Source organism: Arachis hypogaea, chromosome 5 (assembly GCF_003086295.3).
Source record: "Arachis hypogaea cultivar Tifrunner chromosome 5, arahy.Tifrunner.gnm2.J5K5, whole genome shotgun sequence".
NCBI classification, from domain to species: Eukaryota; Viridiplantae; Streptophyta; class Magnoliopsida; order Fabales; family Fabaceae; genus Arachis; species Arachis hypogaea.
Window position 1 is genome coordinate 42,521,123 of NC_092040.1, and position 72,089 is coordinate 42,593,211.

General features: G+C 36.4%; 4 protein-coding genes and 1 non-coding gene across 5 annotated transcripts; 3 read left to right on the plus strand and 2 right to left on the minus strand.

Moving 5' to 3' along the window:
* The first annotated feature begins 17,378 nt into the window (after window positions 1–17,378).
* LOC112803515 (uncharacterized mitochondrial protein AtMg00810-like) lies at window positions 17,379–18,431 on the plus strand. Its single transcript, XM_025847002.1, has one exon. The coding sequence runs from the start codon at window positions 17,379–17,381 to the stop codon at window positions 18,429–18,431; it is 1,053 nt and encodes a 350-aa protein (XP_025702787.1).
* Window positions 18,432–26,297: 7,866 nt separating this feature from the next.
* Window positions 26,298–30,034, plus strand: LOC112801514 (zinc finger protein ZAT9). The gene is made up of 2 exons (XM_025844301.3): window positions 26,298–27,398; window positions 29,932–30,034. The coding sequence occupies exon 1, from the start codon at window positions 26,436–26,438 to the stop codon at window positions 27,366–27,368; it is 933 nt and encodes a 310-aa protein (XP_025700086.1). The 5' UTR covers window positions 26,298–26,435; the 3' UTR covers window positions 27,369–27,398; window positions 29,932–30,034.
* Window positions 29,944–30,739, plus strand: LOC112801516 (small ribosomal subunit protein eS30z/eS30y/eS30x). Its single transcript, XM_025844303.2, has 3 exons — window positions 29,944–30,222; window positions 30,314–30,451; window positions 30,536–30,739. Exons 1-3 carry the CDS (start codon window positions 30,219–30,221, stop codon window positions 30,580–30,582), a joined length of 189 nt encoding a protein of 62 aa, XP_025700088.1. The 5' UTR covers window positions 29,944–30,218; the 3' UTR covers window positions 30,583–30,739.
* A 1,477-nt stretch (window positions 30,740–32,216) lies between these two features.
* On the minus strand, window positions 32,217–36,150 carry LOC112801515 (probable pectinesterase 68). The gene is made up of 5 exons (XM_025844302.3): window positions 35,635–36,150; window positions 35,131–35,320; window positions 34,570–34,776; window positions 33,451–33,689; window positions 32,217–32,652 (listed from the first exon to the last, which is right to left on the minus strand). Exons 1-5 carry the CDS (start codon window positions 35,940–35,942, stop codon window positions 32,496–32,498), a joined length of 1,101 nt encoding a protein of 366 aa, XP_025700087.1. The 5' UTR covers window positions 35,943–36,150; the 3' UTR covers window positions 32,217–32,495.
* A 14,683-nt stretch (window positions 36,151–50,833) lies between these two features.
* LOC112804328 (small nucleolar RNA R71) lies at window positions 50,834–50,937 on the minus strand. The gene has a single exon (XR_003202938.1). It is a non-coding gene; the product is annotated as a small nucleolar RNA R71 (small nucleolar RNA).
* Window positions 50,938–72,089: the final 21,152 nt, after the last annotated feature.

The following is a 72,089-nucleotide window of genomic DNA, read 5'->3' on the forward strand; positions in this document are numbered from 1 at the left end:
AATGTAGTATTTCATGACTGATACAACTTTAAAGAGAAAATATTCCAAGGTCCTAAAATAGGGTTTTCCCTTAGTGTTTGTAGTAGATAGTATCCCCCATTCGAGAACCTTTATAACTCGGAAAGGACCTTTCAAGTTTGCGGCTGATTTTCCATGGGTTGGAGGCCTTTGTGCTTCTTCTGTTCGTCAAAGAACGAGGTCTCCTACTTAAAATACTCTAAGGATTACTTTTTTGTTGTGCCTCCTCTCTATGATTTGTTTCATTACAAGCTACTTTATAGTTGCCACCTCCCTGTCTTCGTCGGCAAGGTCTAGCTCTGTTGTTCTTGTGAGTGTGTTATTATCGTGATCATATAACTCGGCTCTTAAAGTTGGGTAGCTAATCTCGACAGGTATCATTGCCTCGGCTCCATAAACCAGTTTGAAAAGGGTTTTTCCCGTAGCTGATTGAATGGTTGTGTTATAGCTCCATAAAATTTTGGGGATGAGGTCGGCCCACTCCCCCTTTGTATCACTGAACTTCTTTTTCATAGCCTGCAATAAAACTCAGTTAGCGGCTTCTACTTGTCTATTTATCTGTGGATGTTCTACTGAGTTAAAATGATGTTTAACATTGAAGTTTTGTAAGAATAAAGCAAGCTTATGGCCATGAATTGTCTAATATTATTGGATATGATCTCTCCTGGTATACCATACCTACATATAATGTTCTTCCACAAAAAAAATCTTACCTTTTCAGCTATTATTTGTGCTAGTGGTTGTGCTTCGATCTATTTTGAAAAGTAGTCTATTGAAACTAAAAGGAATTTTACCTGGCCTTGTGCTTTCGAGAATGGTCTAAGGATGTCTAGTCCTCACTTATAGAATGACCAGCTTACCTCGATACTGTGTAATTGTTTGGCTGGTATTGTTGTAACGGTCACATGTTTTTGGCAATTATCACATATTTGTACTTTACTTATACAATCTCGTTTCATTGTCAGCCAATAGTATCATGTCCGAAGTATTTTGGCTTCGTCCTCTTATATGGTTTCCACACACGCCTTCATGTGTTTCCGTCATAACAATTTTGGCCTATTCTTTACCGAGGCACTTTAGTAGTGGTTGTGAGAAGCCTCGCCTGTATAAGTTGTTCCCAATGCTTGTGTAGAAGCTTTCTCTTCGTCGGAAAAATCATGGATTTGACTCTTTGTTCGAAATGACCCCATTTTTTATGTAATTAAGAACAGGAGTACTCCAATTGCTTGCCTGTGTAATACTTAATATGCATGTTAAGTCTATACTAGGCTTTTCAAGTGTTAATTGTGATAGTGTTGGTGTATGTGTGCTTGTCCTTGTGGTTGCTAATTTAGATAATATATTAGGTCGAGTATTTTGCTCTCTATGTACATGAATAATTTCAAACTTGTCAAATTTTGAAATGAAATCCTTTGCTATGAGCCAGTATTGTTCAAGCAAAGGATCTCGTACCTGGAAACTTCCATTAATTTGTTGCACGACTAGGAGCTAGGGAGTCGCAAAAAACTGTGAGCCGAGTTATTTGGAGGTTGTTGGTGAGCTTTAGTCCTGCCAGTAAGACTTCATATTCTGCTTGATTGTTGCTTGCAGTGAAAGAGAAGTATAATGCTGCTTGACTATTACTGTGTCTCCGTCTTTTAGTAACACTCCTGCTCCACTATGTTCTCGGTTTGATGCCCCATCTATATGCAACTTCCAATTTGGTTCTTAAAATTGTTCGTTTGTGGTAAATTTGTAAACGAAATCCGCTAATATCTGGTACTTCAAGGTCGGCCTTGCCTGATATTGGATATCAAACTCCGAGAGTTCAATGGACCATTTTATCAGTCGTCTAGCTAACTCTGACTTAGTCAAGATCTGTTGTAAAGGTTGGTCCATTCTGACTATTATTGTATGACTTTGGAAGTAATGCCTTAGCCTTTAGATATCGTACCTCGGCTGGTTGTAGGATTCTACTGACAAAGTATACCGGTCTTTGTAGTTTTCCTGTTTTAATAACAAGTACCAAACTTATAGTATGGTTAGAAATGGATAAATATAAATGTAATGGTTTACCAATTTTTGGTCTCTGGAGTATTAGAGGCGATGATAAGATGCCTTTTAGTTCTAAAAATGATCTTTTGTAGTCTTCGATCCACTTGAACTGTTTGTTCTTAAATATAGTTTGAAAGAAGTGGTATGATTGGTCTATTTGTTGGAAGAAATCGTGATAATGCAGCTACTCTCCCAGCCAGTTGTTGTACTTCTTTTATTATTTTTGGGCTTGTCGTGTTTAGTATAGCGTCACATTTTGCAGGGTTTGCTTCGATTCCCTGAGATGTCAGCATGAAACTAAGGAACTTGCCTCCTTGTACCCCAAAGGCACATTTCTCCGATTTAACCTCATGTTATATGCTCAAATTTGATCGAAAATTTCTAGCAAGTCAGTGCAGTGGGAACCCTACGCCGATGTCTTTTCAACCATATCATCAACATAGACCTCCATATTTCGTCCTATTTGTTTTTGAAATACTTTGTCCATTAGTCGCTGATATGTGACACCTGCATTCTTTAGACCAAATGGCATTACTGTATAATAAAAATATCGAATTCTGTTATAAAGGTTGTCTTACTCTAATCTTCAGGATGTATTAGAATTTGGTTGTAACCAGAGTATGTGTCCATGAAGCTTAAGCTATTAAAACCGGAAGCATTATTAACTAATTTGTCAATGCAAGGTAGCGGATAAGCGTCTTTAGGACAAGCTTTATTAAGATTTGTAAAGTCGACATACATGCGCCATTTACCTAAGTTTTTTCTTACCATTACCATGTTTGACAGACACGTTAGAAATCGTATTTCCCTGATGAATCCAGCGGCGAGTAGTTTCTTAGTCTCTTCTAGAGATGGCATCATCTTTTCTGTTTTGAGGTTTCGCTTTTTTTGTGCTATTGGTCGGGCTGCCTTGTTAATTGCCAGTTTGTGACAGATAATGTCGGGGTTGATCCCTGGCATGTTAGCAGGTCCATACGAATAGGTCGGCATTGTCTCACAATATAGTTGTTAGTCGTAGCTGCTCTTCACCTGTAAGGGCACCTCCTATATATGTAAATTGGTTTTCATTGTCAGTTAAAGTTACCTTCTGAAGATCATCCATGGGCTTAGGTCTTTCATGAAAATCCTCTTTAGGGTCGAGTTCGGACAACAAGGGTAATTCCCTCGAGTTATAGACTGCTTGCACGCATGTTGGTGTCATTGTCTTAGTTGAGTTCTGCTTTAAACTTGCCTTATAGCATTGCCAAGCTTCTTGTTGTTGCCACTAAATTTTCTTGTACATGAAACTTAACACACAAATGTAAAGTAGAGACTACTACTCCGAAAACATTCAAAGAAGGTCGTCTGAGAATAATATTATATGGACTAGAAAAATCTACTATAAGATATTGGATGTCAATAGTTTTTGATAATGGACTTTTCCCAATCATATTCTTTAACCATAAATGTCCGAATATAGGAACTCTCTCTCTAGAGAACCTAACTAGTTCTCCAGAGGATGGTTGCATGGCTTTTTCACATAATTTCATTTTTGAAAAGTTGAATAAAATAAGACATCAACATTACTGCATGGGTCTAGTAAGACCTTTCTTACCAACAGGTCACCAGTTTGGACAGAAATTACCACTGGATCATTGAGATTTGGGCTTGATGAATGATAGTAGAACTTGGTGAAGGCTATTGCTGTTTTTGTTGCATCCCTTGTTGTTGGATGAGTTGTTACCTCAGTTGCTAACATTGCCAGATAACTTCTCTTTTGGACCGAGCTTGTTGCTCTTCCTCCTGTGAAGCCTCCTGAAATACAGTTTATGATTCCTCTTGGTGGGTTAGGGTTGGTCCATTTTCTTTTTTCTTTCTCTGCCAAGGTTTGGAGGTGATCTTCTCGGTCTGGATTACTTTCCTTATTTATCCGTCCTTCCACAAATTTGTCCAGGAGATCTTGCCGGGCTAGTCTTTCAAGTAAATTTCTAGCTATTACACATTCGTCCGTGATGCGGCCAAACTTCTAGTGAAAGGCACAATGGTTGGTTTTGTCAATGAACCTCTGTTCTTGGTAACTTCCCGCTTTGCTTGGAGGTTTTATTATTTTTGCATGGAGCATCTCCTTGATGATGTTCTCCCTTTTGGTGTTGAATCGTGTATAGTTATCAAACTTTGGAGTGATCTTGAATGGTTTCTTGGCATCTCGGTTTTGTGGGTTCTTGGGAGTCTTTTCTTCCTCGCACCGAGGTGGTTGTTTATCTTCCCTTTGTGCTTCGTGGAGTTCTTTAATTTCCATTTGTCCGATAGCTTTTCTCAGAATTTAGCTAGTGTTTTTAGTTTTGCCACTGCGATTGTTTCTTGGAATTTTCCTGGACGTAGTTCGCTCTTGATTGCATGTAAGTGAACATCCGAACTGACGTCTGGATTTTCCATAATTGCTTTTGAAAATCGGGTCATCTAGTCCTTGAGGCTTTCACGTTGTCCCTGTTTATGGTGTTAAGATAGTCTGACCCATGAACATATATTTTTTATGCAGCAAAGTGGTTAGTGAATGCTTCTGCCAAATCCTCGAAGTTGGAAATAGATCTTGCATGCAACTTAGAAAATTAAAGTAAATTAGCACTATCTAAAAATGTAGGAAAAGATCTACATAATATAGGGCAAAAGTACTGTTAAAGAACATCATCGCCTGAAACTTAGTAATGTGAATATGTGGGTCTCTGAGCCCTTCATATGGCTTAAGTGTGGTAGGCAAAGTGAAATTCTTTGGCATTTAAAACTGCATAATGTCTTCTAAAAAAGGGTTGAATATCATCTTCTTTTCTTTCGAAAGAACTATTTCCTCTAGATAAATTTTCAACACTGGCTCTTCGTTACGTTTGGGGTTGGCCGTATCTTTCTTTTCGTTCTGGTTCTGTGCAAGTAGGTCATTCACTCTTTGGAATTCTGCCTGAAGCTCCGCATTTTACGCCAACAAGTCGGCTTGCGTCAGTTATTGAATTCCGTTGTCTACCATTATTGAGTCCCTAAAAAAGGAGTTTAAATGAAGAAAAAAGGAAGTGGAGTTAATTATCGGCCCTACGGTGGGTACCAAATGTTTCGTTCGTGAATATTCAACCGAGTTATAGCAACTCCTTCGAGTGGTGTGTTGCTTGGCTAGAAGAGCTATACGTGGACTTGGCTAGAACACCACGGTGAGAATACCTGCAAAAGATACTCCGACGCTTAAGTTAGAAATGAAACTTAATGATATTTAATGAATATTAAAAGTAAGTTGTGAACCTTGTGTGTATGTCATCGTTATATGCTCGTTTATATAGATGAATAATTTGGTGATTAGTTTTAGAGTGTGGTCCAAATTCTTGTTAAATTCGAGAGTATCGCTTCTAGGGTAACATCTTGTTAATAATCATTTGACTAAGATATAGGATACGTATCACTTTCTATCTGTTTCTGTATATATACTAATACTGGATTCTAATATACAAAAATATTGTGATTCAATTTGTTAAAAAAATAATTGGATCATTTTTTTATATTTTTTTTTCTGAATATTTACTCATTTATTACTTTATTAGTTGACTACATATTGATCAAAGAAAAGTTTATTCCCTAACAAAACTACAATTTTATTATCTCATCACATATATAAAGAAATAAGAAGTTAATATTTTTTCGTATCAGAACCAAAACAAAGAATGCGAGACAAAAGTACTTGGATGGATTATGATGAGTTGAGTTGGTAAAATTTTTATTTGTTGAAAGTAATTTATACTTTATAAAAATTAGTCTTTAAAATTATAGTATTTATATTTAGTAAATTAAATTAAAATAGTTTTTATTAAATATAAGCAATAATAATTTAATTTAATAAAAATAATTTTTAAACTTTTAAAATACTATAATAGACATAAATATAATAATAAATTTGATAATTTATTAATGTATATAGTTTTATATTAGATTTTATAATTTTAAAATATTTTATCTTAAGTATTTTTATAAGTACGTTTATCTTTTAAAAATTTTAAGTATACATATATAATTTTTTTTATCAAAATAAAAATTTTATGCTTTTCAAAAGTATAAGTACATTCTTAAAATGTTATACCAAACCAAAGATATGTTGTGTTTGCTCCTTGATATTTGTCATTCTATACATTTATATACTTCAGAAGTTAATTATTTTAGGAGAAAGATTTATAACATAGCTTATAAGTATTATCAAGTTTTTCTTTGATTATAAACATTTAGACATACTTAACACTTTAATGAAAAGCGTTTGTTTTTATCCAAAACTTTTGGAAAAAAATTTAATTTTGTCCTTATTTTTTTTAATTTTTCTTTAATATTTTATAAATATTTTAATATTGTCATTTCTATAAACAAAATTTAAATAAAAAACAAAAAAGCTAAAATTAAAATTTACTTATGGTGTTTATGATATTTCAGTAGTAAAAATTCACATATAATTGTCTTTATGTAAAATTGATAGTTGAGAATAATAAAAAACCTTTTCCTAGACTGTGCTTGTATTTTTCTACACTATAAGAGACACGCCGAATAGCGACGGTTTTTTCAGAGATTTGTGGTGGTTTTTAACCATCGCGAAACGAAATTCCAGCGGTTCCATAAATGTTGCCTATTAGGAGGTGGAGATTTGATTTTGCGGCAGTTTTGGAAAACCACTGGCACAACCGCAGCAAATCACATAATTGATTTTGCGGCGGTTGCAAAACCGCCGCTATTTGGTAAATGGGTTTTTTTAAAAAATTGTGGCGGTTTTATAACCGGCGCTATCTTGCGTGCTGGTTTAATTGTGGCAATTTGAAACTGCCACAATCTGCTGTATAAAATTATAAAAAAAATTGAAAGTCAAACCACTTTGAAATAATCCATAAAGTGTGCATTACAAGATCAACTGATAATACTAAATTGAAACTCAAGATAGTCATTAGATAGAATTAAATTATTTTAGCCACATTTTAAATTAGAACATTCTAGCATCGATATAAGGCATCAAGGAATGTCAATATTCATAGTATAGACAGAGTGTATTATAGGTAGAAAATCCAAAGCAACCTTTGAATTCATTAGAATCATTAAGTCACGCATATTTACAGAGAAGGTGTATTCAGAATTTCCAACTCGACCAAGAAAGTGAAAAAGGAAAAAAGTTAAGGAAGTTCAAAATTAGAGAATAAGTGACATTATTGATTATCTTATTTTTATAAAATAAAATTAAAAAAATTGAAATGCTAAGAGACAAAAATATTATAGTTGTATACCTTTAACTTAATGGGAGATGCAGCATCCCAAAAATTCAAGGGAGGTCAGAGATAAAGAGTTCAATTCCCTATGATAGAGCTCCTGCATAAAATTAAATCAAATCCTGCAAAGGTGACAGTAAATTATTTCACCAAATTACACTAACTTGTTGATATTGGTTTTAATTATTTTATTTAAAGAAAAAATTTCAAATTTATTTCAGTTGTATTTAATAAATCAAAATGACCAATATTACAACAAATGGCTAATATTATAAACTTACTTTCATTATGCAGGCATAAGGGTCTCTACCCTTAGCATGATGGTACTCGTCCATTATTAAAAGCTTAATCATATCAAGTTTGAGAAAATTGTATCTCAAACTTCTGAGTAATATAACTGGAGTAATGATAAGCACCTTAGACATTCAAAAGAAAAAGCCTTGTTGATAATAAGTTAATAACCACCTCCAAGCTATGCAGCAAACAAATATTTTAGAAGTATCACACTTAAAAGAACAAAAGATGCATGTCACACTCAGATAAAACTGAATATTGAAAAATGGAAAGTCGGTAGTCTTTTTTTTCCATTTTCTTTGAACACAGAGGCTTAGGCTAAAAACCATCTAGAAGGCAGAACTAGAACTAGGATTGACTACAAGAATAACATAAATGCTACTAACCTTGACACCTTTTTAATTTTTTTCAGGCATTAACTACTAAACCAGTTGTATTTCTAGGCTTGTGTAATACATTACAGATCCTTTGCCATCAACAACAACAATCAAGAAAATAGTGTATTTCTTTTCTCATTGTCAAAAGGGGTAAATTACAATAGAAAAATTAAGCTTAAGAAATTCAAAAACATGAGCATACAATAGTGTAATAATACACCTCAAATTTTTTTCTTCTAATTCATATGTCATGGAGTAATCTTAAATCAAATGATGTTAAAACTTAACAAGCAATGCACTACTTAATAATATAAGAATGAAACATGGTTCAATTGATCAAAAAGGAACTCCCAAAAACACATAAGATAGAGAATCTTGTAGCACATTACCATCTTAAGAATCAGTATATATAAAGACATGACATGAGTCTCAGCCTAAAAGATTCTCAAAGACAACAACAAATAGAGGAAACATTTCTATTTTAGGAAAAGACATAATTTCTCAACATCTTCCAACACTTGTTTCTTTTTCTTTTTCTTATGTACAAAACAAATTAAAGCATCAAAATATAATTGAGTATGGTTAATAGGCATGTTAAAAATGAACATAAACAGCTGATGAGCAGATAATTTATACGCTTTTTGGCATTGTTTTAGTATGTTTTTAGTATGATCTAGTTAGTTTTTAGTATATTTTTATTAGTTTTTAGTTAAAATTCACTTTTCTGGACTTTACTATGAGTTTGTGTGTTTTTCTGTGATTTCAGGTATTTTCTGGCTGAAATTGAGGGACCTAGCAAAAATCTGATTCAGAGACTAAAAAGGACTGCAGATGCTGTTGGATTCTGACCTCCCTGCACTCGAAGTGGATTTTCTGGAGCTACAAAAGCCCAATTGGCGCGCTCTCAAGGGCATTGGAAAGTAGACATCCTGGGCTTTCCAGCAATATATGATAGTCCATACTTTGCCCAAGATTTGATGGCCCAAACCGGCGTACAAAGTCACCCTCAGAATTCCCAGCGTTAAACGCCGGAACTGGCACCAAAGTGGGAGTTAAACGCCCAAACTGGCACAAAAGCTGGCGTTTAACTCCAAGAAGAGTCTCTACACGAAAATGCTTCAATGCTCAGCCCAAGCACACACCAAGTGGGCCCGGAAGTGGATTTTTATGTCATTTACTCATCTCTGTACACCCTAGGCTACTAGTTCTCTATATATAGGACCTTTTACTATTGTATTTTCATCTTTGGATTATTTTAGATCCTTTGATCATCTTTGGACATCTAGTTCTTAGATCATTGGGAGGCTGGCCTCACGGCCTTGCCTAGACCTTGTACTTATGTATTTTCAACGGTGGAGTTTCTACACACCATAGATTAAGGTGTGGAGCTCTGCTGTACCTCGAGTATTAATGCAATTACTATTGTTCTTCTATTCAATTCCGCTTGTTCTTGTTCTAAGATACCGCTTGTTCTTCAACTTGATGAATGTGATGATCCGTGACACTCATCATCATTCTCACATATGAACGTGTGCCTGACAACCACCTCCGTTCTACCTTAGATTGGGTGGATATCTCTTGGATTCCTGATACACGATGCATGGTTGATCGCCTGACAACCGAGCGCTCGCCTGACAACCGAGCCAGCCATTCCGTGAGATCAGAGTCTTCGTGGTATAGGCTAGAACTGATGGCGGCATTCAAGATAATCCGGAAGGTCTAACCTTGTCTGTGGTATTCTGAGTAGGGTTCAATGATTGAATGACTGTGACGAGCTTCAAACTCCTGAGGGCGGGGCGTTAGTGACAGACGCAAAAGAATCACTAGATTTTATTCCGGCCTGATTGAGAACCGACAGGTGGATAGCCGTGCCGTGACAGGGTGCGTTGAACATTTCCACTGAGAGGATGGGAGGTAGCCACTGACAACGGTGAAACCCTTGCATAAGCTTGCCATGGAAAGGAGTAAGAAGGATTGGATGAAGACAGTAGGAAAGCAGAGAGACGGAAGGGACCAAGCATCTCCATACGCTTATCTGAAATTCCCACCAATGAATTACATAAGTATCTCTATCTTTATCTTTATGTTTTATTCGTATATCACCATACCCATTTGAGTTTGCCTGACTGAGATTTACAAGGTGACCATAGCTTGCTTCATACCAACAATCTCTGTGGGATCGACCCTTACTCGCGTAAGGTTTATTACTTGGACGACCCAGTACACTTGCTGGTTAGTTGTGCGAAGTTGTAGTGATTACAATTTCGTGCACCAACAGCTAAAATGGACATAGCTTGCTAGTTTTATAACACATTAGAACTTCAAGCATAAAGAGCATGAAACAAAATTGTGTTATCAAAATCAGTTAAAGGCATCTTTACCATCTAATACTCATTCATCAGGACAAAAGCTCTTAAAACTTATAAAGAGGATAAAAAAAAGCTTACTAACCTTTTTTAAAATGCAACTAATGTGAATCAATTGTTAAAAAATCTGAAGCTCATTGAGTTCAACAACCCCCAAAATTATATGATCAATCACATGATCAAGCAGTAAACTTTATCTGTTTCTAAAACAAATTTTCAAAAATGAAAAGCACCCATCATCAATAACCTAGCAAAAAGAATATGTTTAAGATGTAAAATTGAAGTTATGAGAAATGTAAGTATTCGAGAGAATATACAAAATAAAATAAAAAAGATAATTAGTATTTGAGAATATGTAAAATTTCAATTACAGTACAAGAATGAGATAGCTATATGTATGGACTCGAATATAAGGGTTATGAACTATCCAACTAAACAAGGAAGCACCAACAATTAGAGTGCAATCTTAACTAATATAATTAACCAAATAAAATTCATAATGACTAACATGCTCTTAACACTTCGCTCAAACTTACGTGGGGAGATATACTCTAAGTTTTGACATTATGATATGATACTAAAATAATTTGCCTCACAAAAATTATTTCATAAATCTCTTAGATACACACATACAAACACAAATACACCCATTTAGGCATAATCAACAGCAAAATAAAACTCAAAAATAGTATTCAATTAAGCTACCAAGTTTGTCCTTCATCCTTTTCTACAATGCACAATAATTCAAATATTCATGCATACACATTAAGGCTTGGTATTTTTCAGGCCACCCCTGGGTTCAGGAAGGAGGTCTTTCTCCTTATTAGTTTTATTCAGTGATGAGTCGAAGCAATACACACTAAAATATCAAGATTCAAGGGTTTAGAAATTGAGAAAAAATTGAATCAGAATGCTAATTTGGGAAAGAAAAATTTGGGTAAAATCAATCGATTAGTGTTGTTCGAACCAAAATTCAAAAGGCATAGAGATAAAATTGATGCAAAATTAATTTATCAACAGCCACTAAAATTAAATTGGGATAAGGGAGAAGAACGTATGAGATTGGGGAGAAAGGAGCCGATCTGCAACTCACAACAAGGCAAGGGGGAAGGCTGCCGACGACGACACCGGGACAGATGGCTGGGGAGGATGCCGATGATGTCACGGACATGCACGGCGGAAGTAAAAGACTTGGACGACCTCTTCCCCTTTACCTTCGCGCGCGGGAGCTACACGGCGGAGGGAAGAGACCAGTGATGAGGAAGAACGATGACACGGACGTGACGGTTGGAACTGACGGTGGAAGAAGAAGACCAGTGATAGGCGCTGTTGCTCTGCTGGGATTCATGTGCAAAGGGTGAAGGTTAATGGCGCCTATTAATTTTTGTTTGGGTATTTTAGTGAAACGAACCCCCTCCCCACAAGGTTATTTAATTTGCTGCAATTTGGCTCAAAACCGCCTCAATTCAAATCAGTTGGAGCGGAGCTTATTTAAGCAACAAGAACCTCACTAATTCAACCAATTTAAAAAAATGCCGGCAATTTGTAGCTGCTAAGTCCCATTTTTTGTAGTGTTATTGCACATATTTTTTTTTTCTATTTATACATCTAAACCTAAGTTACTTATTGTTAATTTGACAAGTTTAACTAAATTAATATTTAATGATTCTCAATTATTAACTTTATATAAAAAAAAAACTAAATATGAGTTTTTGCCTATCTTGGACACTAAAATTAAGATATGCATCGCTTTTTTTTTCAATGACGTAGTTATTGTCTCCTCCTCCTCCTCCTCCTTTTTTACACTTCTTTTACTGCACATTTCTTTTTCAATAATATCATCGTTTTCATTGTCACCTTCTCTTGTTTAATTTCTTCTCCTCATTTTTTTCTACTCATCCTCCATTATCATTATCATCATCACCATCATCGTTTTTTTATTTTATTCTTTTCTTATATATGTTCAAAAAACTAAACCACGTAAATTTTGATTCATAGCACAGAAATTTTTTATACAAAACATAAAAATTTTGATGCACAACACAAATTTTTAAAAGACTACATGTCCAGAACATTGATACCCAACTAACACATACGCACAACAGAGTATAAATTTTTTTGAAAGATTATATGTCAAAAATATTAACACACAACTAACAAAATACATACTGTACAAAAATTTTTTATGCATAACACAAAAATATTTGAAGTACTACAATTGACTTACTCAACTAACAATATATTTGCAGCAATATTTATGTGTTATGTGCAAAAAATTGTTATGGGTAAAAATTGTTGTGTTTGTAAACTTTTTTATACTATATCAATAATAAATTTGTGTTACATACCAAAATTTATATGTTATGTATAAATAATTGTGTTATATTAATAAGTTTTTATTTTTCTAATAAAAAATTTTATACTGAAAAAGCACAAGAAATAATTTTTTGTTAAATTTATGCCAACTTACTTAAACTTAATTTACAAAAATACTTTTATGTGTAGTATTACAGAATTAAATATTGTTTGATTGACTTCAATTTTTCAAGAATCAAACCAGAGCATTATTGTGTTTATAAAATTAAATAGTATTTATATTTGAATTATGTATGTAGTACCATTTTAATTATTAATGTATTTATGAATACATGAAATTGATAATTATACTTATATCTATTTTTAAATATTTTGTTTATATATATTTAAAACCCAAATAATAAAACATATAGGCAGTTACCTCTTTTCTTTTTTCATATTGTTTCTTAGAAATGAATGGACTGCTTTTAAAATTATATAATTTAAGTTTATAGAATAGAAGTATTTCAAAATATAACTGTAGTAGTAGTAGTTCAAAATCTTTCCTTTGTATAGATGAAAGTTATATATACTTGTATACACTCATCATAATGTAATATAATTAGATAATACACTAAAATTTGAAGTGAGAATCATTTTGGAGCAAATAAAAGAAAATAAAAAATATTGAAATAACATTAGAAAAATATTAGGAGACCATTATAATTTATTTGTTTTGGCCATCATTTAATCATTAATTCAATTTTTTTAGAAGTCTGTTTAAAAAGTAGTAAAAGCTACTTTTGACTTTTGAATTATAAAAATTCACGTTAATGTTATTTGATACAGTTTTTAAAAAATGCTTTTAAATTCTCAAAAAGTTATGTAAGAATTTTTAAAGAAATAGAAAATAATAACTTTTCTCTTTCTTAAAAACTTTTTTATTACTTCTATATATTAAATAAGTACTTCTATGACTAAAAATCTAAATACAAAATAACTTATTTATAAATTGTTTTTAATTGTTATTGAGTGAGATAGTTATAGAGTTAGATATAATTTACTGTTCAGATTTTAGAGGAATTAATTAACTCTCTCAAGACTACTAAAGGTGTATATTATAAAAACTAGCGAGACCCAAGTTCCTTGAGTGATATGATTCATTTTAGCAATACATTACTCCTTTTCTGTTTTCTCTCTATTCTCTTTTATGCTTCTTGGTACAACCCTAATATGGTATCAAGAGCCTGAATTCTCATAAATTTTTTTCATTCTTTCCGTAATAATCTATTCTTCTCTTTGTTTTTCAACATATCTGTATTTGTTTTCCTTCATCATTTTTCATCAATGGCGTTAGTTCTTGCTGATAATTCTAACAAAGCTTCACTGGTTTCTCTAACTGATAAATTGGCGGAAAATAATTTTTTTACTTGATCTCAACAAGTTCTTCTCATGATTGAGCTCTTGAGTTGCAAGATCATCTCAACGGATCTAAAATCCATTCAAGATTCAGTAATGATGCCTAAAAAGTCGCAAACACTGAATCACAAACTTTCAAAGAATAGAAGAAGAAGGATCTTGCCCTTCTCACTTGGCTTCTTGCCTCAATTTCCGATTTGCTCAAGAACAAAATTGTTCAATGCACCTGGTTTCATGAGGCATGGATCATCATTCAGTCCTACTTCACTACCACATCCAAGACAGAATTCAAAGTCTCAAGTCACAGATGCGATCTGTAAGAAAAACTGGTTCAGTGAAAGAATATCTTCAAAAAATTCAAAAGCTTGTTGATGCACTCTTCTCGATTGGATATCAACTTCCTGATGATGACCATATCCAAATTATTCTTGATGGTCTTCCAGAAGAATTCTCAGGTTATATCTCATCCGTCATGTCCATGTTATCTTCCTTTACTGTAGTTGAAGCAGAATCGTTTTTGCTAGCATATGAAGATATGCTAGATCGCTTTAAGCAACCAAAAACTAGTATACCCATGGAGACTTTAACTCAGTCATCCATGTTCTTTACCAATAATGGTAGAGGCACGTTTTCTTGTCATGCCAGAGGTGGTAAATTTGGAAGAGGGGGAAGATTTTCCTCTCCACGCCATTAATGCGAACTCTGTGGCGCGGCCATGTTGTGCAAACATGTTACTTCCGTTTTGACCAAAGTTTTTAGAATAACTCTTCTCAAAATGCCACCCAAACCCCCTTTGGCAATTCTATCCCACCACCACCATCTTCCAATTTTCACCAACCTCGCGAATATTACATTGCACCATCATCATCCTCTGTGGCAGAATCTTCATGGTACCCTGATTCGAATGCAAGCCACCACGTGACTAATGATCCCAACAATCTTACGACTGCCAACAATAATGCTCAAGGTCTTGATTTCTTTGTGGGTAATAGTCAAGGGATTTCTGTCCCTACTATAGGTTCCTCTTTGTTATATGATAGTTCTCATAATATGTATTACAAATTGCATAATCTTATTCATGCCCCAACTATCACACAAAATCTTTTAAGCGTTCCGAAATTTGTAGCGGATAATCATATGTATTTTGAGTTCTGGCCTAACTATTGTGCTGTGCGTGACCAGGATTCCCGAAAGCTTCTTCTCCAAGGCACTGCTAAGGGAGGAATTTATAAGCATCAAGATTTAGTTGTTCCAAGATCGTGTTTGAATAATTCTCTTGTGTCTTCCTTTGCTGATTCAAATTCTAGATCTTGTTATAATAATTCTTGTTTGTCAACAAATTCAGTTGTTGTGTCAAGAAACAAATGTGAGCTCTCTTAAAATGTGCATAAATGTGTGTCTAAGTTCAGAGTGCTATTGATGCCAAGTCTGTATATTCTCTGACTTTTGATAATAAAAATATTGTTGATGTGTCCACTATATCATCTCTAAATACTACTCATACTCATGCTATTCATAATAATGATTCATATAATGATATATCATTGCTATATACTACTCATACTAATGCTCATCATACTAATGCTCATCATAATAATGACTCTTACAATGCTATATCCTCTCTAGATACTACTAATACTCATCCTCATTGTATGATTGATTCTTCTAATGCTATTACTTCAACATATACTACTAATACTAATGCCCATCATAATAATGATTCCTGTGCTGCTATTTCTTCTCCTGTTGCTTTCAAGTTTATTTTGTGTACACCCAATAATTTTGAAATATGACATAAAAGACTTGGACATTGTGAAATCAAAACTGTACTTGATGTTCTTAAGAAATGTGATATCAAATCTGATTATAACTTCAATACTCATTTGGTATGTGAATTTTGTTATATTGCTAAGATGCACAAACAATCATTTCAAACCTCCGAACACAGTTACACTTCTCCTTTGGAATTGGTCTATGGTGATATTTGGGGACCCTCAACAATAGCTTCTGGAAATGGTTTCAAATACTATGTGCTTCGTTGATATTTTTCTAAATTCACTTGCATTTTTCTATTGACTCATAAGTCTTAAGTTTTAATTGCTTTTTAAAATTTTAAAACTTTAATGGCAATCCAAACAGGTTTCAAATTAAAATCTCTTCAAATTGATCATGGCTTAGAATTTTTATCACAAGCTTTTACATATTTTTTTCAAAATAAAGGTATTTCTCACAGGTTGGCTTGTCCATATACACATGAGCAGCAAGGTAGTGTTGAATGCAAACATAGACATATCACAGAGATGGGATTGTCTATGCTTGCAACAGTTGGCTTACCTTTTCAATTCTGGGAAGATGCCTTCACCACTGCGGCTCACCTTATTAATAGACTACCGACTCCTGTGTTGCAAGCTAAGTCACCTTTTGAGGTTATTTTCCATCAAAAACCAGAATATCAATCATTAAAGATCTTCGGGTGTGGATGCTATCCTTATTTAAGGCCATACAATAAGAGGAAGATGGATTGCACATCAGAATTGTGTATATTTCTTGGTTATGACAACCAACACAAGCGATATAAATGTCTATCAAAATCTGAAAAATTGTACCTTACTCGACATGTGGTCTTTGAAAAAAAACTCTTTCCTTACAATAAGCATTTCAGAGAAACACCAGCATCCTCGCCAAATTCCCAACCATCAAGTACTGCTCCATCTGAATCCCTGATTCTAATTCCCTCATCATTTATACCCATCCCATCACATTCTCAACCTATACATATTGACAACACTATAAATAATATCATTGTACCTTCTTATACCTCAGACCAGCCACCTTCCAACTCAATTCCAATTACTAAAAATGAAGTCCATATCCCTTTTAACAATGCACCTACTATTGCCTCTCATCCCACAAATACTCATCAAATGATAACCCGGTCAAAAAATGGCATTACAAAGCCAAAAACATATATCTCCACAACTATAACTGATCCATATTGCTTGAAAATAGTACCAAAAAATGCCAAACATGCTATGCAGTTTGATCATTTGAAGAAAGCTATGCAAACTGAGTACAATGCTCTTACAAGATGCAAGACATGGCCTCTACAACTTCCTCCAGCTAATTCCACAGTGGTGCCTTGTAAATGGGTTTTTGCAGTAAAGAAAAACTCAGTTGGGGATATATTACGCTACAAGGCACGCCTAGTAGCGAAAGGCTTTCATCAACATGAAGGAATAGATTTCGAGGAAGTCTACAGCCCAGTTATACGATCTTAGACTGTAAGAATTGTACTTTCTCTTGCACTTACTAATGGCTGGCAGATGCGTCAATTCAATTTTGACAATGCATTTCTAAATGGAATGCTTGCTGAAAATGTTTATATGCATCAGTCTGACCAATTTGCATCACCAGATTTATCTATGGTATGTAAATTGCATAAAGCTATCTATGGCCTTAAACAGGCTCCAAGGGCATGGTTCAATACTCTTGCTAACACTTTAAAATACTTTGGCTTTGAAAACACAAAATTTGATCACTCTTTATTTGTTAGAAGAACTAATACATCTATTTTATATTTACTAGCTTATGTGGATGATATCATTCTAACTGGCAGCTCTAATTTTGATATAGATACTTTAATACTAGAGTTAAATAAAATTTTTCCTTTAAAAGATTTAGGTAAGCTAAGATACTTTGTTGGATTGGAAGTGAATTATTTGGACAGTGGAAGAGTCTTATTAAGCCAATCCAAGTATGCTAGTGAATTGTTGAAGAAGTCAAGGATGTCTGGTTTAAATTCAATGCCCACTCCCATGATTTCATCTCTTAAGCTAACACAAAATGATTCTAATATCTATGAAGATCCCAAGCATTATCGATCTATTGTAGGCGCCTTGCAATATTTGACGATCACTCATTCAGAATTATCCTATTCCGTCAATAGGGTATCTCAATTCATGCACTCTCCTACTATTAATCACTGGAAAGCTGTCAAGCGTATCTTGCGCTATGTTCAAGGGACGGTAAGTAATGGTTTAATTTTTCATAAGTGTACTGACTATCGTTTGATTTCCTTTGCTGATGCAGACTGGGGAGCCGATTTGGATGACCGGAGATCCATTAGTGGGTACTTTGTGTTCATGGAAAGCAATTTAATATCTTGGAAGAGTGACAAGCAGTCTAAGGTGTCCAAGTCTTCTACAGAGGCAGAGTATCGAGCACTTACACTGCTCAGGAAAAACTCATCTCGTTGCAACAATTGTTGCAAGAACTTCGTATCCCGCAACCTATCCCTCCCACTATTTATTAGGATAGCCAAAGTGCGTGTTTATTGGCAGCAAATCCTGTTTTTCACAGCCGATGCAAGCATTTAGAGCTTGATTTGCATTTCCTACGTGATAGAGTTAACAGTAAAGAATTGTATATTGTTAATATACCTGCTGCTGATCAAATGGCTGATACATTTACTAAGCCCCTTTCTGTTAGCATGTTTAACAAGTTCAAATTCAAACTTAGAGTGATTCAAAATCCACTACTAAGTTTGAGGGAGGGGTGTTAGTGAGTGAGATAGTTATAGAGTTAGATATAATTTACTGTTCAGTTTTTAGAGGAATTAATTAACTCTCTCAAGACTACTAAGGGTATATGTTATATAAACTAGCAAGGCTCAAGTTCCTTGAGGTAACGTTTGGTAGAAAGACAGAGACGGAAAGACTGAGACTGAGAGACAGAGACTAATAGACAGCGATTGAAATAAATCTTAGTATTTTGTTTGGTGCAAAGTAGGAGACAGAAATTGAAACAAGAATGAAATTTTAATTTAATTTGTACAAAGGATAAAATTAGAATTAGTTAATTAAAATGAAGGTATTTTAGGTATAAAATGTTATTAAAGTTTCAGTCTCCATCTCTAAAAATTTTAGTCTCCTATGTCCTAACTTTTTGGAAGTATTGAAATACTGAAATTTTGGGAATAAAGACAAAAATTTTAGTACCAGTCTCTGAACCAACAAACATGATACTGAATCTTAGTCTCTCAATCTCTGTATCAGTACCTCAAAATAAATGTTACCTTGAGTGATAGATTCATTTTAGTAATACATTACTCTTTCTCTATTTTTTTATTCTCTTTTATGTTTCTTGGTATAACCCTAATATTAATATAAATTTTTATGTTTTAACCTCTTTTTTCAAAAAAACTTAATTAAGTTGGTTATCTAAATTTGGGCCTTAATCTAATTCATTTAATTTAAATCTAACAATATATTTTATCCTGTAATTTTAAACATTTATAACTAATTAATAATTAAAAATAATAAATTTTGCCCTTAGCATTCTTCGTAACATTATACATACCAAGTTAATAAGTTTATGGGAAAAACTACCAAAAGTACCCATGAAGTTTACGAACGCTGACAAAAGTACCCATAAACTAAGGAAATTAACGCTGTACCCATGAAAGATGGGTTCCGTACGATAAAAGTATCCAAATCCTAATTTTTTGTTGATTTTTTAATAAAATTCCTAAACTACCCCACCCTAACTCCATTCTACCGTCACTCCCTCTCTTCTTTTCTTCCTCTCTCCTCACTTATCCCTCAAAAACCCTCACAGAGTCACAGAAAACTCTCCTCCTACCTCCTCATTGCCGTCCACCACCCACTTACTCCATTACTGCCAATCTCTTCCCCTCTCACTGCTTCTCCCTCTCACTATTAAGGTGACTACAACACCTTCATCGCACACCTGTGACCCAACCTGAGAAGAATGCTGCCGTGGCGCGCCTGTTGCAGCCGAGGAGAATGTCGTCGTGGTGCGTCTGACCCAGCCAAGGAGAACACCGTCGTTGCACACCTGAGAAGAGAGAGGGGTCGTGATACTCTTGCATGCAGAAAGCGGGTTCGATAAAGAGAAATCAGAGAAGAAAGGGAGGCGGCACTGTGGATGGAGGTTCACGATGTTACAGTCAGCCGACGAAGAAAAAAGGTATTTCTTTTTTTTTAAAATATTTTTATTTTATTTTTCTTCTTTTCAGAAATTGATTTAGTTACTACTAACTGTTCTATTTTTTTTAAATCTACTTCTATTTTTTATGAAGGCTGAGATTGATTTACAGAAGATCCAGTTGATGGCTACTTCTACTTCTGATTTTTGCTGAAATAAATTTCAAATTGGATGAATAGATTTGTTGATTTTTTATGGTTGATGATTTTTTTGCTAAAGTGAATTGAAATTGGATGAATGGATTTTAAAATTTTTATGTTTTGAGTATTTTTTTAGTGTTTGATTAATTTGGTTTGGGTATGGATTATAAACTTATGAGTGAATCGGTTGAGGTCCGATTCTCTACCACCATCACCACTACCATTGATTTCGGTCTGGTTTGTTGTAGGAGTAGTTTTGGACTCCATGGCAAGTGTTGGTGTAAATTGAGTTATAAAAGGTTGAAAAAGTGAGTTGAGGTTGAGTCTAGGATAGTTTAGGAATTTTATTAAAAAATCAACCAAAAATTAAGATTTGGATACTTTTGTCATACGGAACCCATCTTTCATGGGTACAGCGTTAATTTCCTTAGTTTATGGATACTTTTGTCAGCGTTCGTAAACTTCATGGGTACTTTTGGTAGTTTTTCCTAAGTTTATGACCATAGAGTAATATATAGCAGTGTATTAATTGAGACATGGCGTAGGTAGGAGGTTGCAGTTCCAGCAGACAGGGAGAGTAATACCGAGTGGTGTGTTATATATGTATTATATGTGTAGGCCAATGCCATTCTTTGATATTTAACTGTCAAGTTTGGTCGATTGCACCAATCGTGGTCTGCTACCTATGGCCCCTCATCATTCATCTCATCTCATCTCTCCTCTCTATCCTTCGCTTCTCATGCAAATGCAATGTCTCATCATAATATGTATACTTGCCTTCCACGCCAATAACAATATTCTAATCTTCCTATTCTTTTCGAGAATAAAACATGTATATACTCAAAATATTTACCAAGCCACCCGGGGCATATGGTTATATTTCTCCAACCTCATGCTCATCATCGTGTTATACTACTAGATTGAAAAATGTCATATTCATATTTTTTTAATTAATATTAGTCAATATTTAATTAATATTTACTATTAAAATTTAGTATTTAAAATTATTATTTTTACTCGTAATAACATTACGAAAATATACATTTTTTAAAACTACAATTTATTTTGTTCTGACAGTATAGATTATGCATGGCACAAAAGATTTATAAAATCAAATTACTTTTATAGAAAAAGGTCGTAGATTGACAAAAGTCTCTGGCTAAGAAGGTCAATGTATCTATAGATAAAAAATCAAATAATAAGATTTTTAGTTATTATTTTTATATGAAAAAGTTTAATTTTTTTATTAATAATTAATTTTAATATTCGTTACCTAAAATTTAAAATAATTTAACGTGTATACTTTTATATTTAATTAGGTGTTAAATCAAGTTGCACAAATAGAAATAATTAAATTTTATACTTATTATTTAAAAATAATATTTTTTCTCTTTATATATATAAAAATATAATTAGATATTAGCATAAAAAATTATACTAATAGTTATAAAATTAACTCAAAACTAATTTTTTTAAAACAATTGAATCTTGATTCTAACTTTTAATTATAACATTAGTATTCTCTCCAAATTATATGTAATAAATATTTCAAAGAAGAGAAATAAAAATATATATTAGAAAAATAAGCGGTGAAAATTTAAAACTAAATAATAATAATAATAATAATAATAATAATAATAATAATAATAATAATAATAATAATATTTTTTTATTTAAATTATATTATTTTGTTAATTTTGTTTTCTGTAAAACAGAAAGGTAGAAAAAAATAGAGAATGAGAGAAAAGAGAGAGAAAGATAAAGATGAAGAATGAGAGTGAGAGTTTGTTAATTTTGGAAGAAAAAATTTTACTTTAATTGCAATAAAAAATATTATATGACATATTTTGATTTGTCAAATTACTAATATAAAATATAAAGTATATATAGAGTAAAAATGGTAGAAAGAAATAGAAAAATAGAAAGAGGTAGATGAGATAATTTAGAAAAGGAGTTTATTAATTTTGAAAAAAAAATATTTTCGCTCAATTTTAATAAGAGAGTGTTATGTGACACATTTGATTATTAAATTAGATAGTAATATATGATACATAATATAGGTATATTTTAATTTCAATTTAAATATTTTAATTTTAATTTTAATACAATTAAAGAATGTCATGTTGTACATTTCAATTGTCATATTAGTAATTAGTCGTTGTTATTAATAATGATATATAAAATATATAGAATGGTTGAAGGGATGAGAGAGATAGAGAAAGGAAGATGAAGGAGTGGAGAACTCTTTAATTTTGGAGGAAAAGATTTGATTTCAATTGTAACGAGGGAGTGATATGTGGCACATTTTGGTTGTAAAATTAGTATGGTGGAACAGGAGAATGGAAGAATTTTTTTAATTTTAGAAGGAAAGATTTAATTTCAATTACAATGAGGAAGTGATATTGTTGTAAAATTAATAAGGAAGAGAGGAAAATTTCTTAATTTTAAAGTAAAAGATTTGATTTTAATTACAATAAAAAAGTAACATACAACATATTTTAGTTGTAAAATTAAAAATATATAATAAACTTTTATTTAGAATTTGAAATATTTACTAAAAATAATAAATTTTATGGGTCACTTAATATTCTTCTATTTTAATTAGTTCATTATTCTGAGAGTGAAATGATAATAAGTAAATTTTGGGTATTAGTCTTAATTACATTGCAAGGTGGATTTACTTGTACATTTGAGCTCATATATATAATCAAGATAAAAATTATGTTATTTATATAAATAATATATACTAAATGTTACTGTATTTTTTATGTATATGATTTTTGCTTTTCATTTAGAATTTTTAAATTTATCAATTTACACAAATTGTCTCTATTGAAGTCCTATGAAATATACGAGATTTTCTCATATACATGAAAATGAAGAGAATTTAGGAGCTAATATGTTTAGTGAAAAGAAATATGGAGAGTTAACTAGTATTGATTCAAATACAAAAATAATATAATAAAAAAATTTAATTATCTAATATTTATCATAAAAATAAGCAATTACTAAAATGATTAAATTACTAAAATGATTAAAAATAAATTGTAAACGAAATTTGTGGAATGAAAATATAATTAATTAGTATTTTTATCCATAATAATATTACGAAAATATAAATCTTTTAAAATTACGTCGGTCCTGACATTATAGATTATACCCAAAAAAAAATTTATAGCATTAAACTACTTTTAAAAAAGGTCGTAACTCGTAAGGGATAAAAGTCTTCGTTAGCTAAAAAGACTAAGGTCTCTGTAAATAAAAAAATTAAATAATAAAATTTTTAGTTATTATTTTCATATGAAAGAGTTTAATTTTTTACTAATAATTAATTTTAACATTCGTTATCTAAAATTTGAAAGAATTTAACGTGTATACTTTTATATTTGATTAGGTATTAATTCTTTTGCACAAATAGAAATAATTAAGTTTTATATTTGTTATTTAAAAATAATATTTTTTATATATATATAAAAATATAATTAGACATAAAAAAATTTATATTCATAGTTATAAAACTAACTCAAATTTTTTTTTAAAACAATTGAATCTTTATTCTAATTTTTAATCAAAATATTAGTATTTTCTCTAAGTTATATGTAATAAATATTTGAAGAAAAAAAGTAAAAATATAAATTAGAAAGATAAGCAGTAAAAATTTAAAACTAAATAAAAATATGATAATATTTTTTATTTAAATTATATCATGTTGTTAATTTTATTTTTTGTAGAACAGAAAAGTAGAAAAAAATAGAAAATGAGAGAAAAGAGAGAGAGAAAAATAAAGACGAAGAATGAGAGAGTGAGTTTGTTAATTTTGGAAGTTAAGAAAAATTGTATTTTAATTATAATAAAAAAATATCTGGTGATATATTTTGATTTGTCAAATTATTAATACAAAACATGAATTATAAATTATATATAGAATGAAAAGGATAGAGAGAAATAAAAAAAAAGAGATAGATAGATAAAAGAATATAAGAAGGAGGTTTATTAATTTTGGAAAGAAATATTTTTTCTAAATTTTAATAAAATATTGTCACGTGACACATTTTAGTTATTAAATTAATTAGTAATATATTAATATAATATATAATATTTTAATTTTAATTTAATTTGATTTCAATTAGAGAATACTATGTTGTAGATTTTAATTTTCAAATTTATAATTAGTTATTGATAATGATATATAAAAGAGATAAAATGAGTGAAAGAACGAGAAAGATAGAGAGAGAAAATAGGAAAACTCTTTAATTTCACAAGAAAAAATTTAATTTTTATTGCAATGAAAAAGTACATATAGTATATTTTAATTGTGAAATTAGTAATATATAATAGAGGTTAAAATGCCATGGCTAGTTAACTTTACTGCTACTGTGATTCTGTACATTAATCATACTTATATATCCTGATGAATTATTTAAGGTTGAATTCCCTAAGTTATTGACATATTTGTCAATTTAAAACCTAGTAATGTTTTGTTTTGTTCTTTCGTTGTGAAGCCATTGCCATGCATAATGTGTATGAATCTGGTGATTTAAGCTAAAGGAATAAAAACAAGTATTTGGGGTGCTATAACTATAAGAAAGAAGAAAAGGAAAGGAAAGGAAAGGGAAGGAAAGGAAAGAAAAGGGAAGGAAAGGGAAGGGAAGGGGAGAGTGGAATGAATAAATGGAAAAAGAAGTGGAAGGTTGCGATGAAGCAAGGAAAGGGAGGGAGGCACAAAGGCAGTGGATAACTGTGAGTGTGAGTGTGATCACGTTGCTCACGACACTGCGACAGCTTGTCATTCAGCATGCTATTTATAGGACAGATGGCACTGACACCATTGCCAACCCAATTCTTTCCTTGCTCTCTACTTAGTACTACTTAGTACCATATAAAACCGTTAATCATGCTCGCAATTACTTTTTTTTTTTTTCAATAATCAACTAAGAGGACCTTTTCAATTTCTAATAATAAAAAAAAAATTAAGGAAAAAGTGGAAACTCAAGTGCAGTTCATCTCACGTGAAGTTGATAATAGAAAGTCATTAGATAATTTGACTGATTTGACTAAATTTGTATCTAACAGTTCTCATCTATCAACTTTACGTAAAGTCTACTTTACCTGAATTTCCACTATTCAAAATCATGCATAATTAAAGCGTAATTAAGCTATGAAGACGGAAAAAAATCATTAATTAATAAGTTATTTGTATAATGGAATTACTAAAACTTTTATTTGTGTTTCTACAAAAATTGAAGGTGATTAATTATATAGCAAAAAATTGGTAAAAAAAATTATTTTTCATTATCTTTACCTTTTATATATACTAAATACATTTTAAAGATAAATACAAAATGAACATCAACAATCTGTTAGAAAAAAGTAAATGAACAATCTGTCTTTATTACCGTGATTGGTGATATTCCATACGAAAACCGATTAAAGTCATGTTTGTAACATTGCAATCTGAGTAATGTCAACCATTCAGGATTAGTGAGTTGCATACCACGATCAAATATTGTAATTAACTAATAATACATGGTTACAGATTTTAAGAAAAAGGAAAAAGAAAAGCATATTGAATAAATAAAATAAAAGGATGCGCATAGGTTCAAATTCTGTTGGGCTATTGCACCAACAATTTCCATCCACTAAATCATAGCAGAAAGGAAATATTCCGTGTGATTTGAGTAACTGGTAATTCGCTTAATAAGCATCACTCTAAGCACACCATTAACATCTGATTTCTCTATTTTCCTTTTAACATAAAAGAAAAAGGAAAAAGAAAAGAGATGCATAGAAATGTAGATCCAAAATAAAAGGAGCATACGCAAATGCTTGTTTAGTACTTTAGAGAGAGAGAGAGAGAGAGAGAGAGAGAGAGAGAGCAGTAAATATAAATAAAAAAAAAAAGTGATTCCATCCAGCAGCAGGCAAGTTTTGCATGTTACTTATATCTCTTTTCCTGTAAATGATCACACTTTCTTAATTTTTGCCAGCGGAATAATAAATTAATGCCATGGATGGATAGATAGATAGATAGATAAATAAAATTAGTTTTGACATTTTCATGCTATATTTTAAATTTGCATAACTTTTGGGTGATGCGGTCTTATTGGTGGAGGAATGCTTGTTACCTACTCCTCCTTTTAAGTTCCCAATTCCATTCCCTTCGTCACATAAATAATAAAAACACTTCCTTCTTTGTTCTCTCTTCAGTTTTCACCAATTCTCTCATTGTGGAAAATGGAGAGGCACAGATGCAAGCTTTGTTCGAGGACATTCGCCAATGGCAGAGCCCTCGGTGGTCACATGAAGGCTCACTTAGCCACGCTTCCTCTGCCACCCAAGCCTCATCAACCACCTCCTCAACCACTTTCTTTTGAGTACTCCTCTTCTTCTTCCTCTTCAGAATCAGAACACGATGACGATGATGATGAAGAAAAAGGTTATGGGTTAAGAGAGAACCCAAAGAGAAGTTTCAGGGTTGCAGATCCTGAATTCTCTTTCCCTGCTGCTGATGATGCTACTGTAGTGGTCCAAGACAGAGAGAGCGAGACTGAGTCAAAGAACAAACCAACTCGGACACGAAGACGATCCAACCGTACACGAAAATCCTCCATTATCAACCTTACAAACAAGAGGACTAAGCTCATGAGTTTCATGGAGTCACCAGCATCAATAGCAACAGAGGCAGCAGAGCCTGTTAGCTCCGTTTCCGATACTTCGCCGGAAGAAAACCTGGCCATGTGCCTCATCATGCTGTCAAGGGACAAATGGAGAAAGACAAGTGTTGAAGAAGAAGAAGAGATGAAGTTGAAGAACAAGAAGGTTCTTCGAGGGAAGCATCATCATCATCATCATCATCGTCTGCAGTGTGACAAGTGTGGGAAAACGTTTCGATCTTCAGGGGCATTGGGGAGCCACAGAAGCATATGCCTCTGTGATGAAGCTGATGGAAGTGAAAGAATCTTTCAATGCCCGTATTGTTCAAAGGTTTTCGGGTCGGGTCAAGCACTCGGTGGCCATAAGAGATCTCATCTTCTCCCATCTTCTTCTTCTTCTTCTCCTGCTTCCATTATCAATGCTAATCTTAGATTGAAACAACAAAGCTTCATAGATCTCAACTTGCCAGCTCCACCTGAAGAAGACGACCTTAGTGTTCTCTCCGATGCATAAATGCATAACACATCCTTCAGATGCTATTCGGTAAACTTTAATCTTTCTTTATTTTAATATTTTTTTTTAAAGTAGGTGAGATGATTTGATTATGTTTATTGTTAGATCAAACGCTTTTGATGGTACAATCATAGCTTATAATTGATGTTTTTCACCGTCTGTCTCCTATTACATGCTACTACCTAGTCTAACACATTTGAATATCTCAATCTATCTTCTTAGTTTATACAGTGATGCTTGCAATTGCAATGCAAAAGAACTCGTTGTGTGTGTAATTTTTTATTATTATTATTTATTTATTTTTAGTTTCGGGATTTGGTATTGTTGTGGACCAGCAGCTTTCTGCTTCGAAAGTACTGAAACTGCTTCAATTCCGTTTTTGTGCTCTGGTCCTGCTCCTCCTTGGTGTCTCACCTGTCCTTCTAATATTAATTTACTATTTTTAAAAATTTTTATTTATATTTTTTCACCCTTCATATTAGCCCCATTTTTGTTTATCTGCTTCTAGTGTTTTGTAGTGGCAAATTGGCAATATAAGTTTCTATTGTTTTTGCGTGAAGCATGAGATTGAGATCAATGATGAAAGAAACCTAATACATGTGTCTGCGCCAAAGCGAATTCGTTTCCTTTGTGTTGGGATGCCGTTGGTGTTGAACAAGTATAAATTAGAAAGCCCCACCTGAATTTTCTCTCTGATTTTTAGTACTTTCTTCGGGTAAGTGATAAGTGTATTTCTGGTTAGTTTTCATTATATGGAAAGACTTATCTTCGGTTGAAGAGAATCCGCGTAGAAAATGGGGAGGTTCCATACTATTCTTATCGAAGAATCGGTCAGATTTGTCATATGATAAAAGTATAAGCATTAAGCAACAGATCATATGCTTCACAAAAGGATTAAAAAATAAACAAATAAGTATCCAACAATGAGGACCAATAGCTCTTCAAATACAACTTTAAAAATATGTTGGGGACATTTTTATCGTGCATGTGATGCATTGCTTACTTTAGCAGCCATATAGTGATTCATTCATTTGAGGCACCTAGTATTATTTTTCTATTTTCTTTGTACACGAAAATTTTATAACTAAGCTCGGTGCTAATTATTCTACCCTATCAGAATCTTTTTCATTATTAATTCTATCCACGAACACGAAGAGAAGCTACTGGTCATTGTATAGATTGCATCTGTATTCTATAGGGTGCGGTTGCGTTGGAGTTAAACTTGGAGAATGGAGGGTGCAATTGCGCATTACAAAAAGGTTCAAAAGGGAAACGACAAATTTTACGTTACAAAATTGTCGTCTATTCCCAGCCTCTTTGCTACGTTGTGCCTATCGTGTGAACTTTACAGCTTCAAAATGCTACCCTTCACAAGTTCCCATTAAGCCTAAGTGGCGAAAGGCACACATAACTATTTCCTAATCTTGCTCTTTCCACGTTTTGGAAAATCATCTTACAATTGACATCAAAAATCGATTTCACTTTCTCTTTTTCATCTTATTAACAGATTAGGCCTGGTTTTTAATCTCAACGAGGGAAAAAATTATTGTAGAAATTTTACAAAAGAATATTAGTTAATTAATTAATGGATCTAATACATCAAGTAGATCATTCGAGGTAGACTGGTAGAGTTCCTCCTACTAGGATATAGGTCAGAAATCAGGATATATAGTGATAATGTGGTTATATATGGTTATTAAGTCAAAAGAATCTTCAGTTCTTCACAGGGTCCTTTAAGCAATGGATTGGCGAACAACTTGAATAACAGCAAAGCAATTGAGACTGAAAAAGAAAATAAAAAAAAAACGTAACCGACACTTTGGTTATAATTAAACTCATGTGTAGATTACATGGGAGGACAATGACACATTAATCTCGTTGATTTTTTTGTGACTAAACAGAAAAGAAAAAAAAAACAGAGACAAAATTAAATAAATTAGCTAGATTCATATCTAAATTTATTAGATGTTGAAGTTCACTCCATCGTTGACTCTAATTTGAGTGAATGTTCACGCAAAAACAGTTGCTCTAGCCATACAATCTTTAACACTATTTGCATTTCCTTAAATTAAAAGAATAGAGATTTTCCAATTCTAACACGTTAGTTTCATTGTTTTGAGGTTGAGAAAAATATTTTTGAGAAATAGAGGTGGAAATAGAAAATTTTTCTATTTTAGAAAAAGATGTACATAAATATTATTTGTTTGCAATTTTAAAAGAATGAAAAAATATGTAAATTTTATGTGAAAGAATGTTTAGCAGAATTTATTATTTTTAGTTACTAGACTAAAGAAATTGTGTTGATGACTAAAAGTAACGGTCAAAAATAATAAATTTGTATGCTTGCATTTCTCTTTTATGTTGTTTCTCTGTTATTCACATTTTTTTATTTCTACTTTCTCCATATTTCCTTTTCATCATCCAAACACAGTCTCATATGCTCCTAGACTCCTGTTTAAAAATAATCATGTTCAAATATTAGATGTTCCATAAATTGAACTAAAATTCTTTTATTTATTTATTTTTTTGGAATAATAACTACTAGTTTTTTTTGTCTTAACAGCTACCAGTTAAAGGTTTGGCGCTGTATTTTTATTTTTGGTAGTTTGGGCCTCTTCCCGATGTTTGTTTGGGCCAGCAGATTGTCCCAACAAATATCATCAAAGAGCATACTTTGGGCTGAGTAGAATGGCAAACATAAAGGGCCTGAAGCCCACATGTAGGAGCCCAAAACCGTAACCCTAACGGAAGCAATACTAATAGCAGAACTCGGCGATGATTGATGAAGATTGCCGCAGCAAGTGACCGACCGACCGAGTGGAAGCAGGAGAGAACTTCATCGTCGCAACAATGGGTAAGTTAGTTACTTCCGATTCAACAATGCATGGTGCCGTGTAGTTAGTTTTTCTGAGTATGAAGATGATGAAATTGAATTGTATATGCAGGTAAGGTTCATGGATCACTTGCACGTGCGGGAAAAGTGAGGGGTCAAACTCCCAAGGTTGCTAAACAGGACAAGAAGAAGAAGCCGCGTGGCCGTGCCCACAAGCGGATGCAGTACAATCGCCGATTCGTCACCGCCGGTATTCCCTTTTTCTAAACCCTAATTTTGCTTTCCTTTCCATTTTTTTCCGACTGTCTCTGATTTGGGGTTTTCTAATTTGTAGTGGTTGGATTCGGCAAGAAGAGGGGACCCAACTCGTCCGAGAAGTGAGAGTAACATGCTTCTTCAATCAACGTCTTCCTTAGATTTAAATTTATGTCGCCAGTTACTTTTTTTTACCCCTCTTAATCAAGTTAATGTTTTGATTATGTACTTTGAACGATGTGTTTTTGTTACTAGTTTAATATAAAAACCATATTTTATTTTTGCACATAATTCTCTTTCTAAGTTTAGTGCTGAAATGCCTATGCTCTTTTGTTTTGATATCAATCAATGCTGTTCAGCAAAAACGAAAGAACAATCTTAATTTGGCCCTCATGCTGAATTAATCAGTTGACTTGTGCCACCTTAACACAAATGAAATGAGTTTCGAGTTTCTAGTAGTCGTAGAGGCGTAAAATGTGGCTTAGTGGATGTATATATATATAGTAGCTCTATAATTTAGATACTACAAGCGATTCGAGTATCAGTTTTCACCATGTTCGTACATGTTCAAAGCTATGGCTATGTATGTGTTTTCTACTAGCGTGTGTTTGCAACATTGGTGTCATGGAAGGTGAAATGTTAAGTCCTCCTTCTCTTCCCTTCCTTTTCTTCTGTTACCCGAACTTGCAACATCATTCTAAGGTACACTCTGTGGACCTTATTTGTTTACCCATTTACGATTGGTCCACATAGTTTGTTTTCCCCAAATTATATGTTGGTAATTCTGTGCCCACTTCCAGGAATACTGTGGTGCGTTTTCCTTTGCTCTGAATTCACACTGTGGCAATGCATTCATCTTCTATGATAGGCTTACCTTCAATTCGAATGCTTTCTATAATACTTGTTCTCTGTTCCATCTCTTTTTATGTGTCACTCATCATGTTTCGTTTGTTAAAGAAATTTTATTTGTTTTCGGTTTAAAATTATCATAGCTAATGCTGTTATCAGATTGAACACTTCTTGTACTAGTTTTGTTTGTAGAAATTGTGGCCTAAATGTTGTTTATAATTCTGTGTCTTTGCCACCTATAAGAGAAATTGAGTATTGCTAGGTTCGTCCATACAGGTTGACACCACATCAAAGTTTTGCTTCAAACATGGCGCCTTAGACGCCCAAACATGGCGCCTCAGGCGCCCCTTGCAACTACTTTCTAGGGCCATCAAGTTATGCTTCAACATTGGCGCCTTAGGCGCCCAAACTAGTGCCTCAAGCGCCCTCTTTCATCACTCTTCCAAGGATCAATTTTGTGACTCATACATGGCGCCTTAGGCGCCCATACTGGCGCCTTAAGCACCCCCTTACCACTCTCTTCCAGGGCACCAAGTTTGGACCACCTTGTGTCTCTAGCACTTAAAAAACTAAATAAACCATGCCTATATTATTTGCATGACTTTGGATCTTTTAAATTTTTATGAATTTGGATCTTCTAAATTTTAGATTTTCACTTTAGAGGATAAAGTGAGATTTTTTACCATTGAATGTTTTTTTTATATTTTCTTTTGGTTTTACCTATGAAATAAATTCTGATAAATTATACTTTACCTTTTAAAGTGAAATACAAAATTTAGATGATCCTAATCTTATTTGCATATATGTTAAATAACCAAGTTGATTAGGCATTACAAATGCAAAAGAATGAAGAATGACTCTCCTCTTTGAAGGCCAGACTCGAAGGCCCTCTAAACTCTAAAGCAGCAATATCATCAAAACCATTTTTATTTCTTAATCGTATCATATTTATTTGAAACAAGTATAGCTCCGTTACAATTGTCGTTTTATTACATTTGAATTTAATCAAAGAATAATCAATACACTTAAAAAAATAAATAATAATAAAAAAAGCAAGAAAGAAAGAATAATCAATACAATACATTGACGATGGTCCCTCTGTAAGATAGAACAAATGAATGAATTATCCTTCAATACTTCGACGCAATGTCTATATATATTTTTCCCTTCAACGATTGGGCTGAATATAGCTAGGCATCAGAAGGCGCAATCCAGTGTCTGCCATTGACAAAGCTCTTGACGAGAAATGGGTGGGCAGATTCGAAATCTAACTCTTTGGCCCATGATACCCCACGTACTGCCTCTGCTCCTGGCCCCCAACACTTGTACACTCCAAAGAACACAGTCCTGTTCCCGTGGAATTATTCACTTTAGATATATAAATTATGATAGATATATATTAAAATTAATTACTAAGTATAAAATATATGTTAGAATACAAAATATACATTAAAAATAAGTTAAACAATATATATATTTATATATAAATATATGGTAGTTGATTTTAGTGTATAAATAGCATTTTTGATAAACAATAATTATAAAATTATGTTGAGCAACACCATTATGATAATCTCATTTCCAGATCCACATAAGATGTGAGGTTGCTGTACAAATAAACTTTTTTTTTGGTATTTACAAATAACATTATAATTATATAGTACTTTCTTTCTTTCATTTTTCTGTTTGTTTTGATCTTCAATTATATGTCCTTTTTTAACAATCATTAGAGTATGGAGGACAAGCCGAAAAAGAAGGGAGAAGAGGTTATGAACCCAATACAAGTGGGTCACTGAATAGTCAAAATTCCATCCAAAGCCAATTCATGAAGATTGGTCATGGACCGTACTCCATCATCAGTCAAAAATCACTAGAGACGGGGGGACCTACCTGCTAATTCTTATATTTGCATATTCTTTTTAGCTAATTAGGTTAACATGATTTATTATGATTGAATGTTTGGTTGAAACATTTCTCAATTCAAACAGTATAAAATTGCTTTCAAAAGAGGTAATGTGCTTCGAAAATCATCTGACTTGGGTTAATAAGTTTCAAAAGCTTTTAAGTATATTGGTATCAATATGTACTTAACTAGCGATGAATTTATGAATAGAGTTTTGTTATGGGAAAATTTAGGAGGCTTACTTGTTCTTATTGTTGGCATGGTCCCAATCATCCCAGCCGCCATGAGCAACAATGTCATCGAAGTAAGTGTAAGAGTAGACAATTCTGGAGTACTGGCCCATGGCTCTGCCCACATAGAGCGGGCCTGTGCCCGTCACCCTGCATCTCACGAATGCAAAGCCCGTCTTCTCCTCTGCCTGTTTCCTACCATGGGCTGCTATGGAGCCAAATCTCGTTGCTATTGAGTGTAGCTGGCAATCCTGAGTAACCACTCATAAGTCATAAGTCATAATCAAATAAATCAATAATAATATATTCTAATCCTACCAATCAATTTTCAACTATATATATGAACTTTATCCAAAGCAATCTTGAGTAGGACATACCAGAATGCATACATACATACATATATATTGCATTATTACTCTCCACGTAAATATCAGCATTTTCAGTTATGATTCTCTTTTACATATAAACACACGCCACTAAGGACATGGATGTAGGGTTTAATTAAAATTCTTTTACTTGAAAGAAACAAAAAAGAAAAAGAGGTATACGTAATTTTATGAATGCTTTATTACTTAAATAATTATATCCTATTAAGAAGCCGTTAATTAGTGCTTTATGAATGCTGTGTCCGTATGTCTCATTATATAATGTAGTTTTATGTTCCATTATGCATGTCAGCATGTGCATATAATATAGCGTGTGCTTCTTTTGATTCTCTTTTAAGCTGACACAAATTAAAGGTGCACTGTGACAAAAAGAAAAAAGCTCGTTTCCTTTTTCATGTATTCAGTACCACTAATTCCCTACCCTCTCTATCTTTGTCTTTGTCTCTGACCTAATCCAACCTCGTGATATAAAATTTGACTATAATGTTTAATGTATATATATTAAAATCAGTCATTAGATTAGAATATAAATACGCATTAAAAATAAATTAAATTATACATATATTTGTTCGAAGTTAGTAACTAATTTTAATGTATAAATAACATTTTTTTTACTACATATATTACAGTTCCTTTGGATCTTATCTGTGTTGCCACTACAAAAGAGAAGTACCTTTTCCACGAAAAATCAATTATACCATTAGAGTTGGATAAAAAACTAAAGATTAATTTAATTACTAATTACCTTGTACATGGATCTGCCATTCCCAAATATGAAATCAATTGAACCCTCGATATAGCAGTCCTTGAAGTAATGCCTGCCAGCGTCGTCGCAAAGAGTGTCTTGTGCTCCGTGGAATCCACAGCCTGAGAAGTATGCTTTGTCACCGGATATTCGAAACGCCGCCGCTTGCCAGCCATGCATCCCCGGCATTGGTGCTGGCGCTGTGTTCTGTCAAAAAGATAGTTATTCACGTGAAAACAAGTATAACTCCCTATTACCCTTATTTTCTGAAATTTCAAAATTAAAAACAAAAAAGAGTTAACTGAGTTGGCTTATGTTATATTTGGGATGAAAACACTTCACGTGAAGTTAGTGAAGTTAATAATTGAGAGCCGTTAGATGAAAAAAAATTTAATCAAATCAATCAAATCATCTAACGATTTTCAGTTATCAACTTCACGTGAAAGTTTACACCTATATTTGGTTAGAATTTCTCATTAAGAAATTTAGTGAAACATTTTAATTTGTATAACAATTTTAAATAATAAAGACATGATAAGAGTAGCCAAGAGTTGTGTATACCTTGAAGCTGATATTGCGAGCAGAGAAATAGTTGGCGAAAACAGTGACAGAAGCAGTTCTGTAAGTACGCAGTTGCTGTCCGTTGGGACCAGGGTCGCTGGCCCTATCATGCCATTCTATCACCGTCACTTCTTTTCCCGCTCCCTCAAACGTTATGTACGGCTTCGTCACGGGCACAACAACCTTCTCTCTGCACCCAACAACCTCCCAATATCAACCACATTATTCTTTTATTACTTTATTTTCTTCATACCAAATTAAAAAATAAATGTAGTATGTTTAATGAAAGGAGAAGATTCAGGTACAATTACTTTACGGGAAGTTATAATTGATAATCGTTAAACGAAAATTTAGTCAAATCATCTAACGGTAGTCGATTATCAACTTCACGTGAAGTAGACTGTATTTGGATTTCTACTTTAATGAAATTGCAAACAATGCTGGGAGGGTAATAATGGCATTGTTTTCTAGGAGCAATGAAGAACTTGATTGATATGTGTATACATGTAGTATCCCGGGCTGATTTGGATCAGTATGTTCATTCTATTGTTGTCTGGGACGGCATTCACCGCAGCTTGCACCGACCGGAACTGTCCACCGCCGTTGACGTCAACGGTGATTACGCGCTGACCTATTGGTCCCACCCAAGTGTGGTTCCGACGATGATTGGAGGAGGATTTGGTAGAAGAAGAAGAAGACAATGTTCTAAGGGTGCTACGGTGATGGTAGGGTTCTGCACATGTCACCTTTGTCGCATGAATTGTGAGAGTGGTGAAACACAAAAGCAGCAGTTGCAGCGAGAGACAAGCCATTGTTGTTAATCAGATAATAGCATCTATCGAACGTGAAGAAGACTTGGAATGTTGAATAATGAGTAATAATAATAATGTAGTGTATATATATACTGTGTAATATAAAATTAAAAAATAAACTAAAAATGTTGGAAGGATATACACACGGTAGAGTAGAGAGTGCAATAATTACAAGTTAATGAAAGCAAGAGAAGAATTAGAAAGAAAGAAGCACTACTTTTGTGTGTGGGTTTTTATATTTAGAGTGAGGAGACGGTAGCTAGCTAGCTATTTGGGTGCATCATGCTTGCTGTGTATAATTTTTAGAATAAATAAAAGATTCCAACGCAACGGTCGTTTTTAATGTTGTAGGGTAGATGATAGGCTGAGCCTTTTTATGTAGAAAATGATTGGCCACTATTGCGGTGTATTTATGTGTCTAATACTATCCTTTTGGCTTTGTATTTCACAATTAGATACCACCTAAGTAATGTCCGAAAAGCATAATTCCAGATTCAACCACTGCTGATTACTGATTAATTAGTGGTGATGATATACTGATATATATCCTCCAACACTTGCAAACTTAAATTAAACGTTATGCATTTCCTTATTGTGCCCAGCATCAGGTTATTATGTACTAATTATTTTACTCCATTATCGACTTATCGTCTTCGTTTGAATTAACGGCTCCTTTAATATGCATAGCACGTGATGAGTTCTGTAAGTTTGCAACAGTATTTTGCTGCTGTTTCTTTCTTTTTCTAGTCTTTACATATGCTATAACTCAAGTTGTTTCATTAACCATTGATATGTAATTGACGTTTCAAAGGGTCAACGGTGGGGTTGCAGTTGCGAATTTCCGTGAGAGAAAATTTAAGATACTAGCACTTTATTTAAAATTTAGTTAGTATTTACTCAACAAAAAAAAAATGAACAATTTTTTATCATTAGATAAATTTCACAATAAAAACATTATTAATGGTTACAAGTCACAAAATCTATTAATTCCTCTATTTCTCTTTATTTAAACTATGATTCAAAAGCTCGTAAAGTATAGATATAATTATTATTGTAACTTTTAATTCTTTTTAGTCAATTCATTATTTCTCTTTTGTTTTGTCAAAGCATAGTTTAAAATTTCATAAATATTATTTATAAATCAAAATCAGTTATTAAAATTAGACATTAATATATTTATGTATAAATATATATATAATTTAATTTATTTTTAATATATATTTATATTTTAATATATATTTTATATTAGTGACTAATTTTGATAATTAATTTTAAACTTCAATAACATAATCATTATAATTTTTAGAACCCAAAATACACAACAAACGAAAAATGCTATCTAGGCTACTAATTTAAAAATTTTCCGTTATTTTTGTATCAGTCTCATTAAATAATCAATAAATATCTAACTAATAATAAATCAATAAATATTTTTAAATTATACACAAAATTTAAAAAATATAAAATTATTAATTATAATTATTTAAAATTAGTTGATTAAAAATTATTTATCCCTATTTTTCTTTTTTGTATATGACGAATATCATGCATTTGTTGATTTTGTTCTTCAAACGGTCATTTGGGCGGGAAAATAAAGAACCGGGAGGTGGGTGGGGCCCGGGGGGCCATCTGGGCCCATTTAGGATCTTGGGTGGAGGTGATGTGATGACAATGACATTAACATGTTATGGTCCCGGATGGATTAAATAGTAATTTTCTGTATTATGCTTTCTATTTCTCGCTGAACCTTTTTCATCAATTTGTAGTCGCACACCAAGTTGGGCCCACACCTCCAATTGCTTTCGTGTTTAGGGGCCCCACATTAATATTTTGGGACCCGAACCACGTCTTGCCCTTTTTTTTTTACTACAGGTATTTTCATCCAAGGGTGGCAAACTGGCAATGATGCGGCATGAGACAATATTTACCCAAACTTCTAAACAAACCATTAGTCTTCAACAATGATTATGGCCGAAACATAAAAAGCCAATTCTATGGTACCTATGAGTTTTTGTTTAAATGTTGTCTAATTTATTTTTTTAGTTAGTTTTAATTTTTTAAAAATTATTTATTTTTAATTTTTTAAATAAAATAATAATTTTTATTTTTTTTTTAATAAATAGACACCACATTATAAGCACTATAACATTCACCAACATAAAATTTTAAATGATGATTGGTGCTGGAGGTGGAGGGAAGGCTGCCATAACCAACTTTCCAACTTACCAGGTCCCCAATCCGGTGTTTTTAACTCTTAAAAGTTAAAACAAGTATTCATAAACTCTCTTGAAGTATAAATTTGTATTATTATTAATTTTCTTACTCTATTACGTACGAAAATTCTTTTATAATATGCGCATATGTTCACAACCAAAAATACTTATTGATACCAGTGCAGCATATATATAGTTAACAAAACTAAGTTATAAAACTAACTATACCAAAGGTTATTTACGCTATCAACGGCTTATTATCTACATCATTAATTTCTTTTTGTTAAAATGATAATTGTGTATATTCTTTTTACTGTTTTAGAGCTAGAAAGTGCAAAGTTGTAACAAAAAAAAGAAAAAAGAAAAAAGTGTAAATTTCGTCTACCAGAAAGATGAAAGTACAAAGTATAAAGTTGATATAAAAAAGGGGAGACTTCTAGCCTGGGGCTGGCAGAATGAGCCTCCTCGTGAACCTGGTAACACGGTTTCTAAGTTTCTTTGGTTTTTGTTTTTTTTTTCATATAAAAATATTATTTATACAGAGATCCTAAACAATTTCTTTATATATAGAGTACCACTTTTTTGTTCTATAAACATAAGTGATCCGAATGGACCTCATAAAAACTAGCTCAATATGTTTTTATTGGATAGTTAATAATAGAGTTATAGTGAATTATTACCTCAAAAAAAGTCATAGCAAATTTATTGTTTAAGTAAATGAAAACATGAGTCCAAAAAAAAATTTTATTTTCAAAAAATATAAAAATTTTAGAAAATTCCCAAAAGCCATTGTTGTAACCATAACCTTAACTTCATGTCCTGAAGTTCTGAAGAGTAGCGTAGTGAAAACTGGCAACAGAATACATTTCAAATGTACATTAAAAACGATTGCCCACCTTTTGAATTGTTTGTCGAAATTGAGGGATGTGGAGACAACTATTTTTCTTCTTGCTTCCTTCAATTTCATTGGCAACTTGTAGAGAAGCCTTAGCTGTGGGTGTTCTAAAAATCGAAGCTTTTGATGTCTCTCTCTTGGATAATACGGACTTGTGGGCGGTAGAGTCAAGAGGAGTTTTGAAAGAATGAGAAGAAGGAGAATGAGAAGTGGGCATTACAGATATGAGAAGAAGGGACATCAAAATTAATACATGCATTAGAAGAATGAGAAGAAGAAGGGACATCAAAAAAGGCCAGCAAAAATAATACTTTGGATTAAGAGGACTTATAAAATTCCAAAGCCTGCATTAAAGGCCTGCATTAAAAAAGAAAATAACTAACAAAATGTTTAGTCCGTAAAGGCCAAAAACTGGTATGTACATATATTTTGAAATTGGCATCTCAACCTTTATTATTTACGCATTGCACCATGTGTTGGGGGAGAATAACAATTTTTATACAAGACCGGAATTGTCTTTGTCAAGTTGCAAAGTCATGTAGCAATGCACATACCTTTACACGTGTAGCACCTTGATAGCGGACAACAATCTCTGCGGTACCAGGCTCATGGGAAGGCTCATTCTGCCAGCCCCAGGCTAGAAGTCACCTAAAAAAGGAGGCTTTGTCTTTGGTGGAAAAAGTATAATCAAGATCTTGGTGGACCAGATAAGAATATGCCAATTCAAGGGTTAGGATTTCGTCCGATTCCATTGGTCTGGTTAGGTTTCTGTTATAGGACCCGATTTTTATATTTTTTTGGACGAAATAGACTACGTGTTTTTGTTCAATTTAATGGACCACGAAATGGACCATATTTTTTGTCCTAAATATACTTTTCCCACCGAAAAAACGTCCTAAGTATATATATAAAAGAACCAATACATTGATAATTATTGTTAGTAAAATATTAAGTAGGACGAAAACGTTGTTGCACTATTTTTATTTTGTTATCTTCTTTAAGATAAAAACAAGCATGCGGCAAAAAGCATGCTGCAAAAAGAATAACTTGAATATTTTCCTAAGCTAATCAACAAGGTCGAAATCTATATGCCTAAGATTTATATCATCCATGGCAAGCTAAGGTCCCAAAACTGGCACCAAGATTAGCACCATTGGCAGCAGAAAAATCACATTGCATTAGAAACAATTGAGAAAATTAAAGTGAGTTAACATTGAAAATAATCCTTGAAATTTGAGTTCAATCTTAAATTGACCCTCTAAATTTCAATTGAATTAAATTGAACCTCAAATTTTAAAAGTTAACTCACGTTAACCCTTCAAACTATTTATATTAATAGAGTGTTTATGTGAAACATTTAATGACGCACTGATATTCACAAAACGACATTGTTTCTTTGTTGATGCCTAATCTTTCTTAAAACGATGTCGTCTGAGGCATATGAGGGTTAAAACACTAAAACATAGACTCTTTTCTTCGTCTTCTTGCATCTGCTGTGACAAGAAAGACCAATATCTTTGGCGTAGGCCTTCTGCAAAATTCTTTGCTATCGTTCCCTTTGGCTAGAGCAAAGAAGAAGAACATGCGCACCACTATTTCTTTAAATAAAGGTTAGTAAGAAAAATATTGTGCTTTTGTGTTTAATACTCTGTTTTGTGTCTTTCTGCTATTGGTTGAAGAAAGAAAAACAAAATCTTCTCTTACTCCAATTTCAGTGCTCATCTTTTACAAGATTTGTTGTTTTTAGTTACTGTGCCAATATGGTATTTTTGTTAATGTCTCAACAAAACCACCCATAATCTGAAACCAACTCAATTCCAATATTTGATTCCTTAAAACTAAACAGCATCATCATTTCTCCAGCAAAAAAAAGATAGATGGGTAATATTCATACCCTATCCCAAAGACATAGTCAGGCCCAAAAAAATAGAGGTCTACACAAGAGATCATACCTCCTCTACATCTACCCAACCTTAAAGAGGTTGGACTCGACAACAACGGTTTAGTCCTACTTATCTAAATACGCAAATAACTCCTAAGATATCTCCTATTTATTTAGAAGGAAGATCTCAACAACTTTCTTAGGAAATGGTTATCCACCAGCGAAGGTGGAACTACACTAAAAGGTGATTATCCACTCTCCTATAAATACACTTATATCCTCAAGTATATTCAAGACCTAATTTATTAAAAGCCTACTTTGAACCCTTGCTAACTTAAGCATCGGGATGCCTTGTAGGTACCACCCTCACCTCCTCACGAGGAACTCGAACGGCGGCACCTCGACACCAATACAAGTCGGACGCTGCCTCAGACAGAGTCTATACCTTAAGTCTAGGCCTAAATACAACCCAGTTTCAAGTAACCTTTGAAACATTAGCGCCGTTGTTGGGGACCTGAAAGTCTACACCAAATCATGACAGACAATCAATTTAAAGACGGTCACACAGCATGTGAATCAGAACCGGAACCTCATAATGATGACCGAGTACTCGTGATACCTCCATGACATGAAAGGACGAGTGGCCCCCACAAAGAGGGTACATCAGAAAATCCTCCAAAAAATATATTCGGAAGTTCATCCACCCAAAAATGAGGAACCCTTTATCGAATAGAGATCATGGGACTTGTACACGGGCACCATGGCCTATTAGAGCAACTTGAGCAGGAGATTAGTAATAAAGAGAAGCGGAAAGAGATTTGCAAAAAAAGGTACGATGACAAAGAGAGTTGGAAGAAAAGCTCTCGAAACTAGAGGCCAACCTTTAAAGTCGGAGTAATCGAACGGATCAGGAGGAAATCCATCTTAGAAGAGAAGATCCGTTCATTGAAGATATCATGCGGGCTAGGGTCCCTAGGAACTTCAAAAGCCCCAACATGGACCTCTATGACGAAACAATTGACAGGAGACACCACCTCAGTAATTTTAAAAGTTGGATGTACCTGACATGCATCTGATGCAACTCGCTGCAAAACTTTCCCAATTACGTTAGCCAAAGCGGCGATGAAATGGTTTGATAGTCTACCGCTTAGATCAGTCACTTATTTTGATGACCTAGCAAGAAAGTTTCTCACCCACTTTTCAATCCAAAAAGATAAAGTCAAACATGCTCTTAGCCTACTAGGGATCAAGCAAGAAGTTGGAGAGTCTCTCTGAGTTTACATGGAATGATTTAACAAAGTCTGTTTGGAGATCCAAAATTTACCTACAGAAGTAGTGATAATGGGATTAGTTAACGGTCTTAGAGAAAGATCGTTTTCTCAATCTATATCCAAGCGACATCCGACCTCTTTGTATAAAGTACAAGAACGGGCGAAGAAGTACATTAACTACACACTGAAGATATCATAACTACACCCGCTCTGAGTTTCTCTTGTCGACATCTACAAAAAAATATGCTACACTAAAAAACTTCCACCTCCTCGTCCTAGTAAACACAAAAAGGTTGGAAGTCAGACGAAATATTGTGAGTATTATAAACCATAAGGGCTTTCTATCAATGATTGTTATGATCTAAAAAACATCATAAAAAAGCTGGTCAGAGAAGGTTGACTAGAAAGATACCTTGCGGATAGGTCCGATGAACCAGGAAAAATGAAGAAAGGTAATAAAGACGGAGGTTGACAAGATCGGACACCACAAATAGCTGATAGGCATGTACACATGGTAAATGGAGGATTTGCATGAGGATAGCAATGTTTCTGATTTATCCACAATTTCATTCACCAAAGAAGATGCTCAAGGAGTAACATCTGGTCATGACGACCCTGTCATAATTACGATGATCCTTGCCAATGCAAACCTCCATAGAGCTTTGGTAGATCAGGAAAGCTCAGTTGACGTATTATTCAAGCCCGTGTTTGATAAACTCGGGTTAGAAGAAAAGAAGCTAAGAGCCTATCCAGATAACCTCTTTGGGTTAGGCGATACACCCATCTGACCTCTTGGTTTCATCTCATTACATACCACTTTTGGTAAAGGCATGATATCAAGAAACTTAAGTGTTGACTACATTGTGATCGATGTGGCCTTAGCCTACAATGCCTTAATAGGTCGGATAACTCTAAATCAGCTAGCTGCAGTCGTTTTCACACCTCACCTATGCATGAAATTCTCAAATTCTGAGGGAATCGCAACTATAAAAGGAGATCAAAAGTTAGGAAGAAAATTTTATAATGAAAGCCCAAATCTAAGGGTAGTATAAAAGGTAAAGCAGTTAATACCATTGAGCTTGGTGGTATTCGAGCACGAGAAGAAATAAGACCATAAGCCAGGGAAAAATTGAGGAGGTTCAAATTGGAGATCAGGCAGAGAAGACAACAAACATCAGGGCCAACCTCGATAAATAATTAAAGGTAGACCTCATTAAGCTTTTACAAAAAAAACTCCGACCTCTTCGCTTGGAAAGCCTCCGATATGCCCGGGATAAACCCTGACCTTATATGTCATAAACTCGTTGTATACCCGGGCTCACAACCTGTTCAACATAAACGACAGAAGCTCGGCCCTAAAAGAGTGCAAGTTATAGAAGAACAAATACAAGCTTTATTAGAAGTCGGGTTCATAAAGAAGGTAAAATATCCTTTGTGGCTAGCTAATGTAGTCCTAGTGAAATAACAGATGAAAAATAGAGAATGTGTGTTGATTATACCGACCTCAATAAAGCTTTTCCCAAGGATTTATACTCTCTTCCCACCATTGATGCCTTGGTAAACTCAGCTTCAGGATATAGGTACCTGTCCTTTATGGACGCATACTCAGGTTACAACTAAATCTCGATGTACAAGCCAGACCAAGACAAGACATCTTTCATCACTCCAAAAGCAAACTATTTTTATGTAGTAATTCCTTTTGGATTGAAGAATGCTGGAGCCACATGTTAATAACTAATGAACAAGGTGTTCTCACCTCACTTTGGAAAATTAATGGAAGTGTATGTAGATGACATGCTTGTCAAGACCAAAGAAGACGCCAACCTCTTGTCCGACTTAATTGAAGTATTTAAAAAATTAGGAAGCACGAGATGAAACTAAATCCCTCAAAGTGTACCTTCGCAATAGAAGTCGGAAAATTTTTAGGTTTTATACTCACCCGAAAGGGTATTAAAGCCAACCCAGACAAATGCAAGGTAATATTGGAGATGAAAAGTCTGACCTGTCTTAAAGAAGTCCAATAATTAAATGAAAGGTTGACAACCTTATACAAATTCTTGGCAGGATCAACATTGAAATCTCTCTCCCTATTCTCAAAACTCAAGAAAAAGGAGCTGATTTGAACGGACTCATGAATGTGAACAAGCCTTTCGAGACTTCAAAAATTTTCAGAGTCAATCACCAATCCTCACTCGACCTATTCCAAGGAAAGAGCTCGTGTTGTACTTAGCAGTTGCAAATAAGGCCATAGCCTTAGCTTTAATCCGAGAAGATGAAAATGGGAAGCAACCAATATATTTTGTTAGCAAGGCTCTACATGAGGCATAGCTAAACTATCAAAAGATAGAGAAGTTTGCATATGCCCTTGTTATCACTTCTAGGAGACTCTGACCTTATTTTCAAACTCATATTATAAAAGTCCGACTAATCAACCTATAAAGCACATCTTATAGAAAATGAATACTATAGGCCGGATGTTATAATGGGCAACAGAGCTAGCCGAGTTTGACCTAAGGTATGAAAGTTGGATAGTTATCAAATCTCAATATTTAGCCGACTTTGTGGCCGAGTACATTGAAGCTCATGGAAGGCCTGTAGCCTAGAACTTATATGTAGACGAATCATCCAGCAAAGCTAGAAGTGGAGCAAAAGTTATTTTGGAGAATGAAGAAGGAACTCGGATAGAACTTACATTGAAATTCGAGTTTTCAGCCTCCAACAATCAAGTCGAGTACGAAGTCTTACTTGCTGGCTTGAGGATAGTCAAAGAAGTCGGGGCAATAAAGTTGATTGTGTTTAGTGATTCTCAAGTAATAATCTCTCAAGTTAATGGGACTTATCAGGCTAAAGATCCCAACTTGAAGAAATACTTAGAAGAAATATGGGAATAATTAGCTCAATTTTCGGAAAAAAATTTTTGACATATAGCTCGGGAATCAAATATCTGAGTTGATGCCCTTTACAAGTTGGCCAGCACCAAACCAGGGAGCAAAAATAGAAGCTTGATCTAGGAAACTCTCCACACACCATTAGTAAAAGAAGTCAACAAGTTAGCACAATGACCATATCCAATCTAAGTTTAGGTTGAATGACTCCCATCATCGAATATCTCAAGTTCGATATCATCCTTAAAGAAGAAAGGGAAGCAAGGAGGCTCATAAGGGAAACACAAAGCTACACCTTAGTTCACAATGTTCTCTTTAGAAGAGGAATATCCATATTTCTACTAAAATTTGTCCCGACCTCCAAAACTAATGAAGTTCTAGAGAAAGTCCATAGCGGCATATGCTAAAACCACCTAGGAGCACGGTCACTAGCTAAAAATGTTATCCGAGCTGGCTTCTTTTGGCCGACCGTACAAAGGGAGGTAGCCAACTTCATTAAAAAGTGTCCGTGTTGGCAAAACCATGCTAACCTCCACATGGCACCCCCAGAAGAGCTCATCAGCATCACTTGGCCTTGGCCATTTGCAAAATGGGGTTTAGACCTCCTCGGATCATTTCCAAATGCCCCCAAAAAAGTAAAATATCTCATAGTATGTATTAATTATTTTACTAAGTGGATTGAGACAGAACCTCTGGTAACTATCATAGCTCAAAAAAGTCAAAAGTTTCTTCTACAAGAATATTGTCACCTGGTTTGGAGTTCCACACTCCATCACCACAAAGAATACAACTCAATTCACCAACTCTGCCTTCAAAATCTTGGTGGCAAGCCTCAAGATTAAGAACCAGCTCAGTCGGTAGAACACCCCTAATCTAATGGACCAGGAGAAGCTACGAATAAAGTCGTGTTAGCCGGGTTAAAGTGCCAACTATAAGATGCAAAGGGAGTATGGGTTGACGAGCTTCCTCAAGTCTTGTGGGCATATTGGCAACTCCCCACTCAACAACTGGGAAATCTCCTTTACGACTTGCCTACGGCATGGAAGCCATGATTCCTATAAAGGTCACCAAAGAATCCCCAATGGTTAGATTCTATAATAAAGTGGGAAATGTCCAAGCTCAAAAAGAAGAATTGGATCTCCTCCCCGAAGTCTAAGAACAAGCTCACATAAAAGAGTAAACATTGAAGCAAAGAATGGCCTTGAGGTATAACAAAAAAGTCATCAAAAGAAGCTTCGCTACGAACGACCTCATACTAATCCGAAATGACATCAAAGTATAGAAGTCGGGCAAAGGAAAGTTGGTTGCAAACTAAAAAGAGCCTTACAAGATCATTGAAGTCTTAGAAAAGGGTTATTATAAAGTGTCAAACCTAAAACGGAACGAGCTTCCAAGGTCGTGGCACGCATGTAACTTTAAAAAGTACTATAGTAGAAAGCGCACCTTGCTCCCTGGTGTACTCTTTTTCCTAGTTTCATGGTTTTTTCCCGAGAAGGATTTTTCTAGAGGGGGTTTTAACAAGGCAGCATAGGAAGGGCAAAGGGTAATGCAAACTTTTAGTAGCAAGAAAAATTATGTAACTCATTTCTTCTTATTGATGATATCTCATTAACTTTTCCATTCAAACGCATTAATTTAAGCTGGAAAACCCGAAAAAATCATTGCCCGACCTTGATGGTCGGCAAGATAATCCGACGAGATATAAATTAGTGTAAGAAGTTATATAAGCAGATTGTGGTCCGACCTCGTTGAAATTTAAAAGAGTTAGGCCTAAAACGAATCGCAAAATTAACCTGTTATAACCGACCACATAAAGTCGGGCCACAATAAATTAAGGGAAAATAGTACTGATCTCATAATCAAAGGACCAAGATAACGACAAACTTACTTAGACGATATCTTTAGCAACTTAACAAAATCAAAATAAAAAAGTTATCAAGTGATTTAGAATTTTATTAAATCACAGAAAACTAAACAAACTATGCCAAATAAAGACATTCTAAGGAAAAATATATACAGCTGATGAGCGGATAATTTATACGTTTTTTGGCATTGTTTTTAGTATGTTTTTAGTATGTTTTAGTTAGTTTTTAGTATATTTTTATTAGTTTTTAGTTAAAATTCACTTTTCTGGACTTTACTATGAGTTTGTATTTTTTTCTGTGATTTCAGGTATTTTCTGGCTGAAATTGAGGGACCTGAGCAAAAATCTGATTCAGAGGCTGAAAAGGACCGCAGATGCTGTTGGATTCTGACATCCCTGCACTCGAAGTGGATTTTCTGGAGCTACAGAAGCCCAATTGGCGCGCTCTCAACTGCGTTGGAAAGTAGACATCCTGGGCTTTCCAGCAATATATAATAGTTCATACTTTGCCCGAGATTTGATGGCTCAAACTGGCGTTCCAAATCAGCTCAAAACTGTCCGGCGTTAAACGCCGGAACTGGCACAAGAATGGGAGTTAAACGCCCAAACTGGCACAAAAGCTGGCGTTTAACTCCAAGAGAAGTCTCTACACGAAAATGCTTTAATGCTCAGCCCAAGCACACACCAAGTGGGCCCGGAAGTGGATTTTTATGTCATTTACTCATCCTTGTAAACCCTAGGCTACTAGTTCTCTACAAATAGGACCTTTTACTATTGTATTCTTATCTCAGTAGCTATCTTTATTCTTATGCTATCTTAGATCATGGGGGCTGGCCTCAAGGCCATGCCTAGACCTTGTTCTTATGTATTTTCAACGGTGGAGTTTCTACACACCATAGATTAAGGTGTGGAGCTCTGCTGTACCTCGAGTATTAATGCAATTACTATTGTCCTTCTATTCAATTTAGCTTATTATTCATTTGCACCCAAGAACATGATGAATGTGATGATTATGTGACACTCATCATCATTCTTACTTATGAACGAGTGCCTGACAACCACTTCTGTTCTACAAGCAAACAAGGCTTGAATGTTTATCTCTTGGATCCCTTGATCGGAATCTTCGTGGTATAAGCTAGAATTGATGGCGGCATTCAAGAGAATCCGAAAGGTCTAAACCTTGTCTGTGGTATTCTGAGTAGGATTCAATGATTGAATGACTGTGACGAGCTTCAAACTCTTGAAGGCTGGGCGTTAGTGACAGACGCAAAAGAATCACTGGATTCTATTCCAACCTGATTGAGAATCGACAGATGATTAGCCGTGCCGTGACAGGGTGCGTAGAACATTTTCACTGAGAGGATGGGAGGTAGCCACTGACAACGGTGAAACCCTACATACAGCTTGCCATGGAAAGGAGTAATAAGGATTGGATGAAGACGGTAGGAAAGTAGAGAGACGGAAGGGACAAAGCATCTCCATTCGCTTATCTGAAATTCTCACCAATGAATTACATAAGTATCTCTATCTTTATGCTTTATTCATATATCATCCATAACCATTTGAATCTGCCTGACTAAGATTTACAAGGTGACCATAGCTTGCTTCATACCAACAATCTCCGTGGGATCGACCCTTACTCGCGTAAGGTTTATTACTTGGACGACCCAGTGCACTTGCTGGTTAGTTGTGCGAAGTTGTGATAAAGAGTTGAGATTACAATTGTGCGTACCATGTTGATGGCGCCATTGATGATCACAATTTCGTGCACCAAGTTTTTGGCGCCGTTGCCGGGAATTGTTCAAGTTTGGACAACTGACAGTTCATCTTGTTGCTTAGATTAGGTATTTTTCTTCAGAGTTCTTAAGAATGAATTCTAGTGTTTCAAGGTGATGTTCTTATCATCACCAAAGCTGATTGATTTTCATCAATTTAGCTCTTGAATGCAATGTCCTGCTGAAGCTTGGCTAGCCATGTCTATATCCTTTAGACTGAAGCTTTAGACTAACATTGCATGATTCCTGGAATTCTCATTAAGAATTTTGATATCTTTATTTTCTTTTCCACTTAATTTTCGAAAAAACCAAAAAAATTACAAAATCAAAAAAAAAAACAAAAATATTTTATGTTTCTTATTGAGACACTAGTCTCATTTTAAGTTTGGTGTCAATTGCATGTTTCCGTTCTTCTTGCATTTATCATGTGTCTTCAGTGATCCTCAAGTTGTTCTTGATGATTTACTTGCTCTGATCTTTAAATTCTCTTGTCTTGAGTGTTTTGTTGTTTCTCATATGCATTCTCAACTTGTTAGTGTCAATAGTATACAAACTTATAAGTTTGGTGTCTTGCATGCATTGTTTATTTGATTTCAGTTGCATTTTGATTATTCCTCATTATTAAAAATCCAAAATTTTTTTTTAATTTGTGTCTTTTCAAGTCAATAATACAGAGAATTGAAGATTTAGAACATACTGCAGAGGAATTACACAGAAAAAGCTGGGCGTTCAAAATGCCCAATGAAGAAGGAAAACTGGCGTTTAAACGCCAGCCAGGGTGCCTGGCTGGGCGTTTAAGCCCAAAAGGGGTGAGTTTTGGGCGTTAAACGCCAGAATGTGCACCATTCTGGGCGTTTAACGCCAGGATGGCACAAGAGGGAAGATTTTGTTTTTAATGCCAATTTTTTTCAAGTTTTCAAAATTTTTCAAAATCAAATCTTTTTCAAATCAAATCTTTTCAATCAAATCTTTTTCAAAATCAATTTCTTTCCATTTTCAAAAATACTTGTTAACAATTAATGATTTGATTCAACATTTCAAGCATGTTGCCTTTTCTGTTGAGAAAGGTTTAATGTTTGAATCATATCTTTTCTTGTTAGCCAAGTCATTAATTTTCAAAATCAAATCTTTTTAAATTGTTTTTCAAATCATATCTTCTCAATCATGTCTTTTTAAAACTATATCTTTTTCAATCATATCTTCTTAAATCACATCTTTTTCAAAATAGTTTTCAATCATATCTTTTTAATTTCTTATTTCAAAATCTTTTTCAAAAATCACTTGATTTCTTTTCCACTCTTAGTTTTCAAAAATCAATTAATCTTTTTTCAAAATGTTTTTAAAATCTTTTTAATTTATTTTCAAAAATTTCTTCCCCTCTTCTCACATCCTTCTATTTATGGACTAACACTACTCCTCAATGCACAATTCGAACTCCATCTTTCCTTGATAAGTTCGAATTTTCTACCTCTTCCTTCCATTTTTCTTTTCCTCTGACACCTCAAGGAATCTCTATACTGTGACATAGAGGATTCCATATTTTCTTGTTTTCTTCTCTTTCATATGAGCAGGAGCAAAGACAAAAGCATTCTTGTTGAGGCTGACCCTGAACCTGAAAGGACCTTGAAGCGAAAGCTAAGAGAAGCTAAGGCACAACTCTCTGTAGAGGACCTAACAGAAATCTTCAAAGAAGAAGAACCCATGGCAGCCGAAAATAACAACAATGGCAACAATGCAAGGAAGGTGCTAGGTGACTTTACTGCACCTACTCCCGACTTCTATGGGAGAAGCATCTCTATCCCTGCCATTGGAGCAAACAACTTTGAGCTTAAGCCTCAATTAGTTTCTCTAATGCAACAGAATTGCAAGTTTCATGGACTTCCATTGGAAGATCCTCATCAGTTTCTAGCTGAGTTCTTACAAATCTGTGACACTGTCAAAACCAATGGGGTTGACCCTGAGGTCTACAGACTTATACTATTCCCTTTTGCTGTAAGAGACAGAGCTAGGATATGGTTGGACTCACAACCTAAAGAAAGCCTGAACTCTTGGGAAAAGCTAGTCAATGCCTTCTTGGCAAAGTTCTTTCCACCTCAAAAATTGAGTAAGCTTAGAGTGGAAATCCAAACCTTCAGACAAAAGGAAGGTGAATCCCTCTATGAAGCTTGGGAAAGATACAAACAATTGATCAGAAAGTGTCATTCTGACATGCTTTCTGAATGGAGCATCATAGGTATCTTCTATGATGGCCTGTCTGAACTGTCCAAGATGTCATTGGATAGTTCTGCTGGAGGCTCTCTTCATCTGAAGAAGATGCCTGCAGAAGCTCAAGAATTGATTGAAATGGTTGCAAATAACCAATTCATGTACACTTCTGAAAGGAATCCTGTGAACAATGGGACGAATAAGAAGAAAGGAGTTCTTGAGATTGATACTCTGAATGCCATATTGGCTCAGAACAAAATATTGACTCAGCAAGTCAATATGATTTCTCAAAGTCTGTCTGGAATGCAAGCTGCACCAGGCAGTACTCAGGACGCTTCATCTGAAGAAGAAGCTTATGATCCTGAGAACCCTTCAATAGAAGAGGTGAATTACATGGGAAAACCCTATGGAAACACCTATAATCCTTCATGGAGAAATCATCCAAATCTTTCATGGAAGGATCAACAGAGACCTCAACAAGGTTTCAACAACAATAATGGTGGAAGAAACAGGTTTAGCAATGGCAAGCCTTTTCCATCATCTTCTCAGCAACAGACAGAGAATTCTAAGCAGAGCAACTCTGACTTAGCAACCATGGTCTCTGATCTAATCAAAACCACTCAAAGTTTCATGACTGAAACAAGGTCCTCCATCAGAAACTTGGAGGCACAAGTGGGATAGCTGAGCAAGAAAATTACTGAACTCCCTCCTAGTACTCTTCCAAGCAATACAGAAGAGAATCCAAAAGGAGAATGCAAGTCCATTAACATGACCCACATGGCCGAACTTGGAGAGGAGGAAGAGGCAGAGATCGCCACTGAGGAAGACCTCAAAGGATGTTCACTGGCCTCCAATGAGTTCCCTAATGAGGAACCATAGGAATCTGATGCTCACACTGAGAGTAACTAACTTGAGTCACAAGTCCTAGTTTTAATGATGACAACAATTAGGCCTTGCTTCATTTAGTTAACCCCTAGGTATAGAGGAAAGTCAAATGAGAGTAACTAACTTGAGTCACAAGTCCTAGTTTTACCTTAGGGAAATATAGCTTTAGTGCACTCCAAGTCAATTAGCAATTTCTAATTCCAAATCAACAATTGACATAAACTATTCAACTCTTTCTAATGGCCCAAACCCTATGCCAAGTAAGAAACTTTTACTCCATAACTAGTGTTGGCATTTTATCAAACAATTGATGAGCAAGGATGAAAGGCATAGTGAAAATGAGAAGAAAGTAGAATTGAAAGTGCTTCAACACAAGAAACTAACAACAATTAACAAAGAACAACAATGGAAATGAACTTCTCAAGAAATTGATAAAATCCAAAACTATAAAGTTGAATCTAGGATCTATGAGAATTGCGCAATTACAAGCACTAATTGAGATTGGAGAAGAAGATCTATAACATGAAAAAAGTAAATTGAGAATTGCAATGGATCTCACCAAAGAGTGATTGAGAATCCATTAGTGAAGAAGATGAACCCTAATGAGAGCTTGGAATCTCCCTCTCTCTCTCTCTCTCTCTCTCTCTCTCTCTCTCTCTCTCTCTCTCTCTCTCTCTCTCTCTCTCTCTCTCTCTCTCTCTCTCTCTCTCTCTCTCTCTCTCTCTCCAAGAGTGTAACTACCAATAGCAAAAAATCTAGAACAATCTCAAATGAGCCAAAAGTCCCTTAACCCTTCAACCCCTGGTCTTCTTAAGCTCTTCCCGCCAAGGCACTTCCCCAAGACGGGATCTCCAACTGTCTCCACGCCCAGGTCACGTGACTCTTTAAAAAAATCATATTTGAGCATCGGCGCGCACGCGCAAAGCACGCGTGCGCGCCACTGGGGCATCTTGCAATGTGAGCGGAAGCGTAACGTACGCGTGCGCGCCCATGGGATCATGGCTTAGCCGCTACACGTGCCGGCTCGTAGCTTGGCTTCTAGCTGCGCAATCCATGCGGGTGCGCCAAGTACGCGCACGCGCCCTTGCTAAAGTTCCCAAGGCTCAATTTCTCATGCTTCCTTCCTTTGCACTCATTCTCCTTCTCTTTTCCGGTTCATCCTTGCCCTATATTCTGAAACCACTTAACACACAGGTCACGGCATCGAATGGCACCAAGAGAATATTAGAAATATATCTAATTTAGTGTAAAATAAGCATGTTTTCATTCATGAGAAAAAAATTAGGAAGGGAGCACAAAAGCTTGTATTTTCATATGAAGAGTGTGTGGAATCATTGATAAAACCCCTGAAATCAATACAAGATAAACCCTCAAAATAGGGTTTATCAACCTCCCCACACTTAGATTCTAGCATGTCCTCATGCTTAGAAAAATGCAAAAGAAACGCAAAAAAAAACCGAAGGATCATAATGGTATAAGACTCATGAGGTGCAACCTACTTACATGAATGCAACTATGACTAGTGCTACTATCTACTTGGTTAGGAACAAATCAACCTTCCTAAGATACATGCAAGCATATAGGGCACGATAGTAGCCAATATATGGGACTTACCAATTTTCAAGCATCAAGTGCAATATACGCAACTTTGCATGAAGAATGCCCGTGAGAGTTGGGAATCATGGAATTGAGCATCGAACCCTCACTGGAAGTGTTTGCACTCTATTCACTCAAGTGTCTAGGGTTGATTCTCTCAATTTTCTCCTAATCATGCTTTCCAAGATTTGTTCTCCATCTAACAATCAACATTTATTCCATGCATGCGTACAAATATCATGAGGTCTTGTCTTTAGGTTGTAATGGGGCTAGGGTCAAGGTAGGATGCATTTTTGGCTAAGTGAGCTTGAAATTTTTGAGTCCTTGATAAGCTTAAGCTCCCCACCTAGCCTATGATGTCCTATACAATTTCAAAGCTAACCTAACTACCCATTCTTCATTTTCCACATACTCATGTATCCCTTTTCCAATTCACAACACTCATGCATTGATGTTATTGAGCTACACTTTGCTTTGGGGCATTTTGTCCCTTTTTTTTTCTTTTCTTTTTCTTCTCTTTTTTTTCATGTATATATATATATATATATATATATATATATATATATATATATATATATATATTCTTTCTTTGTTTTTCTCATTAATTTTTTTCTATATATATATATATATTTTTTTTTCTTTTGTTTCTCTTTTTTTTATATGCAAGAACGTCAATGCATAAGGTTCATACATTTGATCAATACATGAGCATGTACCCAATTCCCAATATTTTCAATAAAGATATAAAACTACCCTTCTTATTTACCCAATGTCCCAAGATTCCCACATTTGAATCATACTCGCACACACTCGCCTAAGCTAATCAAGGATCCAAAGAGGGACATTTATGGTTTTCCGCTTTAGGCTTGTAATGTGCTAATTTAAAGAACAAGTGGGTTAAGCGTAGGCTCAAATTCGGCTAACAAGGGGAGATAAAGGGTAAGGCTATTTGGTTAGTGAGCTAATGAAGTGATGGCCTCAATCATATAAATGCATGAATACAAAGAATAATGAACATATAGACTCAAACAAAGCAAGGATCACACTTATAGAGAGAAAATAATTGCACACAAGAAGGAGAATAAGTGACTATAAGATGTAGCCACAAAACAAGGCTCAAAGCTCACTAGCTTGTGTTCTTAACTCAAAATCCATGTTCCAAAATACAATTCTTCAAGCGAGTTTATCATCAAAATATTCAAAATTGGCAATGTCAAGGTTGCCCTAAAGTATTAGTTTCCTAAGAAAGAGTCTCATTGTTCCAACCAAGTAAACTTATCATGCAATTGGTGTCAAAGAAAACCTAATCATGCAACCTATCATAACTACAAAGGAGTTCAAAAGAAAAAATTTTATTTGAGTGTTTACCTATGGAGATCGGTCGGCCGACCTCCCCACACTTAAAACTTGGCACGGTCCTCCGTGCTATAGGTGATGTGCAATGGGTGGCCGAGTTCCGAGTGTCCTTCATCTCCGTTGTCATCGCAATTTCCGCTTGAAGTTGCGGTGGATGTGGAGATATCAGGTTCCTCCATAGGTGGGGTGACAATGCTTAGAAGCTTCTTCACGTGAGCATATCGGCGCTGGTTACGCCTCTCATAGCGGTCCAACTTCTTGTGAAGGTCTTCAAGGCGTTGGGTGGCGGATTTTTGTGGTGCGGATGAGATAGTGGTGTTGCGAGTTGAGTTGGTCAGTCCAAGGTCCTTGGTGACTTCCGGAGGCTTGAGGCACCTCTTGGTCGGAATAACATCTCCCTCGACCGGGATCGAGGTCCTCCGATCCTTAGCCTCTCGGTGGACACCGGCTGCCGCTACTAATTCAGTCACCATAGAGGGGAAGGGTAAGTTTCCCTTAACATGAATACGCCCCATGGATTGGCGAATGGCATGCGAAATGTCGACCGGTTTCTCGGTTAGGATGCACCATACCAATAAGGCAAGCTCGGCGGTAATGGATGACCCATGTGTGGTCGAAAGCACGTAGTGAGCTAGGATTTGGGCCCATGCCACGGCTCCTTGAGTGAGGAAACGTGCATCTAAACCCTTTGGTCTTTGCTTTATGGTTCCCCGAATCCAAAATGCTTCGGTTAAAGCTATTACGCGAAGGATCGCGCTCCAATCGAACTCACGTTCGTCGCATGTTGATAAGACTTCTTGATAGGCGTCATATCCATCCGCTAATGGCCCAATCTTAAGTACTCCTTGGATGGCTTCCACTGTGACTGGCACTTGCTTTCGGCGCACAAAGACTGATGTGAGAAGGGGTGAGTGGTAGTTGGAGTAGAACTCCACCACCCATGATAAATTGACCTCCATTGGTTGCCTCAGGAGGAACCCCTATTGCCTCCGGTCAATGTGTGGCATCACTATCGGAGTGAGGTGGGCCGGTAGGACTAGACGGGGCTCCGGGTGATAATTCCGCTCAATCATCCTTTAGTAGATAAGTTCGCAGTAGCGGTTAGGGAACTTGTTCGAGTCCTTTGGAGGGTTGTCCTTCTCTAAGGCATCAACGGGGCCTGTAGCCTTCTTGAGGAGGGGCTTGACTGTTGGTTCTTGGCGCGCTCTGTTGACGGTTGGCTTCTTCGGGGCTTTCCCTTTGTTCTTTTTGATGATCATCCTGTGATAGTAAAGAAAGGAGATAACATTAAACCCAAAGAAGCGTAATTGAATGTGATTATGCAAATGAGAAATTGTGCCATAAGAATATGGGTATCCTTATTACATGACAGCTGTAACATGTAACTAAGATAACATGTGATAAGCAAGGCAAATCATTGGCATGTGGTATAGGGGTAGTGTAAGCATGCAAGGAAAAGGCATGAGAAGCATACACCATCAAATACCAAAAGTGGAAAGCAATTTATGAAAAGGTGAGTGGGTGGATTGTAGAATGTGAGGGTGCACCCAAAAGTGACTAGTTAAGAAGCAATGAGTCACAATGAGTTCAAAAAATCATGTATGCTTTTCCTCAAACACTTGGCATGCATCCTTTTTGTAGTATGCAAATAGATGAGGGGGAAGCAATGTAACATTCCACAAACCAATATTAATCACTATAATGCACAGTGGTTGTATGAAAATCATGAAACACATCTCATCTATCAATGCAAGAGAAGTTATGACCCAAGTGCCTATGAAGAGTTAATTGAAAAAGGAGCAAAAACACCCCAAAAAGTGAGGGGCTCAAAAGAGGGGAAAAAAAGAAAAAGACTACCTAAAAGAGACTGAAATTAATTGACTAAGAATCAAAAGAGAGAAGTAGAGCAAGAGGGAAGCATTGTACAATACCTTGAGAGAGATGGAAAAAAGGGGTATGAGAGAGGAGGTTGTAGAGTGGAATGATGGAGAATGGAGGGAGCAATGTAGGGACCACCGGAGGTGGGTGGTCGCCGGAGGTGATGGTAGGAGGTGGGTGTTTGGAAGGAGAAATGGTAGTAGGTAGTAGAGGAGGTAAGAAGAAAAAGGGAAGAGAAGAATGAAGGGCGTAAGTGTGCTCCCCTGTTATGTTTACGTCGGTCAACCACACGTGCGCGCACGGTGCGCGCTCGCGCAGGGAAGCGGGATGGGGTAATGGCACGCGCGTGCACATTGCGCGTGGGCGCCCATGTGCTTGTGCTGGTAGCACAAGGGTGGCTCAAAGGCGGCACAACTTTCTGGAGGAGGTACCAGAAGTTGGTTGCAGGGGTGTTGGCGCGTGCGCGGCAATGCGGTTATGCCCCAGGCATGAGTTGGGCCTGGGATTGGCTCAACTCTCTGGAGAGTGGCCTAGAGGTTGCTGCAGGACGAGGGATGCGTGCGTGGCATGGGTGCGGGTGCGTCCCTTGCGTTGCGAGCTTATTGACGCGTTGGCGCTTAGTGCGCGCATGCGGCAGAGGTGGTGGGCTGGGGGCTCAGTGCAGGCGCGAGAGTGGCCCAACTCTCTGGAAAAATATACCAGGAGTGCACAGGGGCGATCGGCATGCGCGCGCAAGGTGTGCTAGCGCGTCGATCTGCAGACTTGTGAAAGAGTGTGTACGCGCCATGTGCGCGTACGCGTAAGTGGTCTGTGCCTCAGGCATGGTGCTGGCGTAGTGTGGGCGCAACTTTCTGGAAAATGTATGGAGGGGTACTTTTTTGCAATCCACGCGTCCGCGCACGTGACGCGCCCGCGTGGATGGTGGAGAATGCTTCATGGGCGCGTACGCGCCAGGTGCGCGCACGCGCGGAAGGGTGCTTTTTCAAAGTTTTCATGTTCTTGCACCACTTCAAGCATTCCAACCCTCCAACCAGTCACTTAAGCACTATAGAAGGATGATTTAACATGATAGAGTACCAAATGAACTCAACAAATGAAACAAAATTTGAAATCAAACCTAGCTACAACGTCATCAAATACCTAGCTACCAAACATGAAGTCAAGTATTAAGCAAGTATCAATCAAAGAAGAATTCAATAGCTATGTACAAATGGTAGATCTTACCATGGTGGGGTGTCTCCCACCTAGCACTTTTGTTTACCGTCCTTAAGTTGGACTTCCACTAGCTCAAAGTTCTTGTTCAAGAGATGCATCCTTCAAGAGGAACACTTCAAATTCCTTGGAGTTCTTTCTTTGCTCACCATGGTACAATTTGAGGCGGTGTCCATTTACCTTGAAAATGTCCGGACTTGATGGGTGGCGCAAGTGGTAGACCCCGTAAGGTTCTACTCTCTCTACTTGGTAAGGTCCATCCCATCTTGATCTAAGCTTTCCGGGTAGTAATCTCAACCTTGAGTTGTAAAGGAGGACTAGTTTACCGGGTCTAAATTCCCTTCTCCTTATGTTCTTATCATGAATGGCTTTCATCTTTTCCTTGTAGAGTCTAGAATTGTCATAGGCTTCTAATCTCAAGCATTCTAATTCTGCCAATTGAAGCTTTCTCTCTACTCCGGCTCCACCCAAACTTAGATTGCATTCCTTTATGGCCCAATAAGCTTTGTGTTTGATTTCTACTGGTAAATGGCATGCTTTGCCATATACAAGTCTAAAAGGGCTCATGCCAATGGGTGTTTTGTAAGCCGTTCGATATGCCCAAAGTGCATCAGAGAGCTTAGCGCTCCAATCCTTCCTATTTGGCTTCACAATCCTTTCCAACACATGTTTAATTTCCCGGTTAGAAACCTCAGCTTGGCCGTTTGTCTGAGGGTGATAGGCCGTAGCAACTTTGTGTGTGATGCCATACTTCCTCATGAGGCCGTCCATTTTTTTGTTGCAAAAGTGGAATCCTTGATCACTTATGATTGCTTTTGGGGAGCCAAAACGACAAATGATATTGTTCCTCACAAAAGAATAAACAACATGAGCATCATTCGTCCGGGTGGGGATTGCCTCCACCCATTTTGATACATAATCGATGGCTAACAAAATGTAGAGAAAGCCATTGGAATTTGGAAATGGTCCCATGAAGTCGATTCCCCACACATCAAAAATTTCACAAAAAAGCATATTTTATTGGGGGATTTCATCCTTCTTAGAAATATTTCCAAACCGAATGCATTGGGGACAAGATTTGCAATAGAGGGAAGAATCTTTGAGAAGGGTTGGCCACCAAAATCCATAATCAAGGACCTTTCTTGCAGTTCTTTGGGAGCCGTAGTGGCCACCGCCTTCGGAAGAATGGCAAGCGTCCAAGATAGCTTGGAATTCGGATTGAGGTATGCACCGTCACACTATTTGGTCCGCTCCACACCTCCACAAATAGGGATCATCCCAAACATAGTATTTGGATTCGCTTTTCAGCTTATCCTTTTGATGTTTGTTGAGATTGGGAGTGAAGGTGCGTGAAACCAAGTAGTTTGCTATTGGAGCATACCAAGGAACTACTTTCGAGATTGCGTGCAACCCATCTAGAGGAAAGGAGTCATTGATAGGAGTGGTGTCGCCTTTTGTGTGTTCGAGGCGACTTAGATGGTCCGCCACTAAGTTTTGAGAACCACTCCTATCCTTGATCTCCAAGTCAAATTCTTGTAACAAAAGCACCCATCGAATTAATCTCGGTTTTGATTCCTTTTTGGCCAACAAATACTTTAATGCCGCGTGATCCGAGTACACTACTACCTTGGAACCAAGAAGATAGGCTCTGAACTTGTCCAAAGCAAAAACGATAGCTAAAAGTTCCTTTTCGGTAGTAGTGTAGTTGGATTGGGCTCTATCTAGTGTTTTGGAAGCATAAGCTATGACATAGGGAGTCTTACCCTCGCGTTGTGCTAACGCGGCTCCTATCGCATAATTCGAGGCATCGCACATGATTTCAAATGGTTGAGTCCAATTCGGTCCTCGCACAATAGGGGCTTGTGTCAATGCCACTTTAAGTTTGTCATATGCTTCCATACATTCCTTGCTCAGCTCAAATTCAGTGTCCTTTTGTAGTAGTCGAGAAAGAGGTAAGGCCACCTTGCTAAAGTCTTTGATGAATCTCCGGTAGAATCCTGCATGTCCAAGAAAAGAGCGGACTTCCCTCTCGGAGGAGGGGTAAGGTAAACTGGATATGACATTTATTTTTGCCGGATCTACGGAGATGCCTTCTTTTGAAACAATGTGTCCCAAAACAATGCCTTGTTTGACCATGAAATGACATTTTTCAAAATTTAAGACAAGGTTTGTTTTGGTGCATCTCTCTAAGACTTTTTCAAGGTTGCCCAAGCAATGATCAAATGAATCACCGTACACACTAAAGTCGTCCATGAAAACTTCCATACATTGCTCTAGAAAGTCCGCAAATAAGCTCATCATGCATCTTTGAAACGTTGCCGGTGCGTTGCATAGGCCAAATGGCATACGCTTGTAAGCATACGTTCCAAAGGGGCAAGTAAATGTGGTTTTTTCTTGGTCCTCTAGAGCAATGTGTATTTGGAAGTATCCGGAGTAACCATCAAGAAAGCAATAATAAGATTTACCGGCTAGTCGATCAAGCATTTGATCAATAAATGGTAGTGGAAAGTGATCTTTTCTTGTGGCCGCATTCAATCTTTGGTAGTCTATGCATACCCTCCAAGAATTTTGCACCCTTGTTGCTATAAGTTCACTGCTTTCATTTTTGATTGTGGTCACCCCGGATTTCTTTGGCACCACTTGGACCGGGCTTACCCACTCGCTATCCGAGATGGGATAGATGATGTCCGCTTCAAGTAGCCGAGTGACCTCTTTTTTCACAACATAAAGAATGGTTGGATTAAGTCTCCTTTGAGGTTGTCGGACTGGTCTTGCTCCTTCTTCAAGAAATATGCAGTGCTCGCATACTTGGGGGCTTATTCCCACTAGATCCGCCAAACTCCACCCGATTGCCCTTTTATTTTTCCTCAAGACATCTAGCAACTTTTCTTCTTGTTGAGGAGTTAGCTCTTTTGCGATTATCACGGGGAACTTTTGGGCTTCATCAAGATATAAGTACTTTAGGTGGGGTGGTAGTGGCTTCAATTCCATCTTTTTGTCATTATTTGAGGTTTGAGTTTCCGGATGGTTTGTATGGTGTGTGGTGTTTAATTTGCTTGGATCTTCATTTGTTTCTTCAATCATGTACTTCTCATCTAACTTTGCAAGGTGCACTTCGGCAACAATGTTGTCAATTGGGTCACACCGGAATAGAGAGTGATTCTCCGGTGGATGCTTCATTGCTTCTTCTAGGCTAAAACTTACGACTCTCCCATCTATCTCAAATGAGTAGGTTCCCGAGTAGGCATCTAGCTTAAATCTAGAAGTTCTAAAAAATGGTCTTCCAAGTAGGATGGATGATGCTCTCTCGGTTTCGCTTGATGGCATTTCAAGGACATAGAAGTCAATCGGAAACACCAACCCTTTGATATTCACCAATACATCTTCCGCAACACCCGTCACGATTATTATGCTTTTATCCGCTAGGACAAATCTTGCCGTTGACCTTTTTAGTGGTGGTAACTTCAATACCCGGTAGACGGAGAGAGGCATGATGCTAACACATGCTCTGAGGTCACACATACAATCTATGAATTGAACTCCATTGACGGTGCAAGTGACCATACAAGGGCCCGGATCATCACACTTCTCGGGCAATGCTCCCATTAAAGCAGAAATAGAACTCCCCAATGGGATGGTTTCCAATTCAAGAATTCTATCCTTGTTCATGCATAGATCTTTAAGGAATTTTGCATATCTAGGAACTTGATGGATAACATCAAAGAGGGGGATGGTTACCTCAACTTTCTTGAACATTTCTACCATTTTGGGGTCGAGTTCTACGCGCTTCCTAGCTTTCTTTGCAAGTGTTGGAAATGGGAGTGGTTGAGCAATTTCTTCTTCCAAGGTTCTCTTAGTCTTGGGGGTCTCTTTTGTTGGTTGAGTTTCATCCTCAACTATGACTTGTGGTGTCTCCTCTTCCACTACCTCTTCTATATCTATTATCTCCTCCTCTTGAGCGATTGTGATGAGATTTGAATCCTTTGCTCCCTTCTCTTTTAATTGTGTTCCGGATCTTAGGGTGATGGCATTGATGCCTCCCTTAGGATTGGGTTGAGGTTGAGATGGAATGACGCTTTGGATTGGGGGTTAAGGAGTGGGATTTGATGGTGTATCCATGCGTGCAAGAAGAGCTTGTAGTGTAGAGGTGAGGCCGGTGAGACCGGAAGCAAGTGTGTTTTGTAGTTCCTTTTGGCCTTGGATGATGGTCCGGAGTGTATCATCTTGGTTAGAAGGGGCGGATGGATATGTGAGTTGAGGAGCTTGTGATTGGTTGGGTGGTGGTCTTTGATGTGGTGGTTGGTATGTTTGGTAGTTCCTTTGTTGATTTTGTTGGTTGTAAGGTGGGTTTTGTTGGTTGTAGGGTGGCCGATTTTGTGAGTTGTTGTTCCATCTTTAACCTCCTCCATTGTTGTTGGTGTCCCTATTTCCTTGTTGATGATTGTCTCTCCAATTTTGATTGTGATTTCCACTCCCTTGATTGTAACTTCCTCCTTGATAAGGGTGCCCTTGGTTAGGATTACCGCCTTGGTAATACCCTTGATTTGGGCGGTCATAAAAATTATGGGTAGCCGCTAAAGTGTTGTCCTCTTGAAGGCTTGGGCACTCATCTGTGTAGTGAGAATAGCAAGAACAAATGCCACACACTTTCTGAGGGACTAATTGTTGATTGTATTGTTGAGGGGGTGGAGAGTGTTGTTGATATGGTTGAGGTTGTTGTGGTTGTTGTTGGCCCAATTGGAGTTGCCTCAAGATGGATGTCATTTCACTCAAGAATTTGGTTAGAGCGGTGATTTTGCTACTAGTTGATACCTCATTCACGGTTTTTGGGCGGTTGACTCTTCGTCTCATATGTTGATTGGATTCAGCTAGGTCAATGATAAGTTGCCATGCCTCCTCCGCTGTTTTATATTTAGACAAAGAACCATTGCTAGAGGTGTCCAAAAGAGTTCTATCTTGTTCTCGCATCCCTTGACATATGTATCCGAGCAACACTTGAGTGTCAAGCATGTGATTAGGACATGCATCTAGTAGCTTACGAAACCGTTCTCAATACTCGTATAATGGTTCCGTTTCACCTTGTACAATACAAGACATTTCCTTCCTTAGCCTATCCATCTTCTCCGGGGGCAAGAATTTATCCAAGAATCCTCTTCTAAGCAAGTCCCAATCGGAGGTGACTTCACTAGATAGAGTGTAGAACCATTCTTTAGCCTTGTCCTCAAGAGAGAAAGGGAAAGCAACTAACCATATAGCAACTTCATCGGATCCTTCACGTCTAGTTGCTGAGCATATACGATGAAAGTCTTTGAGATGTCGAATAGGGTCTTGTGCGGGAAGCCCATGGAATTTAGGTAGGAAGTTGATCAAAGCTGTCTTGAGTTCAAAGTTTGCATTCAAGTTGGGGTGAGTTACATGAAGGGGTTGAAGGACATAATCCGGTGCACCCGCTTCCTTGATAGTAATTCTCCTCGGAGCATCCATGGCGTTAGTACCTAAAACAAAAGAAGAGTTGTTAGTGATATTGATGGGAGAATGATTATCGCCTTCTTTGAGTGACGGTTCAATGTTCACTTGTAGTAAGGTGGTTGAGGTGGTGAAAACCTTTTCACCTTTTCCAAACCTTAACCGCTTCCGAGCTTGTCTAATATGAAGCAAAGTTCGTTCTATTTCCGGATCAAATGGGACTAAGCTCGGATTTGGTTGTGAACGCGTCATGCAATGAAGGAAAAGTAAAACTCATGGTAACGATGAGGGGTTAGTCACTTGAACAAAGAATTACAATGAAATGCAACTATGTACATATACACACATTTACTCTAAACAATAACATGGCACACTAAGCAAATTCCCCGGCAACGGCGTCATTTTGATAACCGAAATTTATCATGCCGATATAGAATTCAATAATGGATATAATCATGAGTATAGTCTAATCGACACTCAAACTTCGCATCAAACAATCCTACAATCTATAACCGAGAGTACTAGTCTCCCGAGTCGTCCTCCCTTGGAATTGCTAGAGAATGCATCTTATTGATTAGGAAGCCTTATTATGATTCTTTGAAGGTTTAGCAAAATAGATGACAAACAATCAATCTATAGAAGGCTTGGCCTAGGGTTGGCATTAGAAATTTTATCCTTATAGTTCCTTCAATGATGACAACAATTAGGCCTTGCTTCATTTAGTTAACCCCTAGGTATAGAGGAAAGTCAAATGAGAGTAACTAACTTGAGTCACAAGTCCTAGTTTTACCTTAGGGAAATCTAGCTTTAGTGCACTCCAAGTCAATTGGCAATTTCTAATTCCAAATCAACAATTGACATAAACTATTCAACTCTTTCTAATGGCCCAAACCCTATGCCAAGTAAGAAACTTTTACTCCATAACTAGTGTTGGCATTTTATCAAACAATTGATGAGCAAGGATGAAAGGCATAGTGAAAATGAGAAGAAAGTAGAATTGAAAGTGCTTCAACACAAGAAACTAACAACAATTAACAAAGAACAACAATGGAAATGAACTTCTCAAGAAATTGATAAAATCCAAAACTACAAAGTTGAATCTAGGATCTATGAGAATTGAGCAATTACAAGCACTAATTGAGATTGGAGAAGAAGATCTATAACATGAACAAAGTAAATTGAGAATTGCAATGGATCTCACCAAAGAGTGATTGAGAATCCATTAGTGAAGAAGATGAACCCTAATGAGAGCTTGGAATCTCCCTCTCTCTCTCTCCAAGAGTGTAACTACCAATAGCAAAAAATCTAGAACAATCTCAAATGAGCCAAAAGTCCCTTAACCCTTCAACCCCTGGTCTTCTTAAGCTCTTCCCGCCAAGGCACTTCCCCAAGATGGGATCTCCAACTGTCTCCACGCCCAGGTCACGTGACTCTTTAAAAAAATCATATTCGAGCATCTGCGCGTGAGCGCCACTGGGGCATCTTGCAATACGAGCGGAAGCGTAACGTACGCGTGCGCGCCCATGGGATCATGGCTTAGCCGCTACACGTGCTGGCTCGTAGCTTGGCTTCTAGCTGCGCAATCCATGCGGGCGCGCCAAGTACGCGCACGCGCCCTTGCTAAAGTTCCCAAGGCTCAATTTCTCATGCTTCCTTCCTTTGCACTCATTCTCCTTCTCTTTTCCGGTTCATCCTTGCCCTATATTCTGAAACCACTTAACACACAGGTCACGGCATCGAATGGCACCAAGAGAATATTAGAAATGTATCTAATTTAGTGCAAAATAAGCATGTTTTCATTCATGAGGAAAAAATTAGGAAGGGAGCACAAAAGCTTGTATTTTCATATGAAGAGTGTGTGGAATCATTGATAAAACCCCTGAAATCAATACAAGATAAACCCTCAAAATGGGGTTTATCAGCAGACAATTCAAGAAAGCAAGCTTATGGACTTGTAGAGGATGTTCTGGTAAAAGTTGAAGACCATTACATCCCTGCTGATTTCATAGTCCTAGAGACTGGGAAGTGCATGGATGAATCCATCATCCTTGGCTGACCCTTCCTAGCCACAGCAAAGGCTGTAATTGATGTTGACAGAGGAGAATTGATCATTCAAGTGAATGAAGAATCCCTTGTGTTTAAGGCTCAAGGATATCCCTCTGTAACCATGGAGAGGAAGCATGAAGAGCTTCTCTCAAAACAGAGCCAAACAAAGCCCCCACAGTCAAACTCTAAGTTTGGTGTTAGGAGGCCACAACCAACTTCTAAGTTTGGTGTTGAACCCCCACATTCAAACTCTATGTTTGGTGTTGGGAGGTTCCAACATTGCTCTGAGCATATGTGAGGCTCCATGAGAGCCCACTGTCAAGCTACTGACATTAAAGAAGCGCTTGTTGGGAGGCAACCCAATGTTATATTTATCTATTTTTCCTTTGTTATTTTATGTTTTCTGTAGGTTGATGATCATGGGAAGTCACAAAATCAATTGAAAAAGCAAAAACAGAATGAAAAATAGAAAGAAAAATAGCACACCCTGTAGGAAGACCTTGCTGGCGTTTAAACGCCAGTAAGGGCAGCAAATGGGCGTTTAACGCCCAGTCTGGCACCATTCTAGGCATTTAACGCCAGAAATGGGCACCAGACTGGCGTTAAACGCCAGGAAAGGGCAAGAAGTTGGCGTTAAACGCCAGAAATGGGCACCAGCCCGGCGTTTAATGCCAGAATTGGCATAAAGAGCATTTTTGCTCGCCACTTGGTGCAAGGATGAATTTTCCTTGACACCTCAGGATCTGTGGACCCCATAGGATCCCCACCTACCCCACCACTCTTTCTCTTCTTCACCCATTCACCAATCACCTCAATACCTCTTCCCCAAAAACCCCTCACCTATCAAATCTCACTATTCTCTTCACCACTCACATCCATCCTTCATAAAACCCCACCTACCTCACCATTCAAATCCAAACCACTTTCCCTCCCAAACTCACCCATACATGACCGAACCATACACCCCCTCTCCACTCCTATATAAACCCATCTTCACTCCTTCATTTTCACACAACCTAAACAATACTTCTTCCCCTTAGCCGAACCACAAAACCTCATCCATCTCCTTCATTTCTTCTTCTTCTACTATCTTCTTTCTTCTTTTGCTCGAGGACGAGCATACCTTTTAAGTTTGGTGTGGTAAAAGCATTGCTTTTTGTTTTTCCATAACCATTTATGGCATCCAAGGCCGGAGAAACCTCTAGAAAGAGGAAAGGGAAGGCAAAAGCTTCCACCTCCGAGTCATGGGAGATGGAGAGATTCATCTCAAGGGTGCATCAAGACCACTTCTATGAAGTTGTGGCCATGAAGAAGGTGATCCCCGAGGTCCCTTTCAAACTCAAAAAGAGTGAATATCCGGAGATCCGACATGAGATCCGAAGAAGAGGTTGGGAAGTTCTTACCAACCCCATTCAACAAGTCGGAATCTTAATGGTTCAAGAGTTCTATGCCAATGCATGGATCACCAAGAACCATGATCAAAGTGTGAACCCAGACCCAAAGAATTGGCTTACAATGGTTCGGGGGAAATACTTAGATTTTAGTCCGGAAAATGTAAGGTTGGCATTCAACTTGCCCATGATGCAAGGAGATGAACACCCTTATACTAGAAGGGTCAACTTTGATCAAAGGTTGGACCAAGTCCTCATAGACATCTGTGAAGAGGGCGCTCAATGGAAGAGATTCAAAAGGGAAGCCGGTTCAACTGAGAAGGCATGACCTCAAGCCCGTGGCTAGAGGATGGTTGGAGTTTATCCAACACTCAATCATTCCGACTAGCAACCGGTCTGAAGTTACTATAGACTGGGCTATCATGATTCATAGCATCATAAATGGAGAGGAAGTAGAAGTTCATGAGGTTATATCCCAAGAACTTTATAAGGTGGCGGACAAGTCCTCTACCTTGGCAAGGTTAGCCTTTCCTCATCTCATTTGTCACCTCTGTTATTCAGTTGGAGTTGACATAGAGGGAGACACCCTCATTGATGAGGACAAGCCCATCACTAAGAAAAGCATGAAGCAAACAAGAGACCCATCTCATCATGAAATCCCTGAGATGCCTCAAGGGATGCACTTTCCTCCACAAAAATATTGGGAGTAAATCAATACCTCCCTAGGAGAATTGAGTTCCAACATGGGACAACTAAGGGTGGAGCACCAAGAACATTCCATCCTCCTCCATGAAATTAGAGAAGATCAAAGAATCATGAGAGAGGAGCAACAAAGGCAAGAAAGAGACATTGAGGAGCTCAAGCACTCCATAAGATCTTCAAGAGGAAGAACAAGCCGCCATCACTAAGGTGGACCCGTTCTTTAATCTCCTTGTTCTTTATTTTTCTGTTTTTCGAAAAATCATGCTTATGTCTATTCATGTTTGTGTCTTATGATCATTAGTGTCTTAGTGTCTATGCCTTAAAGTTATGAATGTCCTATGAATCTATCACCTTTCTTGAATGAAAAATGTTCTCAATTGAAAAAGAGAAGAACTGCATGAATTTTAAATTTTATAACAGATTAATTATTTTGATGTGGTGGCAATATTTTGGTTTCTGAATGTATGCTTGAACAGTGCATAAATCTTTTGAATTTGTTGATTCATGAATGTTGGCTCTTGAAAGAATGATGAAAAAGGAGACATGTTACTGAGGATCTGAAAAATCATAAAAATGATTCTTGAATCAAGAAAAAGCAGTGAATACAAAAAAAAAGGAGAGAGAAAAACGAAAAAAGAGAGAGAGAGAGAAAAGAAAAAAATAGAGTTGTGATCCAAAGCAAAAAGAGTATGCTTAAGAACCCTGAACACCTCTAATTGGGGACTCTAGCAAAGCTGAGTCACAGTCTGAAAAGGTTCACCCAGTTATGTGTCTGTGGCATGTATGTATCCGGTGGTAATACTAGAAGACAGAGTGCTTTGGGCCACGGCCAAGACTCATAAAGTAGCTGTGTTCAAGAATCATCATACTTAATTAGGAGAAGCAATAACACTATCTGGATTCTGAGTTCCTATAGAAGCCAATCATTCTGAATTTCAAAGGATAGAGTGAGATGCCAAAACTATTCAGAGGCAAAAAGCTAAAGCCCCGCTCATCTAATTAATACTGATCTTCATAGATGTTTTTGGAGTTCATTGCATATTCTCTTCTTTTTATCTTATTTGATTTTCAGTTGCTTGGGGACAAGCAACAATTTAAGTTTGGTGTTGTGAAGAGCGGATAATTTATACGCTTTTTGGCATTGTTTTTAGTATGTTTTTAGTATGTTTTAGTTAGTTTTTAGTATATTTTTATTAGTTTTTAGTTAAAATTCACTTTTCTGGACTTTACTATGAGTTTGTGTATTTTTCTGTGATTTCAGGTATTTTCTGGCTGAAATTGAGGGACCTGAGCAAAAATCTGATTCAGAGGCTGAAAAGGACCGCAGATGCTGTTGGATTTTGACCTCTCTGCACTCGAAATGGATTTTCTGGAGCTACAGAAACCCAATTGGCGCGCTCTCAACTGCGTTGGAAAGTAGACATCCTGGGCTTTCCAGCAATATATAATAAGTCATACTTTGCCCAAGATTTGATGGCCCAAATTGGCGTTCCAAATCAGCTCAAAACTGCCCGGCGTTAAACGCCGGAACTGGCACAAGAATGGGAGTTAAACGCCCAAACTGGCACAAAAACTGGCGTTTAACTCCAAGAGAAGTCTCTACACGAAAATGCTTCAATGCTCAGCCCAAGCACACACCAAGTGGGCCCGGAAGTGGATTTTTATGTCATTTACTCATCCTTGTAAACCCTAGGCTACTAGTTCTCTACAAATAGGACCTTTTACTATTGTATTCTTATCTCAGTAGCTATCTTTATTCTTATGCTATCTTAGATCATGGGGGCTGGCCTCACGGCCATGCCTAGACCTTGTTCTTATGTATTTTCAACGGTGGAGTTTCTACACACCATAGATTAAGGTGTGGAGCTCTGTTGTACCTCGAGTATTAATGCAATTACTATTGTCCTTCTATTCAATTCAGCTTATTCTTGTTCTAAGATATTCATTTGCACCCAAGAACATGATGAATGTGATGATTATGTGACACTCATCATCATTCTCACTTATGAACGAGTGCCTGACAACCACTTCTGTTCTACAAGCAAACAAGGCTTGAATGTTTATCTCTTGGATCCCTTGATCGGAATCTTCGTGGTATAAGCTAGAATTAATGGCGGCATTCAAGAGAATCCGGAAGGTCTAAACCTTGTCTATGGTATTCTGAGTAGGATTCAATGATTGAATAACTGTGACGAGCTTCAAACTCCTGAAGGCTGGGCGTTAGTGACAGACGCAAAAGAATCACTGGATTCTATTCCAACCTGATTGAGAACCGACAGATGATTAGCCGTGCCGTGACAGGGTGCGTAGAACATTTTCACTGAGAGGATGGGAGGTAGCCACTAACAACGGTGAAACCCTACATACAGCTTGCCATGGAAAGGAGTAAGAAGGATTGGATGAAGACAGTAGGAAAGCAGAGAGACGGAAGGGACAAAGCATCTCCATTCGCTTATCTGAAATTCTCACCAATGAATTACATAAGTATCTCTATCTTTATGCTTTATTCATATATCATCCATAACCATTTGAATCTGCCTGACTAGGATTTACAAGGTGACCATAGCTTGCTTCATACCAACAATCTCCGTGGGATCGACCCTTACTCGCGTAAGGTTTATTACTTGGACGACCCAGTGCACTTGCTGGTTAGTTGTGCGAAGTTGTGATAAAGAGTTGAGATTACAATTGTGCGTACCATGTTGATGGCGCCATTGATGATCACAATTTCGTACACCAACAACCATTGATATGACAAACTACCATATATTAAAAGAGTGGGAAGAGTTTGTTTTAGTAGCAAAATAAAAAGATTGTTCCAACTTCAACTAATACAAAACAAAATTGTTCACGAAAGACCCACAGGATGAGCCATCCAAATACTTTCAAACTAAAACTAGAGGGAAGGAATTTGTTCACTGAAAGTCAGGTTAAAAACATCCTCGGGTTACACAGTAGAGGTTAGGAGATTTTTAGGCTGCATGGTGGAGATTCAAAGTGTTCCAGGTTGAGAAATAGTAGGCTCATCACCCATCCGAGTAGGAAAGCCCTGAGAAGCTCCCTCGACCTGAACCTCCGAGGTCTTTGGGTGAGGGATAGAAGTGTCCTTCTCATCTTGAGGTGCATGGACTATCTTCCCATGCACCACAACGTTGTAAGGACTAATGAGGGAGAGGTCCACCTCAGGAGTTACAACTCGTAACTCAGCCTTCAAATTTTCCATTAACCCGTCCATTTCTTCAGCTATAGTCTCCTCCAGCTCTGCATATTTCTCCTTAGATATGGCAACCTTGTTTACCAAATCAAGTTTTTTCCCGAATACCCTATTGTAACCTTTTTCAGCCTTCTTTTTTAAGTCTTTCGCCATAGCTAAGGCGGCCTCAAATTGTTTTACCCTTTTTCCAAGCCTCGCCAAGGTCAGAAAAAAGTGACTCTTTTTTTGATTCCCTTAAAGACGCCACCTCGGCTTGTAAATTAGTCAAAGTATGTTGAGTGGTGCCAAGGAGAATTTTCTCCAATTTCCTCAACAAAGAAGTACACACCTCAGCCATCTAAATTTCCCCTCGAGCAAGTACCTGAAGGATCATCCATGCTAATAAAGTTTTGTGGAATGATGTATTTTTCGCACCAAGCCACCAGCGTTGAAGCCTTCCTCATAAATGCCCACCGATTTAGCAATCTTACATTTTTTTTACTATGGTAAGGCACCCAAGTATGACTTAGAATGGGAGGAAAGATCACCCAATTTTCACTGGCCTCTTTTAGTTGTATGCTTTGTGCAATGATATTCTTTTTGGCAGACCGAAGCATTTTCATAGCAGCTGACTTACTACACGATATCAAAGTCGGGTTACATTAGCCACTAAGACAAATCAACAAAACCGTATCTACAAAATTGAAAAAAAAAAAGCTACCTAGTTCAGATTGAAGTTGACTCGGATTTGCTAAAAATCTCTTGGTATGCATATAAGGAGTTCAGCCCTAATACTCTTGGAACAAAGCGACTACACTCTTCTCAACCTCATCTAAGTCGTCCAAGTTATATTTAATTATTACAGGATGTTCTTCCCAATATAAAGAAAAAAAGGGCTCATCCCCCTCACCCAGAAAGAAAGGTCGAATACTCTTAACAGAACAGATTTTAAAAACTAAGTTTTAAAGTCATGGAAAGAATCATCAAAAATGGCAGAAATTTTCCTCCCTTGAACATCTCAAAAGGAGATTCAGCCCTATTTTTTGGAGCTAAAAGGTTTGGTGAGGATAAAAAGATAAAAGAAAACCTTAAGAAAAGGAAGGACGTCAAGTTTTTGACAAAGAAGTTGGTATATTTTAAAGAAATCCCAAGAATTATGATGAAGTTTGGAAGGGGAAACATTGTAGATCTTGAGGATCTCGGACTAAAAATTAGAAAAAAGAAAGCTAACTCCTAATTTTGTAAAGAAGCAATCATACACGTAGATGAGACGACACTCCAACTTATTAAGTTGAAGAAAACAAAGCCTTTCCTCAGGGTCAGCAACCACAATTTCATACTTTCTCTCATCCTTCCGATTTAGACATAACCTATGATGCCTACAAAAGATTTTAGCATACTCGTTATCAATAATAGGGACAAGAGTAAGAAC

What these genes read in the sequence shown, in the direction of transcription:
- LOC112801515 (XM_025844302.3), bottom strand. Translation starts at nt 35,942, where the DNA reads ATGGCTTGTCTCTCGCTGCAACTGCTGCTTTTGTGTTTCACCACTCTC. An exon ending in ATCAGCCCGGGATACTACAT is followed by an intron (nt 35,321 to 35,634) that starts GTATACACATAT and finishes TGTTGGGTGCAG; the next exon opens with AGAGAAGGTTGTTGTGCCCG. An exon ending in ATGGCAGATCCATGTACAAG is followed by an intron (nt 33,690 to 34,569) that starts GTAATTAGTAAT and finishes GTGGTTACTCAG; the next exon opens with GATTGCCAGCTACACTCAAT.
- LOC112803515 (XM_025847002.1), top strand. Translation starts at nt 17,379, where the DNA reads ATGCGTCAATTCAATTTTGACAATGCATTTCTAAATGGAATGCTTGCT.
- LOC112801516 (XM_025844303.2), top strand. An exon ending in TCGCCGATTCGTCACCGCCG is followed by an intron (nt 30,452 to 30,535) that starts GTATTCCCTTTT and finishes TCTAATTTGTAG; the next exon opens with TGGTTGGATTCGGCAAGAAG.
- LOC112801514 (XM_025844301.3), top strand. Translation starts at nt 26,436, where the DNA reads ATGGAGAGGCACAGATGCAAGCTTTGTTCGAGGACATTCGCCAATGGC.